Source organism: Amborella trichopoda, chromosome 5 (assembly GCF_054954075.1).
Source record: "Amborella trichopoda isolate Santa Cruz 75 chromosome 5, AtrichopodaSantaCruz75HAP2 v2.0, whole genome shotgun sequence".
NCBI classification, from domain to species: domain Eukaryota; kingdom Viridiplantae; phylum Streptophyta; class Magnoliopsida; order Amborellales; family Amborellaceae; genus Amborella; species Amborella trichopoda.
In genome coordinates, this window is record NC_142340.1 from 45630550 (window position 1) to 45701135 (window position 70586).

Here is a 70586-nt window from a genome sequence, read left to right on the forward strand (position 1 = left end):
CGAAATAGGGTTTTCCAATATCAAAGGTAAACGGTCTGTTTGTATACAAATTTTTTTTTTTTTTTTTTTAAGAAGATATGAAGTAAAGTTTTATTTATTTATTTATAAGGCCTAGGCTTTTAAACAAACCGCATCCCCAAAAATGGTCTTACTTGATCAAGGTTTGCCTGAGGGAGTAAATAACCATTGGGCCTGAAAAATCATTTGATAACCCAGTGGAAGTTGATCCGAGTCCTTGGCATATTTCCAGTTTTTAGGGTTTGGGGTTTAGGGCACTGGGAGTAAATAAACATTGTGCTCCTGTGGGAGCTGTAAATCATTTGATAATCCAGTGGAAGTTGATCGGAGTCCCTGGCCTTCTTCCAGTTTTTAGGGTTTGGGGTTTAAGTCGGGCCGCGTCTCTTTCTCTCACATCTGAACTCTCTCTCTCGCTTCTTTGAGCTCGGGCACTGGGAAAGGACTGCTCCCTCCTCGAATCCTCTCTCTCTCTGCTAGGGCACAAAAAGGGTCTCTCTCTCTCTCTCTCTCTCTCTCTCTCTCTCTCTCTCTCTCTCTCTCTCTCTCAGTGTTTGCAGTTTCTGAGCTCTAGGGATTCAATTCTGCGCTGTGTTATCAGCTTGGCCTTAGGGTTAAGGCTGGGCCATCCATAAATTCATAGACTTTTTCTTGAACAGGTACCTTCTTCCTCTCTTTTTTTTTTGCCGTTTTTCACTCAAATAATATTTATTTCGCATTTTGAAACCCTAGTTATTGTATGCTATTTTCCCCATCTGAGCTTGCGGAGAAACTAGATTAACAAGGTTCAGCTTGTGAAACCCTATCTGTGCAAGTTATTTTGTTGGTTGATACTTTCTGTAAATTTAATGGGTGAACTTACAAATGGTTCGCGAACTCCATTGCCTACTGGTATCAGTGAAGATAAGGTAGGGAAAGCAGTCGATTCATTGCTAAAATGGGTTAAATCTAAGGCCAAGCACCAAAAAGCTCAATTGCTGGAGCACGATGAGCTAGTTTACCTGGTATTAAACCTAAAAGCTATCCCTGCAAAAGGCAGAGTAAACCCATTCAGGATCCCGATTCCCCACCCTGTGTACAACTTCGATGGTTCCACTGAAATCTGTCTCATTATCGACGATCGTGAACGAGGCTTGGACCCCAAGTTAGCAAAGAAAAAGATCAAAGATGAGAACCTACCCATCTCCAAAATCCTCAGGCTTTCGAAGCTCAAAACAAATTACAAGCCATTTGAGGCCAGGCGCCAGCTTTGTGGATCTTTTGATCTCTTTTTTACGGATAGAAGGGCTCTTCCTGTTTTGCCAAGGCTTTTGGGGAAGGCATTCTTTAAGAAGAAGAAGACCCCCATATCTGTGGATTTGACTCATAAGAATTGGGGTGAACAATTGAAACGTGCTTGTGGGTATGCTTTTCTTTATCTAAGAACTGGAACTTGTAGCATTATAAAAGTGGGGAGAGTTTCTCAGTCTAGAGATGAGATATTAGAAAATATAATGGCTGTTATCAAGGGTTTGAGTCCAGTTATTCCTAATAAATGGAGCAATGTTCGATCTTTGCATCTCAAATCTTTGGAGTCTTTGGCTTTGCCTATTTATCAGGCAATTCCTGAATTGGGTCTCAAAATTGAGAGCTTAAAGAGGTCAGAACCAGAGAAATTGGGTGAAAAGTTGGCAGAGAAAGAGGAAAAGATACAAGAGATTGGCGATGTTTCTGATAAGGAAAAGTTCAAAAGGGGGAGGATTCATGAGGTTCGGTACATGGATCGCAACCTCGACGATATGTATGCTGACTTATCTGACGATGGTGATGATGATGATGGCGATGATAGCCATGTTAATGAGGATGATGGGTTCCTGGATGAAATTGATAATGGTGTTGGTAAAATAGATAAATCAGATAAAAAGAAGAAAAAGAAAGATAATGAGAAAATGGGTGAGAAGAGGAAGAAGGCAAATGAGAAGGTGGAAAAGAAGAGGAAGAATTTGGATGAAGAAAAGGATGCAAAATTGTTACATAGCCTTGACAAGGAGGTGGTTGAAAAAAAGCCGAAGAAATCAACAAATAAGAAGAACTTGGATGAAATTGATAATGGCGTTGGTACAATAGATAAATCAGAAAATAAGAAGAAGAAGAAAGAAGATAATGAGAAAATGGGTGAGAGGAGGAAGAAGGCAAATGAGAAGGTGGACAAGAAGAGGAAGAAGTTGGATGAAGAAAAGGATGTGGAATTACTACCTAACCTTGACAAGGAGGTGAATGAAAAAAAGCTGAAGAAATCAGCGGATAAGAAAAAGGCAAAGAAGAAGGAGAAGTTGGATGAAGACAAGGATGTGGAATTTTTACCTAGCATTGACAAGGAGGTGAATGAAGAAAAGTTGAAGAAATCAGGGAATAAGAAAAAAGCGAAGCACGTGATGCCATAGAAGGATGCGCCTTTGAAACCTAGTTCTAAAAAGGTGGGCCTTGCGAATGAATAAGTTTTTGTTTCTTGTGATGATGAACAGAAACCAAGTAAAACTATGGCCTCAGAGGATAAAAAAGCAAAGAAGAAAAAGCTAGGCACTACCAAGAAGCAAAGGACCCAGTGGTATCATCACCGATTTTGAGCATCTTCCTTTTTTTTTAAGTTGTTTCTTTTTTTGGCTCAGATTTTTTAGGAAAATTTGACTTTTTATGTCATAGCATATCAAAAAAAAAGGAAAAAAAGGGCTGTTTCCATTTTATGGGTTGAATGTTGTGGGTTGAACTTTACCATGCTTTCTGAGTTAAGTACTGAAGAGCCGTTAGTTGAACTGAAATTTTTGGTCCCCTTTGATGGTCTCTCATGGACTGAGGATATAATTGAGTTTGCTTGTGGGTTGGACAGAGGCCTTTTATGCTTCCTTAGTTCCTCGTGGTTTTCTATTGTTGACTTTCTTTTACACAATTTGGATCACACAAATAATTTACAGTCATCCTTTCATTTTAATGGATTTGGGAGTCTTTGTTGGTCTGTGAAATCTGTGGGAGTTCCTTTGGTCTTTTTGCGAAGTTACTTCTCATGTCAGATACATTATAAGTTTAGTTTTGTGAGAGATCTTTCACAATGACTTAGACTTTGATGAGACCCTTATATTTGGGTTCAAATTCATGAATCTAAGGCAGTTGCCTGAGTAGGATTGCTAGTGTGCGTCCGGAGACTTAGTCTACTTAGTTGCAGTGTAGATACTGATTTTCTTAGGATTTTTAATTTAAGGTACATCTGTTGGATATGCTTGTTTTCGATTCTGCAGGCATATCTATTTGGAAAAGTGAGCTTGTGTAATAACTTTTTATCTGCTTGGATATACTTGTTTTGGCAGTTCTATTTGTGAAAGCAAGCTTATGGTAATGAATTCCCTTTGTATGGGGATTGCATAATAGAAATTATAGCAAATGGGCATGTTGGATTATTTTGTATGGGTTTATATTTTAGAAGATTATTTATCTTTATTACGAGGAGGTTACCCTTCTTTTTAGCAATTAGATGTCAAATTGGATGGCTTGAGGTATGTGACAAAGTTTTTTTTAAACTTTTAGTCAGAAAACAATCACCCGATTTGAAACTGATGGCAAAATTGTTTATGATCTTTTTGTGCTAAAAGTAAATAATCTCATTGCATACTTTTCCAATTAAAAATGTGTGCACTCTCTTAATGAAAAATGAGAACTTTATAGTTATGTTTCTCTCTAAAGCTTTAAACCCTTCGTTGATCCAAAATTTTCGGAGCACATTAGTTCACAAAATTTCGACCACGCATTTCTAGGTATATCGTGTAACTTTGCATTGATTCCATGAAGCAAATACTCAAGAGTTCCTTGTATCCAGGTTTGTCGAGACCAAATCAGATTGGCCAGCTGGTTGATTAGACGGCTGATTGGTGGTGCCTTAGCCAATTTAAGTCTAATATAAAAATTGGGTTTGGTTGAAAAATTGTGAAGTTTAATGTTTGATTGATTTTAGTATGTCAGGATGTTTAGTCTTGATCAATTTGATTGGATTTTTGAAAGGGATTGTATACAATGAAACCATTTACCTGTCATACAAGGTAGTAACAATTATTTACAACCATCCGATGTGAAATTTGATATCTTGGATGTGTTTCAAAGTTTTAAAAAATTTGTTTGAAGTTTGAGTTTGGTCAATGAAATAATTTTAGCCACTTAATTTCACATTCAATGGTCAAGATTACTGTAACCACTTTATACCAAAGGTAAATGGTCTTATCGTATATTTTTTTTTGTAAACTCTATTTCATAATTTTGAACCACTTTTTTTAAAAAAAAAATTACAATTCAACTGGTATGAGATGATCGGTCGTTCTAGTTTTGACATCCATACCTCTCCCCGATTCATTGGCCAATCCAATATGGATAACCTACTTCGCCTCGAATTCCGTTTTGACATCCAGACCACTCCCCGATTCATTGGCCAATCCAATATTGATAACCTACTTTGCCTTGAAATCCTTTTCATTGCATTATTAGAAAATTACTGTCGGGTTCGCATCAATTTCGACAAATTAAGGTAGGGGCAATTTGTAAAACTTTTTAGATGAATAAAACCCTGAGAATTTTCCTTGTCCACTCATTTGAGAGATAAAAGTCTCAACTTGGTGTTTTTTTGTAATTGTGTTTATATGGGAAGCCAAAATACTTATAAAACTACAAAAGGATTACCTATGTGCCCAGTTTAGCTCCGCTCCTGACTACATGAGATGATTTTATCATGTTGAACTCGACCATGATTCAATGAGATTCTGGGCTCGGTTGTAATGAGGATTCGATTCTTCTAGGGGTGGCACCAGGTCGGGCTGGACCTGGACCCAAAAATGTGAGTTGGGACCTGAATCTGGACCCAAACCCGACACAAAGATTAAAATATATATGTATTTAAATATATTTTATATGTTTTCATGAATTGAGAAATACGGGACCCAAATACAAATAATGTTCGGGTCTCTAAATCTTGGAGCCGGATCCAATTTTTGGACGGATAACTGGATCCAGGTCAGGTCTACCCCCTAAATTGTGCTTCTTACTAACCATGAACTTCCATGGACAGTGAGGTCCTCAATGGTTATGTCAAGATCCATTTGCAGTCCCTATATTAAGGGCTGCACATTCATAAATATTCGAACATGAAGGATACCGTTTTCATAAGTTACAAAGAGCATACCAGCCTCGGAGCCTCGCTTTTGGGATGCATTGCAAAAATGCATGGCCCATTCAAGCCGCAACTGCATCATCATCGCATCTTCTTCCAAGAAGTCTTGATTAATGGTTTGATGAGCAGGGTTTGGTACATATGTGATGTCAAACTTCATAAAGGGTTTCTATCATTTTATTAGTAGTCGTCGAGAAAGGATTGGTTGGGTGATTAAGTATCTTATAAAGTTTACCCATAGGAGTTAGACATAGTGAGTCAGAAGTAGCATTTGATTACTTCGTCCGAGTCCCGAGTACTCAAGCTTGCCACCTTGGCGGGTCCTAAGTGCTCGGGCTCACCACCTTGGCGAGTCAGAGTTTTCACGACTTGGGTGTCTCACTCGAGAATATTAAAAATAAAAGATAAAAATAAAAATGCCAAAAATATGAAATTTACTTGTGATACGTTTTTTTACATTTTTTTATCATTTTGGCAAAAGATTGGAAAGTATTTTGGCCATAAAATACTTATTTTTACATTTTTTCCATCTTTTTGGATTATTTCAAATATACCCCCAATCACAAGTTGAATTTTTAAAATCTGTCTTTACTACTTTTTTATTCTCATTTTGATGTGATTTGTTTAATCTTATTTTATTTAAACATACATTTCCTTTTTTATATATTTTTTACAGTACTCAACACTACTCGAGCTGAGTAGTTAGATAAAACATGGCCGACTACTCACCCCGAGTGGTGCTCTCGAAAACTGGGCAGGAAGCGGTGTGGTTTTGAGTTCTACACTGCAAATCCAAAACAAATTTTCACGAAAGTGTGGTTATGCAAATACCGAGCATCGATTATAAAACTACCTCTTTCCCTTCATTATTATGTTAATTAGCAAGACTCCCTAAAGGAGGGGTTTTTTTTTCAGGGAAAATTTTACTAAAACAACCTAAAATGTGAATTATTTATTTAACAATTTATGCCTTTTTTACTTTCAAAGTCGTGAAAGCATGTGCTTTGATTGGATTTTTGAAATTAAATAAAAAATAATTAAAATGTTAAATAGATTATCTCCCATATGTATTTTGATAAAGGTTGTGGTTTCTAAACAATCCAATTAAGGCGCACCTCCAAATTTTATCATAACATATAATTTTGGTGTATATTTTTTTTTAGGATTACCTAAAAATCTATTTTCATATCTAATTATAACATTTTAAACTCCAAAAATGGTTAAAATCAAGTAGATATGTAAACATATAAATATCATGAAAATAGACGGTCTGGATAATGTATTGCAAGTGCACTATTTATGAGACTCAAAATCTTTTTATTTTATTTTAATATTCATACATCTTAATGTCGAGATGATCAATTAGAGCGTCATTCAACATTAAAACAACTTTTTTCGATGGATTTTTTTAGGTGCATATGTAATTCTACATTTTATTTTATGGTTGCAACTTTATATAAACTTTTTCTTTTGATAAATTGCCATTATTTTTATGACTATTGCTGCATTCAAACATGGATTCAAGAGGTATACCAAACTGAACAAGAATGGTATGGATCTTGGCCCAGTTTCCCCCTAAAAGTACGCCTTTTATATATTTTTCTATTTTTTAGTTTTATCTAATGTTCTGTTTAAGTCCCCATTAAATCTCCACTGCATTTTATTGTTATTTTTATTTATTTATTTTCAATCTATTTTTGAAAATGCCGAAGCAACAACTTGACACATAATGCCGATTTAGCGATATGACACAAATTTGAAATGCCTATCCAACAATATAATGTGGATATGTGGGATGAGTGATCCACCCCACCGATTTGAGTTTCGAGACACTGGTATGAAAAAACACTGAGCTAGATTGGAAACAACCAATCTGGATTGGGAATCGTTCAAAACTGGCTTGGTTCCCACATAGCCGCTGGATCTAGTATGATTCTTACATTTTTTTCATTTTCTTCGCATGGTTGTTTTTGTTTTCAATAATTTTTTATTGGCCAAATCTCTCGGCCGGATCACCAATATGTTCCTATATGGCCGGTTCATCTATCAACCTGAGTTTTTAAACATGGGTTGAGAGATTGAACAAAACCACCTCTTTTTTTCTTTTTTACTTTATTTTATTATATATATATATATATATATATATATATATATATATAAAACAAGAGGGAACAAATTTACCGCTTTCTCATCATCATTATATCAGGCTAGTATAAGGCTCCCCATGATTTCTCAATAGTAATATACAAAATAAATAGCTTGTTCTTAACCGGGGCTGTATTTAAGGGTTCTAAGTATGTTTTTTTTGGAGGAAATTTGTTAAAATAACCTAAAAATTTAATTATTTAACCTTTGATGCATTTTCACTATTCAGACTCATGAATGTGCGTGGTTTTGATGGGATTTTAAAAAAATAGTTAAAATTATATAGTTCATCTAATAGTATATTTTGAAAAATGTATGGTTTGCATAAGATTACAATCTTGAAAATAATCCAAGTAAGGTGTATCACCAAATTTTATTATTAGATGTAATTTTGTTGTAAAATTTGTTTAGGATGGCTTAAAAATCCATTTTTATCTTTAATTATAAACTTTTAGACTTTAAAAATAGGTCAAAACAAGTAGATCTACAAACACATGAAATTCTTGAAAATAAACCGTCCATCATGAAAATAAACAGTTATAATAATGTGTTACAAGATGCATTAATTTTAAAACTTTAAATTCTTCAAATTTATGACCATTTTGCCACGTCTAGGCGTTGATTCAAGAGGTATGTTGTGATGCAGCAATTAAAGTCATCACCGTCCAATCAATTAACAGGCAATAATGGAGAGCATAATAGACACATGATCAAGAAGCGTGTCTGCTCTTTTCCCATCCATCACCTTCCATCTATGAATAGACAGTGATCCAGTTACTTGTGACCATAAACTCCCTTGCTCATGTGGATCATTCCGCACTCATGAATATAACACGATGGATATGACCAAGAAAAGTATATGGTAATGAGTATCTACCCCGTTCAATTGAAAAAAGGACGGTGATGGAGAAAATGAAGCCTGGTTTCGTCATTACACGTATAGTTCTGGTTATCAAAAAAGACTTTTTGGCGGCAACTCGATGAGTATAAAAGGTGATCGCTGTTCCCATTTGTGAAATCGAGCACTCATTTGCTCGTCTCCTTTCTCTCTCTAAATTTCTCTTTCTCTCTCTAAATTTTTCTCTCTGTCTTGCCGAGCTTCTCTTCCTCTCCATTGTGACGACTCCTCTCTCTCGACTTATATCTGTCTCTGCAAGTTCTCAGCCATGGCGGATGGTCACCTCTTCAACAATATCCTTCTTGGGGGCCGTGGTGGAACTGTAGGCTCTTTCTCTCTCTAGAATGCTTGCTGTATATCCTTCAATGGTTGCGAATTTTTCTAGGGTTATGAATTCAATGGCCCTGAACCTTTGGATTTTTAGGTTTTAATGTTGGGGTTTTTCATTTACAATGCACATGCCTTGATTTTTCACAAGTTGTAATCGTGTTCATTCTCTTTGTGTTTTTCCTTAACCTAGGGTTCTAGGGTTAGAAACTGTTCTGGTTTCCAATTGCATTATGAAGTATTTGGGGCTTTTTAAGGTTTTGGAGTTTCCTGGCTTTTGTGGTGCTCTCACAAAAATTGGGGTTTTAGATTTCTAGGGTTATTCTTTTTGTGTACGATTGTTTTTTAGGTTGCAGGTGGGCATATGGCTTATGAGCTGTGGTTCCCCTTTAAATTGGGTACTGGGATTTATCATGTTGGCGGATTTGGTATACGAGTTAGTCGGATGAAACCTGTAGGGTAGTCATTTGTGTGCATTCACCTCTAGGATATTGCCATCGTCTCAGTTTTTTATGCTATTATCTTTTGTAATTTATCTTTTTTTGGCCTCTAGAGTTTACTCGTGTTTGTATATCCCCATTATATATCTATTGGACTTTAATCTGTGTTAGAAGCTGTTTTATTTCATTCACCTTTAGGATTTGCTGTTTCTCAGTGTTTTGTGCTAGTGTGTTCACAATTTCTGAGCTCTGGGGTTTCAAAATTTGGTATTTATTTTAGGGCCTGATGAATTTTTATTGCATTTCAGAATCCAGGGCAACTCAGAATTCACTCTGGTGGTATTGTTTGGCGAAAGCAAGGCGGTGGAAAGGTTGTTGAAGTCGGAAAATCAGATTTAGTGGGTGTAAGCTGGATGAAGGTTCCCAAGAGTTATCAGCTTGGTGTTAGGATTAAGGCTGGGCTAGTCTATAAATTTATTGGCTTTCGTGAACAGGTATTCTTTTTCTTCTCAGATATTCATTTTCGTTGTCATCATCTTCTTCCTTTCTTGTTCTCTGACGCTTTTCTACTTCCAACCACTTAAGAGTCATCATCATCTCCTTCCCGTTCCCCCCATCTCTCTCTCTCTCTCTCTCTCTCTCTCTCTCTCTCTCTCTCTCTCTCTCTTTCTCTCTCTCTCTTCTACAATTCTGTCCTTTACATCATTTTTTTTTTCTTGTGTCTCTGCCCCCCCCCCCCCCTCTTCTCTCTATCTTCTACAATTCTGTCCTTTTCATCCTTTTTTTTTCTTGTCTCTGGTTTATTGAGTGGTTGGATGCTGGTGGTGCTTGGAAACATACTGACTTGCTGAGGATTCATGGTCTAAAGTTTTTTCTCTGTTTTTTCACTTTCATGTTCTTATCATAGTTGCATTGGATTGTAGGATGTCAATAACTTGAATAGTTTTATTTCAAACACTCTTGGGATAACGCCCCAGGAGAAACAGCTGTCTGTCAGTGGTCGCAACTTTGGAGAGATTGAGTTAAATGGTCAGTATGATTGTTCTTTTGCTCGTGTATTCTGTTGAATCTTTGTGCAGTATAGTGGTTTTGGCTATTCATTTGTTTTTGATAAATTTCTTGCTATTCATTTTCCTCTCAATATCTTATGATAGTACATGATATTCTTATCAAAGAATTCCTTTTTGGTATTTGTTAATCGCAGTCATGTTTACTTCAACTTTGATTTTGGATATCCTATTCATGGGTTTACTAGGCTATGCTAATCCCTTTCATTTTATAAACTTATGATTGGTCGCGATTCTTTATGACAACCCCTTCTTCTTCATCATGCTTGCATTTTATTCACAAGTAAAAAAGGAAAAAAAACTGTTCCATCCTCTTCAATGAATGTATCAACCACAAAAGAGGAAAAAAAACAAATGCATGGTCTTCTTTCTATATTCAACAGAGGTCTTTTGTGCTATATGCAGAACCTCAATTGACCTGGTTGCCAATTGCAAGAGAAGTTATGCATGGGGAAATAAAGCTATACTTAAACCTCATACAATTTGTGGGGCCGGTCTGCTTAGCGTAGGTCCCAGTTCTTATTGGGCACTTCACCAAGCAAATATTTAAACCTAGCTTTTTTTTTTGTTCCAGTAGATCCATTCCCTGGATTGTTAGTTGTTTTTAAGCATTTTTTTTGTTGTTAATCGAAATATATTATTTTCTGTTTGTTCCTTAGCTGCATCTTTCATTTCACTTTCACCAACTAGAACTTCAGCCTCCTCTAAGGACTAAGGATCCTTGAGTCGTGTTTGTCAATTAACAACTGCCATCCTGATTGACTTATCATGGTTTGATATGTCTTGATTGTGGAGAGACTTGTTGCATTTGAGGGTTAAATCAAGGTCTAATTTTTTTGATGTAACCTGATTTTCTGGGAGAGTTGAATCCAAATACTAAACTGGTGATCTGTGCTACATGATGAAAATTATTGATATTATGTAGTTTGTTATATGTTTTATACTGTATGCTTTGTTAGAATAATTGAAATTTAGACTAGACTAGACCAGCTGGTTCGATCTGTCAGACCAGGAACTGGTGCCTGCACTGGTCAGGCTGGGGTATACATTTTGATGCTTGCACCAGCTGGTTTGATTGGTCCAGAGTCCAGACCAAATTTGCAGGTGCTAATCCTGCGATAGGAAAACAGATGGTGCCCTTCTCGATTGAGTTTAACCAATTTGGGTTTGGTTTTGGTTTTTTTCTGTCTCACGCCAATATACTTAGGGGTGTTTTGTTACTATGTTACATTTATGTGGGATTTGGGGTTCAAAAAGTAGGCTTTTAGAGGACACGATTCTCTCTCTCTCTCTCTCTCTCTCTCTCTCTCTCTCTCTCTCTCTCTCTCCCCCCACACACACACACACACACACACACATCCCCAAGAACCATGGCCTGAGTCCTATTGTTTTTAAGATTTTAGATAATTTAGATAACAATTTTGGTTTTTTGGGGTGTTGCAATTAATGGAGGCATGTTTTTATCATTGTAATGAATTTAACTATGGATGTGTTGTGGGTTTCTTGCATTCAAGACATGGTTTTTTGGCTTTAATGTAGTAGGTATTTGCATATTTGGTGATTTTCATATTCGGTGGATTTTTTTTTGCATTTTATAGCTTTTTTTTTTTTTTTTGCGTTTTTATTTTAATATAGTTTTTGGTCATGTAATACTTCAATAAAATTATGGAAAATGTTGAAATATGGACATTCATCCATAGTTAGCATTTTATTAATTTTTATTATTTTGGTTGTTTGATATTTAAACGGAACTACAGAAATGTTTAAAAATGGATATTATTCCATTGTAAGTGTCTTGTGTGTTTTTTTTTTTTTTTTTTTTTTTTCAGTTTTTCTTTAAATTTATATGACATCGTTGAAATTTTTTTGTGTGTATACGAGTTTATCATTTTCTCTTTGCATAATAATTTTCTGATTTGTTAGTTTTTTTTTTCTAATATTTTTATTTTTCCCTTTTTAAATTTTTGAAATTTTGTAATTTTTTCCTGAACTATTTATTTTTAAAATTTGACTGGTCTGACCGAACAGTGTGTCCACCAGTTCGATGTTCCATCTAGTCCTGATTACATTGGTTAAAATGTAAATCTATCATTTATATTGATATGGATCATTAATTCTTTTGGTGTGTTTGTGAGGTCATAATTTTCTTTTTTCATAATAATTTTCTGCTTTTTTCAAAATATTCAAAATTTTTATTTTCTCTATTTTTATTTTCAAAATTTTGTTTTTTTTTCTTCTGAATTTTAGTTTTTAGGTCTTATTTGACCCGGTCCAACAGAACCAGTGTCTCCACCAGTTTGATGTCCCATAGAGTCTTGATTACATTGGTTAGAATAGTACCCTTCTATGATATTCTGTGATTCTTTTATGATAAATGGTATCCTTTTATGATATTCTTTGAATATATGTGATACTGCGGTTCATCTGATGAATAATCTGCAATTCTGTACAGTAATTATTCTGTGTACTTAATACACTATACATACTTTTTCTTGTTGTTTATTATTTTCAGGATATTTCTTTTTTCCCCTCCCATTTATGCAAGGATTTGCACTTCTAATCGTAAAAAGTACGAATTATACCTTTCCTTAGGTTGAATCTTTTCTGTCTCCCATTGCCTGCCTTCTAATGACTTGTTGAGCTGTTCATGGTGGTGGAGCTGGCTAACATGAGTTCAGTTGGGCAGTCCTGCTAGGAATCTGATTTATGGTGGGCCAGAACCTGCTATTTTTAGTTATGTCCCTTGGTTTCCTCTTTCAATAAACTAAGATGGGCTTTATGATCTCTTACCAAAAGCATCTTCTTGTTGTATTTAGGATTTCCAGTCTTGATTTTCCCTTGTTTTCTTTTTTGTTAGATGAGTCTAATATTGAGAGGTATTTTTTATTAGTCTTTTCTATTTGTTAGATAATTCTTATTGGTTTCCAACTTAATATCATGTTCTATTTGACCTGCATTTATATTATTGTCTGCAATTGTTTTTGATTGTGGAACATACGTTCTCTTGCCGGCTATTGATGAAATTTTACTTTTCTTTTTTTAAGAGAATGTGATGACTTTTCTGGTGGATTTGCTTTGAATGGTGCAGGGAATATGCTAACATTTCTGGTGGGTTCAAAGCAAGCATTTGAAGTGTCTTTAGCAGATGTGTCGCAAACGCAACTACAGGGAAAAAATGATGTCTCCCTTGAGTTTCATGTAGATGATACGACTGGAGCAAATGAGGTTTTCACCATTTTCCTGATTTTTGTTTTCATCATTTTAAGTGCTGCTATTGCACTATATACTTATTGCTTCTTATTTAGGGCATTAACTAGATAGACAAGAAGCATTTGTTGATCTTTTGTTGTAATAAATAGGATTTTTTGGCTTATTTACTTGTAACTAAAGCTTTAGTATTTAAAAAATAAATAAATATTTTTTCTCTCTATCTTCCTGGAATGATGTTGGAGTGGACAGGAGCTGTTACGAGACCAATTTTTATAATGTAAGTAGGCTTTAAGAGCCTATAAAACTTATCCATGACAATGGCTCTCCATCGATCCCTTGAGAGAGGCTTCTGTTATTACCTGCCTACCTTATGCTTCCGTCATGGTCTTTGCATGCGGGCAGTTAGTATCTGATAACTAAGAAGCAGAAATGTTTGTGTGTGTGTGCTGTGTGCTGTGTGAGTGTTTTTTTTTTTGGGGGAAGGGGGGGGGGGGGGGTTGGAAGAATAAAACATACATATGAATGTAGATGACTCTGATGATACGTTGTGACTGGAATACTTCATCAGTTTGTAATGTTTCAAGAAGTGATGAAATCGCTAGCTTTGTATTTTGAGAGTTTGGCGGATGAATTTCTGGTCATAATGACACCCTTCTGTTCCTTTTTGTAATTATTTGCTGTCATGTGATTTCAACTTTAAGTGGCTGCTTTGTAATTTGTTTGAAGCGAATTTTAATTGCAAAATTGAAGTATTCTCTCACATAGTATGAGTAACTCATGTGGAATGTGATGGATTCGCGTGTTACAGTTTAGAGCTGTGCATTGTAGTTGTGGTGCTTGTGGATATCATAATTGGGAATGCACTGTCGTTGTGCTTTTCTATTTGGAATGTTTATCTTCTGATTCTCCATTTTGGCTTTGGTTTGGTTCTGCAGAAGGATTCTTTGGTGGAGTTGGCCTTTCATATACCTAACAGCAATACGACTTTTGTTGGGGATGAAACTCGCCCTCCTGCACAGGTGGGCTTCTTTTGCTGGTTTTTAGGCATCTTAAGGTGTGTTTTGGTGGTGATGTCCCCAGTGTCTCATACAATGGTATTCTATGGTCATTGGTCAGGTCTTCCGCGATAAAATTATGTCCATGGCAGATGTTGGTCCATCTGGTGAAGAAGCTGTTGTGACCTTTGATGGGATCGCTGTACTTACACCAAGGTTAATTAGTGAAAAGATATACTATCTCATGGAATTTGCACTACTATTCTTTATACAAATTTTGCTTGTTTGGGGCTGCTGAAAGCTGCATATGTATCTTATGATAATCTGTCACTTACTTTTCTTGAAAAGCTAACTGGTTGGTGCATGCAGAGGGCGCTACACTGTTGAGCTTCATATTTCATTCTTCCGCCTCCTTGGGCAAGCCAATGATTTCAAGATTCAGTATAGCAGTGTTGTTCGTCTTTTTGTGCTGCCAAAGGTTATTTGATTTACTTCTTCATTTTATTCTTTGTAGTTTTCATTGATTAAATCATACAAAACATGAAACAATTTTCTTCTCTTGGGTGTTAAGTTTCTGAGTTCCTATATTTAACCTTTGTCTTTTCACTTTGCAGTTCAATCAACCTCATACTTTCGTCATCATTACTCTTGACCCACCTATTAGAAAAGGACAAACATTATACCCACATATTGTTTTACAGGTAAATTTTATAGTGGCTTGAGAGTATGTTTCATTTTGTACTGGTTTGTTTGGGCATTCTATGTATTTAAAGTCAACGTGTTTAAAATGGTCATTTGGTTTTTTTTGTGAAGTTTGAAACAGAATATGTGGTTGAAAGCACGCTGTCTATTTCTGAAGATCTCTTGAGCACAAAGTACAAGGACCGACTGGAAGCATCATATAAGGTAATCAGATTGTTTGTGTTTTTCCAAGTTCTGTTCCTCTGTAAAGTTGTTCTCCTTTGTATTACAGTGAGATTGTTATGAACTCAGGGTTGCATCTGTGGATGTTTCTCTATGTTTGGCTCCTCATTTGGAAATTTAGCACTTCTGTATGCACAAAATTATGACTCTTTAGGATTATTGCTGAAAGGTCGTTGATGCTTAACTTTAGTTGCTCCAAAGGTCTTTGAGGCCGGAAAAAGAATTTGGTAGAGATATATGTACCGATTAAGAAGAAAGTATGTTAGGTGCATGTTAGGATGTTTCGATGGTGTTTCTTCTACTTCCTGTAAATACACCTTTTATGTTTGCTGCCTATATTGAGCTGTCAATTGCTTCAGGAAAATCTGACATGGTATCAATGATTTGTTGCAGGCACATGCGTTATTTTTCTTGCTAGTTGCTATTTCTTTTCTGGCTCAGTGGTTTTCTTTCTCTTTTATAGGGATTATTGTATGACGTCTTCACGGCTATTTTGCGTGGCTTATCCGGTGCAAAATTAACACGACCGGGGAAATTCCGTAGCTGTCAAGATGGATATGCAGTGAAATCATCATTGAAAGCTGAAGACGGTATCTTATATCCTCTTGAAAAGAGCTTTTTCTTCCTGCCTAAGCCTCCAACTCTCATACTACATGATGAGGTAGATCATCAGATTTCCTGCTTACGGTATCATGTACTCTTAAGGGGTTTTGTTATATGGTTTACCAAAGGGACATCCACCTGCTCTTGATGACCGTAAGTTGGAGTTCACTTATCCAGATGTAGGCCATGGTGGCTCCTCTATGCTTACTCTCTACCCTCCAATGTATCAGGAACCAACAGTGGCTTCCCCATTTGCTATACCATATACAACACCATTTGCATCAGTTATACTCCATCTTCAATGTGTTAGTTCTTATTTTACATCAGGAGTCTTTCTGTTAAAATGTGACCAAACTTTAATATGAGTTGTTCAGATTGAATGCCTTGAGTTTGAGAGGCATGGTGCTGGTGGGTCAAGTATCTCGTCCCATTATTTTGATCTTCTCGTGAGGCTTAAAAACGAGCAAGAACATCTGTTTCGGAATATTCAGAGAAACGAGTATCACAACCTCTTCGAATTCATCAAGTAAGATTCTTTGTTCATTTGTTTATATGGGTATCCTGTGCTTGCCTGTGTAAGAGTTGGGCCACAATTTCCCTGTGTTAACTGGTATTTATGCATTATTTGGAAGCCAAATACTGTTGGATTTTTACCGGAATGGCATTTGGAAAAATCTTTGCTGTCTAGAAAGTAAATAACACTGGGTGGTTATTTTTTTCTCAACATTTGTTAACATTGGACTTGTATCAATTAATATATATATTGAATCCTAATAGACATTTTCCTTGCTCTCTCTCTCTCTCTCTCTCTCTCTCTCTCTCTCACTCACTTGAGTGAGTATCTGTTTCCTGGCCTATACGTACAAAGTTCTTACTGATGTAGGCCAAAGTTTATAAAAAAAATCATCTGTTTTCTTCATTTTCCCAAGAGTTGCTCTTTGGGAAAGAGCTACCCTTTCTAACTCTTTCCAAAGAGAAGCTCCTGGAAAGAACTGCTGCATATTAGTTCATTAAACCATTTTTTAGCTCTCTTTGATGCATTCAAAGAGTGATTGTAGTTGCTTTCTATGTAGCTCAAAGGGATTGAAGATCACAAACCTTGGAGAAACACAAGCTACTGGGGGTGTCGCTGCTGTTCTTCAAAACTCTGATGATGATGCTGTTGATCCACACCTTGAGCGTATTAAAAATTCACGAGATGGAGGTGGTGATGAAGAAAGCGATGAAGAGGTAACTGATGAAATAGTAATGAAATTATGAAATTATGGCTATATATATAGAGCAATGACACTATGAGACCCTCCTACACCCATGTGAGTAGGACCCCAAAGGATCACCATTAAATTTGGATACAGATCTCTAGAAAAGTCATGACATGTGTGTGGGACTTGGGTGAATGGGTTTTCTAGATATCTGTGTCAAAATTTAATGGTGATCCTTTGGGGTCCTACTCACATGGGTGTGGGAGGGTCTCACTATGAGACCCTCCCAGACCCATGTGAGTAGGACCCCAAAGGATCACCATTAAATTTGGCACAGATCTCTAGAAAAGTCAAGTCTCACACCCATGTGATAACTTTTCTAGAGATCTGTGCTAAATTTAATGGTGATCCTTTGGGGTCCTACACATGGGTGTGGGAAGGGCTCATAGGATCATTCCTCATATATATATATATATATATATATATATATATATATATATATATATATATGTGGGCATTGATCTAATGCAACGATTGTATTATAGTATAATGCAACCACATTTCTAGAAAACCATATTTGTAGTATTTGTATGACCCAAAATGTTGCACACACTATCTTCATTTCAATAATCAATTAAAAAAAAAAAAGTTCAGTTTGAACCCTAGATATGGTCAAAATGAGTCCCCTCCAACAAAGAATCTTGACCATTCATTTGGTGAATTTCAAGATCTTAGCCTTTACAAACTCAAAATTATTGTTTCTTTTTTTAACATTGTTCATCTAATGATAATAAAGCCTTCTAAAAAATGGGAAAAGAAAAAACCTTCTAAGGCCTAGATCTAAGCATCTTATCAAAATGGATGGCCTATATTAATTGGGCTAAAAAAATACTTTCTAAGTTGTGTTTTTAACATTTTCCTTTTTTTGAGAGTTCATTAGAATAAATAGAGTGTATATTTTAAATTTTGGATTAAACAAATGGCCCTAACATGGTTTTTGAAGGTTGTTGCATCATATTACTATACAACCGTTGCATGAAGTCCGTCCGTCTCCTATGCCTTGATCTCACATTTGACTTTTCAATAATTGTAGAACTAGCTCCTTGTTTTCTTGATCTACGGCTCCCTCACATTTGTCTTTTCAATGACTGTAGAACTAGCTCCTTGTTTTCTTGATCTACGGCTCCCTTTGTTATCTTCCCATGAGAAAAATGCAAAATGGAGTGACCTAAGGTGTTCTCTCTCCTCTCTGTGTCCCCTCATTCTCTCTCCTCCCACTAGCCTCCTTATCCCATCCACCCACATTCTCGCTTTCGTATGAAAAATATCCAAAAAGTTTCTCTCATTCTGTTCTCTCTCTCTCTCTCTCTCTCTCTCTCTCTCTCCTATCACTAGGCTCCCCATCCATAGCCAACATATTACTGCATATAATCAATAAGAGGCTCCTGTTAATGTGGAAATTCATTACCCCCGATCTCATGACCTTGCTTTGAGCAAGGTTCTTCAGGCCAGCCTCTCGAGCTAAATTTGGAGGTGTTTGGTGGCAATTTCATGTGCAGTGTTTGTGTGTGTGTGTGTGTGTGAGAGAGAGAGAGAGAGAGAGAGAGAGAGCTTAATACATTTGACTTGCAAACAAGAGGAACTTACATGAGTGCATTGAGGTAGTAACGAAATAAAGAAGGTGCCTTGCAGTTCCATTTGTTGCCTTCAATGAGGTATGCAACTTGGGTTTCTCTTGATTGATTTAATTGCAGGATGAGGACTTTGTTGCAGACAAGGATGATGGGGGTTCTCCCACTGATGACTCCGGTGAAGAGGGATCAGATGCCAGTGTGAGTGGAGATGAAGAGGTATGTGTTATTTGAATATGAAGTTTGTCTCATAATTGGAACTAATGTTTTCTTTCATGTGCTTCTCAAGGTACAAATACAGTGGATTTTGGATACTGAAAAATATAGTGAAAAATTAACTGTATCTGTTAAAAACAAAAATGGAAAAAGGTAATTGCAAGATAAGCAATATTTCCATTTTCTTAAACTATGGTCAATATATCGAGGGATGTGAAACATATTGCAAATTACTATATTGCTTGTTGCTTGATATTTCTCTCTTGAAAAAGTTACTTATACGCTCGTATGTGGATACACATGTACAAGAAACATAAGAACTGCCCAACACATACAAAAAAGCATAGCTTCTAAAAATGCAAGAAAGAAATGTGTGGTTTCTAAAAAATTTAATTGAGGTAAATATATATTTCTTTTACATATCTCAACAAAATTTTCTGATTATTTTATAATTGTTTTCTTTTCGGGATATTTTGTCAAGATGTTTTAATGAAAATTCAAAATTTAAATTCTCTCAAGAAATTAACCTGCTTAGAGATTCTCAAGAATTGAGGATTCTCATTACTCACTGTGATTGTCTGTAATATAGAAGCCCAAAAAGGAACTGAAGAAGGATGCCGTTCCTAAAGCTGCTAGTGTTAAGAGGAAACAAAAGGATGGCGACGAAGATGGTTCAAAGAAGAGAAAGCAGCCAAAGAAGAAAAAGGACCCTAATGCGCCTAAGAGAGCTATGTCTGGCTTTATGTTCTTCTCTCAAAGTGAAAGAGAAGTAAGTCCTTTTGTTTCTTATCATTTTCTCTTTTCTCCATGTCGGCATGTGTTTTTCTTTTACTTTTTTCTTTTTATTTTTTTTGGGGGGTGGTGGGGGCGGGGTGAGAGAGAGGGAGAGGGAGAGAGTTTTTGAACATGAGAGAGGTCATTCGCATTCAAAAAAAGAGAAGAAGAGAGATGTCATTGGTTGGCATATATTCATTCATATGACTTCCATGTCTTGTTATCTTTGTTTGCTTAATGCATTGGTTATTGTACATTTGGGACCAATTACCACAGATCCATAAAAGAGATAATTGATGCTATTTACTCATGAAGGTATTGGTGCTTCTGATTCATTAATGGGTGATTTGTTGTTGCAGAATTTGAAAAAGAACAACCCAGGCATGTCTTTCACAGATGTTGGGAGGGCACTTGGGGATAAGTGGAAAAAGATGACCAGTATGTGTCTGTTTCTTTAACTAGCGTTTGATTAACCCTCATCCATATGCAGGATTTGTGTGTGCATGCGCATGTGTGTGTGCACGTGCGCATGCGTGCATGAGAGAGAGAGAGAGAGAGTTTCCGATAATCTCTCTATTTAATGCAAGTGATCTCGAATAGGTGGTTGCACTTTTGTGTATGAGAGAGAGAGAGAAGAGTCATAGAGGAGAGACTCATCTGGTTTGCTTTGTGAGTTATTTTAAACAGGCTGAGAGAGAGAGGGAGGGAGTGGGATTTTGATTGTGTAGTAGGTTGGAGAGAGTATTCTCAATTTGGATCGTGTGGGTTACTTTTGAATTTGAACAGGTGAAGAGAAAGAGCCGTTTGAGGCCATGGCCCGAGCTGATTCGAAACGATACAAGGAAGCAATGGCTGGTTACAAGAGTGCTCCAACAAACATCGATTCTGGGAATGAATCTGACAGCGAGTAGACCGACTAAATTTTCTATCTCTACTTCGTTTGCTTTTATTTTTTTCCCCTGGTTTTCTCGATCTCCTGAAGTTCGTTGTTCTCTTTCTTAAATTAATGAAATGGTGCATGTCTTTTTTGATCCAGTGATGCTTGGCATGCATTGTGAAATGTACCTTAGCCAGACAAATGTAGGTTGCTCAATCGAATCTATTGTTTTTTTGAAGAGGTGCTTTATCTTGTCTTTAGCATCTCTCATTTTATTTATTTCTTTTTATATTTCTTGTTTTTAATTCTGAGATTGTTTTTTTTTGAGGTTATGTGGATTTAGTTAGTAGAGGCTATATGGGGCTTTTCGTTTAGAAAAATGTTTGGATAGGCTGCTGCCCTATCAGAAATAAGTAAAGGCACCTCAAAACTCATGTAAAATTGCAGTTCTGGCGTTGGAAAGCAATCAAATTAATCATTTGGACCTTTTGTAAAAAAAAAAAAAAAGGATTTCAAGGCTAAAATAATGTTCAAAGTCATTGTTAAGTATTGTTCTTGGAGGCGTATTTTGAGAATACCTATATTTATGACCATTGCAACAGGTGCATGATTTGGTAATACACCAATTTGGTTACTATTAGTAGATAAAATAATTTCTTTCACTTCTGAATCTCAAATTATTCGATTAGGATTAGGAGTAAGTGCACAAAGATTTAAAGTCATTTCTTTAATTTACTCTTTACTTTTAAGTTAATAGCCGTCTTGGTGGTTCGATGTTATCTACCAGATAAAAAACCTGTTTGAGAAGACCATTTAATTCTCCGGAAAGGATAAGTTGAAACCCCTTTATCATAACGTATTATCTAAAATGTTCATTTTTAAGTATTCATAGATTTGAGTTATTTTGTGAGCTACAAATTTCATAATTGATAGTGAAAATTGATATGTCATCGGAGGATTTTCTGTGCGCCAAGTTTTTGGGAGGTGGTTTCGATGTGAGGCTTTATCCATGGATTGTGGGAATTGAGTTGTTTTAAACTTTCGGTGGGAAATGATTTGTTTTGGACTTTTTAAGGCTGCAGTTGTTTCAAATGGGAACAGTTAACTTGTCTTCACTAATTTCGCATAAGAATGGATAGTGGATGTTGGGTTCTACGGGTATCGTACTTCAAATAGTCATGCGGAAGGAAATATGCTCGGATAAATATCTCTCATTCACACAATGACACATAGTTAGAGCTTGCCGCCGTATTTATTGGGAAATTAGTTAAAATACACCTAATATCGTATTAAATAGAGCACAATGGCGGATCAGGATTTGTGTAGTAGTTTTCAATTAGTTGGAAAAAAGTTTTGACGTTGATGATACCTAACGCATTAAATATTTAACATTTTATCCATATTTGTTTTGGATTTAATTTCAAAGTGGCCACAAATTATACATGGTTTTAAGTTGTAATAGTAGAAAAAGTATAAAATGTGAAATAGTTGAAAGTTAGGTATTTTGATAAATGAGCAAGTATACTATGTTCCCCGGGTACATAGTTTACTTCAAGGGTACATAGTTTACTTCCACTCCCTCACTAAGAAGGCTTGGGATAATTTTTTTAATATGAAATTTTTGAAACCATTTAAAAAATACTAGATGATTATTTTAAAAAAAAGAACCTGAAATTTGAGTTTTCTAACACTTGATCTTGCCATTTTAAAATTGGTTGTTCTCTATTCAATCTTGGGACACTTTTTTTATTTTTTGAAGCGTATAGAGAGTATAATTTATTGATGTTAAATTATGAGGAGGTCCTACAATTAATTCTCTTCGATTGAATTGGATATTTCCATCAGGTTAGAGAGAGAGAGAGAGATCTGGAGTCCTTGGCCAATAGGAGAAGGCGATATTTACTGTTGAGGAGTCGAAAACCCCCATTGTGATCCCTCCATAATGCGGAACTCACATAAATGTATGCTAGATTTGCCCCATTTTTCTTTGCAAATCTGTGTATGCTAATTTTACCATCTTATGTGATTGAGATTCACGAGTTATGGCTTGAAATCGCATCATATTGTTTAGGGAAAGGTTTCTATACTTCTCGTTGTGTATATAAGTTCTGTGCTTTCCCATCACACAGAAGCCCTTGAGCAATAAATTTTAGGTACTCTCTTTCTCTTATCTTCATTCTGGCAAAGAATCTCTCTTTCTCTTCCACGAGGAAAACTCCTTGGCGTGTTTGGTTGTGCAAGAGGGGATTGACAAAGCTTCCCCTCTCACAACGTATGGATGAACGGAGCAGCTTTCCAAAATAATGTCAAAATGACATTATCGTGGAAGCCACATGTTCTTTCTTGTAGCTTCTACGGTGGCAGTGGGCCGGGCCAACCTTGGCCCTCCTTGTCCCCATACAGCTTGACCGGGAAAGGACAACGGTTGGACCTCAAATAAATGAACAATAAATAAAAAAAAAAGCAAGAAAAAAGAGGGCTGAACAGGGCTGACATTGGCCAGCCCTTGGTCGCTTTTCACGGCCAAGGCCCTATTTGTTAAGGGCTGGGTATCCCACCTCACAAAAGTCATACCAAAATAAACATGCCATTTAGACTTTTATGTTTTCTTGTTCCTAAGTAAGGGTGCATATCTGAAATTTATTTGGAGATGTAGTTCAAGCCTTATGGTGTATAAAAAATCAAAATTTATCCCTAATTATGAATTTTCCAATTTTTAAAGTTATAAAAATTGAGTAAATCTATAAATACTTTAAAATCTTAAAAATAGACCACTTAGATAACTTCTTAGAAGACGATCTATTTTTAGAGCTTGAAATTCTTTTTTTTTCATATCCACACTTATCGATGTCGAGATGATCAATTGGAGGGCTCTCCAACATTGCAAAACTCTCCTCTAGATGATTTTTTTGTAGTACACCTTACTTCAATAGTAAGGTTGACAGTTATATAAACTTTTTCCAACTTGTTCCAAGACATATATTCTCCCTTAAGTTAAAAACATAAAAATAAAAATAAACAAAAATATAAAAAATAAAAAGAAGTATTTTTAGGAGCGTGGGGGATGTAGCTTCTCCAGCGTACGGATTAATTTCAAAAAAATAAAAAAGAAAAGGAAAGAAAAGAAAATTGATACTCATTTTATACATATTTTATTTAAAAAATTGTATATTATAAGACCATTCATTTTTAAAATAAGAAGGTCACAACTAATCCTAGCTACCAAATGTCAAATGACACAACTTAAAGTATGTAAGGAGTTAGAAAATTTATTTATGAACTTTGAGCCAAATCAACAAACTATTGATCTTACGATTTCAAATCTAATAGCCCCTTGACCTCCTTTTATAAAAGATAAAAGGCGTGGTTTATATAAGGATGAAGCCCTACATAATCAAAATAAGGCATGCCTTCAAATAGTATTGAAAGAAGATGTTTCTGTACTGAAAACCTTTTTGAAGGCCTCAAAATATATTTTGATATCTAATTATAAAATTTAAAGCTTAAAAAATAGTGTTGATCGAGTAGATCTATGAACACTTGAAAATCAACGGTCCAAAAAATGCATTTGAAGATGCACTACTTCCAAGACATGAAATCTATTTTTTTTCATATCCATAGATCTTGAGGTTGAGATAATCGATTTCATGATTTTTGGGGATCGGAACAACCTCTTCTAGTGAATTTTTGAGGTGTGTCTTAATTTGATTGTTTAGGACCTCACCCTTATATAAAAAATTTCCAAAGATAAATGGTTTTATCGTATATACTTCCTTTATTTAATGTAAATGATTTTGAGATTGAATGGAGACCATCCAAATTTATGACGATGAGATCCAAATGTTGAGAGACTAAAACTTCATTTTAGAAAAAAATAGTGATTTTTACAGCAGATCCCAAAATTGTTGTCCCATTAGTTGTTCACCAGCAAGGTCTTTTACCTGATGGAGCAAGTGTACAACATGCTCGCTTGGGACCATACTACGTGGGCGATTCAAGCTTTAACGGATAACAAGGTTGGATATTGCGGATAAGAGGATCACGCTTTTTAAACTCCCACTACGAAATGGGCTATAAGATGTTTTGGATTTTCAGATTTAGCCTCTATGTTATGGAGGCATATTCTATACTTCCGTTACCGCATAGAAAATATACACGTTTCCATCCGGTTGGCTAATTTAGATCAAGTGAGCTAGTGTTTGATTATCAAAGTATTTAATTTTTAGTTTTTAATATAGATTATATTAATATAAATTTTGGTATGTGCCATCATCTCAATGGGTTGTATCTAAAAAAAATTTAAAATAATTTTTGATAAAATATAATGACCAAAATATCTTTTAAAATGTCATGAGGTATTTTGATCATTTTATTTTATTGTTTAATAGACGAGTGAATGCTCAAAATTTATTGTCAAAAATATTATATAAAAAATTAAAAATAAAATAGGAAATCTCAACCATCCATTCAAAATAGAGATAATGAGAAATGTATAAATTTTATGTAGAAGAATTTCATAATAAAATCATAAGGAAATCAAACAAAAATATCTTAGTTTTAGTTTTAAAAGTGAGACACATATGCCGTATCCGTATTATTTTGACACTTACCGAGGAACTTAGCATCTCTACTTTACACAAATCTCAACCAACTTATGTTACGTACATTACACAAAACTCTAATGTATAATGCTTGTCATATTTTTAATTGCATTAAAAATGATAAGATTTTTCAACTATTTTTAAAGCATTTCCTAATTATGACATTTTTATAATATTTTTTAGGATTTTAGTCATGAATATTTTGTTCTAAAAAATAATTATACCAATTTAAATTAAAAGAAAATTATTTCATGTGACCATGGACACACTTCCACATCAACATCCCCTCACTCATCCAACATCCATTTTAACTATGGATGTGGAAAACTTATGGTCCCACAAAAACTTAAAATGAATGGTGTAAAGATATATAAAAAATATAAATTTTTATTTTTATAATTTATTTTCTTTTTATATTCATATTCACCATTGTTGAACACATCCATTCTAGAAAAATTTTATATAATATGTCGACCTTATACAGTAGAAGTAATGCACACATAAAAAACCTGAAAAACATTGTTTGGATGTTTAAAACATTTGAAATAACCATATCTCTACCTTGAGATACATGGATATGGAAAAAAAGAAAAAGAAAGTTAAGTACTAAAAATGATACATCTTGTGTAATACATTATTTCAATTATCTCTTTCAAGTGTTTGTGATCTACTCACATCATTTCTTTTAATTTTGAATTTCATAATTAGATCTGAAATATATTTTCAAGTTGCTTTTAACATTTCATACACAAAAATTACACCTTTCAACAAGGTATGGAGCTGCGATTTATTTGGATTATTTACTGTTAACAACTCATGCAAATCACATCCCTCTTTTTAGGCATTTTAGTGGTTGGAACCGGACTTGAGATTTTGGGTCGAAGCTTGATTTCTAAATATTAAAAGGAAAAAATACAATAAGATCATTTATTTTTGTAACAAGGGTCACAATCATTATTGACCATTGTATTAAAATTGGATAACTTTGGATAAGATTAAGCAAAAATTACAATTTTTTTTTCAAACTATATGTGACGTGCTTATAGTTATTGGTTTTCACATCCGAAGGCTAAAAATAATTGTGACTTTTAAATGCAAAAACGAAAAAAAAAAAAATGGTCTTGTGGTTTCCCATCCCAAAGTAAAAACCTACCATTATTACCTGAGGGGGTGATTATGTAATTTAGCTACGAATTGAGGGTACTATCCCAAAGAGGTGATCATAAATCCGCAATCCTCTTATCTCAAAACTTTTGCACTCAATTTTTCCATTTTCCCGGCAAAAATTCTCGGCTTTCTTGCAGGTACCGAAACTTTCAGTTTTGGTGCCGAAATTTCGGAAATGGCGGTTCGTCTCTCTTATGCTCCATGCCCGAGTGGTTTAACTGCTCTGCGAACTCAAAGAGTAAGGCCACTGTTCCTTTTGCTGTAATTTTTTTCGAGTTTTTTTTCCATCTATTTATATTTTTTGCGTCGATTTTCTCTGTTTTCTTGTATAAATTTTCTCTGTTTTCCAATAATCGTTTCGTTAAGTCTTTCTTTTTTTTAATTTAGGTCTAACTTTTGCTTGAAATTTCAAATTCTGCTGATAATGTTGGTTGAAAAATCAGTTCTTATTTTTTTTCCTTTTTTCCTTTTTTTTTTTCTTTTTTAAGTATTTCTTCATTTCGAGGACAACTTTTACATTTGTGGTACTTTTAAAATTATTAAAATATTATGTCAGTATTTTTGTAGATGTCACATTTGCTTGAATTTTCATTTTTCCAGTGACATTATTTGCTGCAAACATTATTCTTATTTTTCCGAGTTTTCTGTATTTTTCTAATTTATTTGTAGCAATTTTCTAAGATTAATTTTTAATAAATTTGCCTTTTTATCTATTGAATAAAATTCTTATTTTCTGCAAAAATTTTTCTTATTTTCTCCGTATTTTCCTATGATTTTGAGTCAAGCTTGTTGTAATTTCTTCACTTTTTTCTTTTATTTTTTTGCTTGATACTACCAATGTTCCTATTTAATGATTTATTTGTTCCTTTTTTTTTGGTTTCACAGAGGCCTCCGTGTTGCTCTTTGGCTATGAATGGCTCGAAAGCTTCAGGTTCCGATTGTAAATTTCCGGTGGATTTTTGCCGGACTCTTACTTCTCCGGCAGTTTCTTCGCCGGAAAATGCATTGTTGGAGATGAATAAGGCAATTTCAGAGCTTGAATCAAATCCTCCATCTCAAAATTCAGGCATTATCCGGTTAGAGGTAAGGAAAAATCCATTTTACATTACGAAAAAGAGCATGTATACCATGCTCCCTCGGAATCATAGTTTACTTTTACAGTATTTCCTCTTTCAGACTGTGAGGCGACCTTGGGAGAAATTTTTTAATATGACATTTTGGGAACTACTTATAGTTGTTAGATTATTATTCTCAGACAAAAACAAAGAAATATTTTTGAATTTGCTAACAGTTTGATCTCATCAACTAAAACTTGGATGGTCCTAGTGACATTTTTTTTTTTAGCATATGAGGGGTACAATTAGGAATTTTTTTATTTTTATTTAGATTAATCTATGGGTTGAAAAAATTTTGGGCTCCTAAAATTAATTCTAGGTTTTCCTCGAAGGAGTAAATGAACATTCTACTCCTCAATAGTAGAATGTCTTTCGGCTTAACAAAATAACATTAGTAAAAAAGAAATGTTTATTAAAAAATGGGATATAGTATCTAGGGGTGGCAATGGCCCCAGACCTGACCCTACCCGGGACCCAATGGGTATACCCAACACGGGTCGGGTATGGGTCTAGCATTTGGACCCAGTGAGTCGGGTTCGGGTCTAAAACTTGTACCCGAACACTATACCTGACCCATACTCGTAAACTATTAAAGATAAAGTACTTAACTTTAAGCCCTATTCATTTAGGTGTATTAAGGATCATATTAATTAGAACTATTAGTCATCTTTATCTGTTAAACGACAAATTTCACGGTTTGAAATCTAATAAAGGGCAAAAAAAAAAAAAAAAAAAAAAATATGATGATAAAAAAAGGGGCAAAAAAAGAAAAGAAAAAAATATGACGATAAAAAATATGGTTTCAATACTGAAAATTTTGTGATAGCCTTAAATTATATTTTCATCTTTAGTTATAAAATTTAAAGCTTCAAAAATAGTGTAAGTCGAGCCGATCTATGAAAACTTGAAAATCTTGAAAATTGACGGTCCAAAAATGAGTTACAAGATGCACTATTTTTAAAATTTGAAATCCATTTTTTTCTCATGTCCATGCATCTTATTGTCGAGATGATCAATTTAATGATATTTGGGCATCAAAACAACCTCTTCTAGTGAAAGGTTTGAGGTAGGCTCTAATTTGATTGTTTAGAGCCTAAGCTCTATATAAACTTTTCCCTAGAATTAAAGATGCACCTTAAAAATCAATCCTAAAAAGTTATTTAGATGTTGGAAAACTCCTCTAATTGATCATCTTGACATTGAGATGTATGAATATGCAAAGAAAAAAAGATTTCGAGTCCACGAAATAGTGTATCTTGCAACACATTATCTAAACCGTCCATTTTCAAAATTTTCATGTGTTTATAGATCTACTTTATTTGAACAATTTTTAGAGTTTAAAATTTTATAATTTGAGATGAAAATAGATTTTCAAGTCAACCTAAGAATTTGTTATATCAAATTTACATTTATGAAAAAATTTAGATGTTTTAAAATCTGCCGAATGGGTCATATTAATGGGCCGAACCCCGCCTAGCTCAGCCCATTTAAATCCCTAATTTAGATAAAGAGATTTTAATTAAAAAATATTCTATATTTAAAAGTCCGCACCAATAAAATGTATTTTTGGTTACTTAGGTTGAAAAAATGGTCAAAATTAATGTCATTTCTTTAAGTTTACAGGTCTAGAAAACAAATGAGCTAAAGAGGTTTGATCTTTAACCACCTATAACCAGTTTTTGAGTGGTTTGGACATTTTTAAAGACGTTCTCTCCTATTTCAACCTTTCATATCATTATTTGGAAAAAAATTTTATAGGGGAAGTATATAAAAAGGCCATATATTTTAATACAAGGAAGTCATGAGTAGGGCTGGCAACGGGTTGGATATGGGGCAGGCTCGGGCTAGCTTGGATTGGGCTAAGGTGATTGGGCCAAGGAGGCCCTGGCCAAGGACAAGCCTAGCTCTATCAGGGCCGGGTCAGGGCTAGGCTAGTAAAACTCTGAAAAGAACAAAGGAAATTAAGGGCCAGGCCGAGACGGCGCTTGGGTCACATTTTGTGGCTTAGGCCCTAATTTTGCAAGTCCGGAGCAGGCGACCTGGCCCTTTGCCACCCTTAGCCACAATCACTCTTGTCCGTCAGATTTTAACTCAGGAGGTTGTAAGTGTGCTGTTGACTATACTCAAAGTTCAATTTTTTTTTCTTGAACTTCATGACACACCCGTAGCCATTCAATTTGAAATCTAATGGAAGGGAGTGGTTGTGACCTTGTAATAACGATAAATGGTCTCTTACTATACAATCGCTTTTTTAAAATACCTACATCATCATCATCTTCATCTTTCGAGCCGTATCTCAACTATTTGCGTCGGCTACACGATTCTTGGTCTCATTATACAACCCCTTTTTCAAAATACCCCATCATCATCATCATCATCATCATCATCATCATCATCTTCATCTTTCGAGCCGTATCTCAACTATTTGCGTCGGCTACACGATTCTTGGTCTCATAGTATACAACCCTTTTTTCAAAATACCCCATCATCATCATCATCATCATTCGAGCCTTAGTGCATGTTTTCACGTCAATTGATAACCAATTGATGTAAAAATATTTCCACACTTGACCACATATATAAGAGAATTTCCCTTTTCTTCTTTTTCGCTTTTTTTTTTTTATTGTGTAAGATTAGGTTGGCTCTTGCCGGTTAAAAATGATGGAATACTATATTGTTAAATGAACCAATGGCATGTGTGCTGCTCTTGCTACGAGATTTGATGATTTTAAAATATTTTGTTTAGTTAACAGAAATATTAACATATTTTGTTTAATTAACATGACTATCATTAAAATGTCAAACCAATTGAAAAAAAATCAATGGGGTGGTTAAATCTAATTTACAAATAAAGGTTGCTTTTTAAAATTCATTCTACTTAGGTACCTTTTTAATTATTTTTTAAAAAATTGATTAAGCTGGCCTTGTTTCACTTTTGGGACTTATACAGGTGAGGGCATTTGGATACTTTGGCCACTTAATTTACTCAAGCCAAATGACCTAAGCACCTTTGCTCGATTAATGTTTTAAACCTAGAATAAACAATATTTATGTCATTTGACTCGATTAACTTAAGTGCGCCAAATCACCAAAATGCCTCTCTTGTTTTAAGTTCCAAATCTGAAACAAGATTTAAAAAAAAAAAAAAAATGCAGGCAGGACAAGCAAATGGTATTTAGCTTATTTAGCTCAAGTGAATTAAGTGGGCTAAATTACTAACACTTGTTATGGGCTACAAACCTGGAACAATGGCAATTTGGCTGTTTTTTGATAAAATTCTTGAGGAGGTACTTAAATAGAAGGTTTTTTTAAAAAGTAAAATTTTTTATTTCATTTTTAGGTCATTAATGCTGTCTTTAGGTTTTTTACTTTCTATCTCTTTTTTTTTTTTTTAGTTTCCTCAAATTTTTTATTACTTGATTCTCTTGTAGAGATTAGGTACAATATCATTGAAGGGTGTAAATTATCTTACAAAATCAAATAATCAAAAGATCCCATTTATTACTTTTTAAATTTCATTTGCTAAAAGCATCTCTACAAAAAAATTGTTCAAAAGTTTCATAATTACACTTGCTTGAGGTTAAGAATCCTGAGCAACCAGGTACATTTTGACAAATTTTCAATTAAATCACTCAATCTAAGTTGCAAAAGTACCTCTAGTGTTCAGTTTTGGGAAAATGAAACTATAAAATGATTAGAATACCCTTCGTTGTTCAAGGATAACAATGTGGAACCAGGGGTATTTTTGTCATTTGCTAGTTCCATACTCCTAACCTTGAATAACCAAAATTAATGTGGCTAATTATAAAATACCCCTGTTTAGGGTTTCCAATCCCTTAATGGGAATAATTTGGGAAATTTAACAATTTTATGGAGGAGGTACTTTTGAGAAATGAGATCTAAAGTATAAACCCTGCACTTACAAATGAGATCCTTCCCTTTAATGATACTGTAAGATAAGTTTAGCCCTTCAATGATATTTTCCCCAGAAATTTTTGTTTTGGCAAGAAACTAAGTATAATCAGCATACTAAAGCCCTTTCTTAATTTATCTTTAAACTTCTTTCTTTGACCTGCTCCTATTTCTTATTCACCACATACTGTCTTTTCTCTTTAATAGTCAGGCTTGAGATAAAACATAAAAGAGAACTTTTAAATGAGTAACATGATTTTATTTGGCAACTTTGCCACTGGATTTAGACAATAATTCAATTACGCACTATTTTTGCTTTAAAAGTATTTTTATTTTCTTCTGAATTTCTTAATCTTAACTTTCTTCCATGGAAATGTATTTGATTGGTGAACTAAAATTTCCTGTAGTACTTCAACATCTCAGTTGTTTGTCAGATGTTGATAGCGATAAAAGAATTGCAGTAAATGTACTTAAAATGTGCTCATTGTATAGGATCCATCTTCTTATATATCTCCTTTTTATTTTCCTTGAATTCTACTTACAATTTAAGTTGGTGTTTAGCTTCTTGCCATTGTGATTACAGTCTTGTTTTTCAACTTCGATCACCAACATATCCATTCAAGAGAAAAAATACAAATAAGGACAAAATTAAGCCCTCCATTCGGTATTGGAAAACCTCAAATGTGTGTGAGTGTGTCTATAGAGTGGGAACTAGAGGAATAAGGCCCTTGGAGAGCTGATACTCTTTATGTTAGTTAACATCATTAATGTTCAATTCTTAGTTTCTAATGCAGCAGGACCTTCATAAAATTTGTATTTGTCATTGAATGCAGGTTCCAATTCAACAAGAGATACAAGCTATTGGCTGGCTCCATTCTCAATGTCTCCTTTCTTCTTGTTACTTTTCCAGTAGGAATCAAAGGAGTTCTAATGGTGGATCAGATCTCTTTTATGTAAACAATGAAGAATTTGAATCTGAGAAAAGTATTGTGAGCATTGCGGGGATAGGGTCTGCTGTTTTCTTTCAGCAATCCAGTCCATTTGCTTTTGAAGATTGGAGGTGCATAAAGAGGTGAGCAAGTGTCATGAATTGTTTTCCATCTTTGTCCTACTTAATAATCTTATTTTTTTTGGGGGGTAAATCTTACTTGTTGTCTTTTTTTTTTTGGTTTGTTTTTGTGGTGGGGGGGGGGGGGGGAAGGGGGGTGGTTTTGGAGGGGTAAGTCATACTTCAATGATAGTTGGATTGATTTATATGAAGGAAAAGAAGTTGCTGCTTTGGCTGCTTGAGATTCACGAGACAGCACTCATTGTTTGTTATTTGAATTTGTTGTGCTCAATCCTGAGTGATTTTATTTCTGTTTTGTATCATTACTATGGATATTAGGTACTCTGAAAATTCATCGTGGTTGCTGTTTTCAGCCCTGCAATAAAAGTGTGCTTTTCCAATTGTTAATATATTGATGGGTTAGTTTCACTGACAATCATGAAATATAATCACTCTTTTGGTTTTATTTTTATGTTTGTAGTTTTCTTTAGCCATTGCACCAAAAATATTGCGGCCTTGTGATTATGATGGTCTGTTACAATCTTGTCTCTATCATGCTACTTCTTCAACTCTTTGCAATAGTAGCATGTTGTTTTTGTTATGCAGAATGTAGAATATAGTATTTTTGTCCATTCACATATCTTAAGTGGCATTGATACTGTATTGACATGACAGATTGTCTCTAATTTTGCTAGTGAAGGTTCCTTTCTAAGGATTGCCCTTTCATTAGAGCATATGGAGCTATACGATTTGATTCAATGAAAGACATGTCTTTTGAGTGGCGAAGTTTTGGTTCGTACTATTTTGTCATTCCTCAGGTAAATTGGTTATTTTTGTTTTGTGGCTGAGTGGCATTCTGTGTCATGATTCCTTATATTGTCATCACTATTTTGTAATTTGGGCTACTTTGAAATTTCCTTTTAAGTTTTCATCAATGTATAACCAAATACAGTAAGCTGTTGTTTCAAACTAGTAACAGGTTGAGCTTGATGAGCTCCAAGGAAGTTCAATGCTTGCCACAAATATTGCTTGGGACAACACTCTTCGATGGCCATGGGGAAAAGCTATAGATTCGCTTCATAAAACGATGAGTAAGGTTTGGATTTGGATTTCTTTTTTTTTCTCTTTTTTAAAAATCTGTTCTGTTATCAAGGATGCATCTGGACTCACTAGGTGGTCATATTCACATGCTTCATATTATACAGATCTCATCTAATGTCACAAAATTCCAAGGCAAAGTTTCCAGAACAAATGTTCTTAGTAAAAACCATATGCCAGACAAGGCATCTTGGAATGTCGCTGTAAGGAAAGCTCTAAAGATGATAAATGAGGGCTCTAAAGGCTCTGGCATACTTAAGGTACATCACTTTTAAGTTTCGGAAGTCAATGTTGCAACTTATTGCTTTCAAATTTTTGATAAGGGAGCTGGATCTTGTTCTTCTGACTTCAGTTTTCCAAATGCAATATGAGAGTAAGAAAGATTCACAAATGCAATATGAGAATAAATTCGATTGCACATGTACTTGTTTTTTCTTTTGGGGGGAAATTTGATTAGGATAGCCATGGCGATTATTAAACAAGAAATAAACTAAAATCTCTTCAGTATGATGGTTTAGGTTGTGTTGGCACGAAGTAGTAGAATTGTCACAGATGCTGATATTGACCCTATAGCATTGTTAGCTAGCCTACAGGTAATTTTTCGCTTCCTCTTTGTTATTTCACTGTGGTAGCATCTTCATTATTCCGATTATAAAGTTTCTCATTCACCTAATTGCAAATAGGGAGAAGGCGAAAATGCATACCAATTTTTTATTCGACCTCACAACTCACCAGCATTCATTGGCAACACTGTAAGTTGATGAAGATTTTATCCCATACATGCTTATTCCTATGTTTTACTTACCCAAGAAAAACACTGTAAGTTGATTCAGGCATGGCATATTCTGACATTTTTCATATTTGCAATGGAGTAGTTGTATGTTATGCATAATTTTCATATGCTTGTGATATGACCATCACGTTCTCATATTGTTTCTCCCACCTTCAACCACCACCCTGATCAAGAGAAAAAATAATAATATTACTCAATGAGGTCAATGCTGAACCGAATTTGGCATTAAGGCGGAATATAGATTTTGTTATATCTAATTTCCTGCCACAAATTATTACTTTGAAAGGTATATATGTAAAATATGAAAATTTTCATTATAGGGGCTGTTTTAGCTAATTAATATTCATGTTCTATGTATGCCTCGTGATAGCCAGAGCAATTATTTCACAGGAAAAACCTTACTGTCTTCACTGAAGCTATAGCCGGAACACGAGCTAGGGGTAAAACCGTGGGGGAGGACCTTCAAATTGAGCATGAGTTACTTCTAAGGTTTAATATGATTTTCCTGCACTGATACTCGTTTACTTATTATTTCCATGATCTGCATGGTGTGTATCCTTAATTTGGTTAATCCAAGGGATGTGCTTGGTTACCTTTCTACCCTTGAATGCATATTAGATTGGGCTGATGGTATAAATAAATTTAATGAATGTTGGTCTAATTTGCATACTCCATAACATTGCAGTTCCAAAGACCAGCTCGAGTTTTCAATAGTGAGAGAAAGCATTACAAGAAAGATGGAGGTATTGGGATTGATTTCAACTGCTTCCTGAAATAGCAAAATAAAAAGAGGCAAATGTTTTCTTGTTATATCTTTGTTCACAAATGCAATAGGAATGCATACGTTATGTCCCACATTCTAGTTGCTAGGATTCTGATGTCTTTGGCTCAATTCTTTAAGTTGGGGGATCTCTTTCTTGCTTATTCTGGCTATGTTTGCTAAATGTGATCAGTGATTCCTTAATTATTCTGGCCGTTTTTACTAAAAATACTTAAGGACGCTATTATACATTAGGGTCATCCTTTTATTCCAAATACTATTGGCTTCACTAAAAATGATCAATCTTTGCAGCTTATATGTGATGAAGTCATGATAGACCCCAAGAAAGCAATTCTGAAACTACCTAGAGTACAACATTTGTATGCCCGTATGTCTGGCCAATTAAGAAGTGCAGATGATGAGGTATGAGCCTTATTTCTTATAAAATGTACAGGCATAGTGGTTGTTTGTATAATTTACAAAAATCTATAAAAATAAAATGCATTTGATGGGCACTCCAATCAAAACTTGTGGCCATAGTTGTATTAAGAAACTAGGTAATAGTAGCACTGTTTTAGTAGTAATAGTTAAAGATAGCTGAACAGTTTCAAAAAAAAGAAAGAGTACAAGATAGGTCTTTGCTTGAGAAATTTCAGCATGCCTCTCTCTTCTTTGTTGCTAATGTGTTATATGAAACAACTATCAGTTTAAACTTCCTAGGGTTGAAATGTGATAACATCTTGTAACTTTTTCCCTCTCAGTTTCTTGTCTTGTCCTCTTTCCACCCTAGTCCGGCTGTTTGTGGATATCCCACTGAAGAGGCAAAAAATGTAATAGCAACAACAGGTATTTCTCTCATATTTTTTATGCATTTTTGTTGTCTCTTTTTTTGAATATTGTATATATACTCTTCAGTTTAGTCTGTAATGGCAATGGTGTTTCACTCACACGATGATCAACATCGCACACATAACCACACACAAAGATGTTAGAGAGAGAAAATTATGTTGCGCAAGAGAAGACCATAGATGTGGAGATCACACAGAAAAACACCCTGCATTGTCTTAAACCTGTTGGAAATTGATGGGTGAAACAAGGCAGTGAACAAACAATTGAACAAATACTTGGTTACTGGTTTCAAGGTGGAAAGATCTTCCTATCTCAAGGAATAAACAATACATTTTTTGAAGACAATATTTGCTCCCAACTGATAAAAATTAGCATGCATAAAGATTCTCCATGCAAGTTTGTCCTCGGGATACAACAAAATAGAAGATCAAGTACTTATATTACATGTTTAAGTGCACAAGAACAAGAAGATCTATAGAGCACCAGAGTAGCCTTTATTAATAGAAACAGAGCATTGATAGTCCGAAAATTGACACGCATGAATGAGAAGTTTGAGTTAATATATAGAAGAGAGAGTGCCCTTTCAACTTCTTGGAGAATGGTCGGTTATTGCAACTGAAAGTTGAAGAGTTGTGAAATCAATCTTTGATCTTTTGTTCGCATTTGGCCTGTCCATAGCAAAATGAACGTTCGTACTCAAAGTGTTTGGCTGTGGTCAAGAGTTCCTTGCCGCTGTTACAGTGCCTTCGGTCATTATAATACTATTCATGCTACTAAATGGCATTGTGCTGACTTTTTGCGATCAAGACATCTGGCAATTTTGTCAAACATTGGCCATAAAAAATAATGCTCTATCAATGCAGTTTGTTTTTCTTGCTACCAAAAAACACATTACTGGCCTTCTTTGCTTAAGACACAGCACAAAAGTTCTTTGAGTGTGGTCATCCGAGCTGTACTCCTTGGTGACTCAACCTTCTAGCTAAGGTTGCTTCGGTTACTCGATTTGCTTGTGCAATAGTCACCTCTCCGGCATTTAGACAAACATTGTGACCACAACAAAAGATGACAAAACTCAAACATGACCAACATGGGTTCAAGGCATGCGAGTATATGAAGTGCAAAGTGCAAAATGCGCCTCAAGCATCCTGGCACTCATGTACGTGCTCATACTTTGCATGCTCTAGGCCCTCTCTCCCTTTAGCTCCATGAACGTAAGGGTGGATGATGTTCTTCTATATATGCTTTTGGCTTTCTCATTCTAATTCTTAAATGTGGGATAAAAGGTTTACCTCTTTCTCTATGAAACAACTTTTCATAAAACTATGGTTTCCAAAGATTATCATCATCATCGTCAAAACCTTTTCTCAACTAATTGAGGTTGGCTACATGAATCCTGACCCGCCATTCTAGTCTATTAAGGGTTATACTTTTAGTGAGATCATAAGTCCCCATATCTTTTTTCACTACTTCCAACCATGTCCTTTTGGGCCTACTTCTTGATCTTTTTGAGCCCTTCACTTGAACTAGCTCATACCTCCTAACAAGTATTGTATTGGGTTTGCACCACACATGACCAACCCACTTAAGTCTACTCTCTCTCATCTTATCACCTATTGGCGCCACACCTAAATTTTCTGAACGTATTCATTTCGAATTCTATCCCTTCTTGTCTTGCTACTATGGTTTCGAAATATATTATTTTGAAATAACATATATTTGCATAGATGCAAATACTCCTACAACCAAAATAATTATACAAGAATATTTAAGAAACAAAACTTGTCCCTAGCCCTAAGTTTCCTAGACAACCTAATCAGGTTTTTAGCAATCAACTTAAAGTCTCTCTGTATAGATGTCGAAAATTAATTTGACAATATCCTAAATCCACTTCCTTAAAGCTATTCACAATCTATCTAACTTATATTTAAGTTCCCAAGCTACTCTTTATCTTCATATTTCAATCAAATCCCTAAATGACTCACTATTCTGCAGCCCTTTGCTGCACCTTGCAATCCCAGCTCCTCCGGCGTGTGTCAGATTTGTTGATGACTCTCAACCTACATGCTAAAGAAAATGAGAAACGTGGTGCTCTTGTATTGCTGTTCATGTTTGAATAGCTTATGATTATATAATTGATTTTATCATCTTCATTTATCCATTCAACATTATTGAAAGTTAGTAGCTTATATATATGGTGATTATGGTTCCCCTCGAATTTAGGAACATATACATGCTAATGAAAAGTCAGATGCGTGGTACTTAGTCGTTTGTATTCATGCGTCAGTAGTCCTATGATTATAGAATTAATTATGTCATGTTTTTTGATTTAGGAACACTGTGATAAGTTATAGTGATAATGGTTCCCTTGTGATTTTTCTTCCAACTATACTTGTGCTGGTTTTGCTCACTGGTAAAAATCATTATAAATTATACTTGCTGATGAGGAAAATTTTCCATTTAAAATTACATATCCTCGGCATTTGCTTATGATTCCTCTAGTGAAATGGCAGTTGATAACCTCTAAAATTTCTTGTCAAAATGGCTAAGGTTTGCTGCTAAAATTTTCCTCTTCTCAACCTTTCTATGCTATGGTTGGGCCAGAAATGTTTGATAGGGGAATGTATGCTGGTCCCGTTGGTTGGTTTGGAGGAAGAGAAAGTGAGTTTGCCGTTGGTATCAGATCAGCTTTGATAGAGAAGGTAAGTTCAGCTCTTTCACCAATGATTTAAATGTGATATCGAGAGTGAAATTGTAATGTTTGTGATTCTAATGTGTCACTCTTCAATTTCATTTTTAGGGTCTTGGTGCATTAATTTATGCAGGAGCTGGGATAGTAAAAGGTGCTGAACCATCCTCAGAGTGGGAAGAACTTGAGCTGAAGGCTTCTCAGGTTGTCATTTCCCCTTAGGATGCACTGGCATAAATCTCTCTCTCCCTCCAGACTCATATGCATGCCTACGATGATAAACTGATAATAATTTGATGTATCTCTTATTTCTACAGTTTATGAAGATAATAGACCACGACAGGCCTCTGTCTAACTATGTCAAATCAGATTTGTTGGACACAGTCAATTGGAGCCGGTTAGACATCATACGTGCAAAAGAATGAATGATTTGTGCAAACGTTCCAATCCTTCGACATTAGCTGCTTGATTTGAGATTTTAATAAAGATCAATTCATTTCTTGATATTGTCCGATTTAGCTGACTTTATTCTACTTGGTGATCAGCAGGTTAACTCTGCTTCATGAATAAGAAAAGTAGATTGATTTTGTAATTGCAAGTGATTCTAGCCTGGTCTAAGAATGGGGATGACCTTAAACGTTCCCTTAAGCCATCCCATACCTGGGTCAAGAGGCTGGGTTGTGTTAGCCAACATAAAATTTTATCAAAACTTATCATGAATCCTGAATGACGAACTAGGATTCATGTAGCCAATTCCAATTAATTGGAAAAAGGCTATGATGATGATAAATTGATTCTACCCAAGAAGTGTATTAATTTAAACGCTTTATCTTAGTTTTGCTATGTTTTCATTATTAGATCTTTTCAGTGAATATTTTGCATTTCCCTAACCACTCTTCAATAATGAGTCTCTTTATTAGATCTTTTCAGTGAATATTTTGCATTTCCATAACCAGTCTTCAGTAGTGTGAGACTCAGTTGGATTGGAAGGTCTAGATTCCAGAATGTCTCAGATCAATAGGAAAATAAGGGAATTTCCAAGGACAATTGCCTAATTTCATTGTATGAAACTGCATCAATAGGAAGATTGAAAAGTCAGTTTGGGAAACATAGAAATGGCAAAACAAATGCATACAGAGAAACTCTCGAGTCTCCCGCACTTAACTCCATAAAGAGCCTTTCCGAAATTTACCCCCAAAAATGTGTGTGTGTGAGAGAGAGTCTTCATTAGTTTACAGTAGAATTTGTATTTACCAAGGAGGTAGTCCTTCATGCTGATGCTTTGAGAGAGTCTTCACTAGTTTACGCAAGAATTTGTATTTTCAAGGAGATAGTCCTTCATGCTGATGCTTAGAGAGAGAGAGAGTCTTCACTAGTTTACACAAGAATATTTATTTTTCAAGGGGATAGTGATGCTGAGAGAGAGAGAGAGAGAGAGAGAGAGAGAGAGAGAGAATCTTCACTAGTTTACACAAGAATTTGTATTTTTCAAGGAGATAGCCCTTCATGCAGATGCTTAGAGAGAGACTTGGAGAGTCTTCATTAGTTACACAATAATTTGTATTTTTAAGGAGATAGTCCTTCATGCTGCTACAGAGAGAGAGAGAGAGAGAGAGAGAGAGAGTTTTATACATAATATCTCATATATAAGAAATTAGGAAGGGAAGTAGAGTGCAGACACAAAACAAACACTATAAGTAACCAGTACACGCCAGAAATCAATGAAAGAAATGTTTTGCCTTGTACAACAGTCAAATTGCTCTCTTGAGTTCTCATCCCCCTTTTTCTCTCACACACACATCTTTCTTTCTCTTTCTACATCACTTATCCTTTCTCTCTCATCGTCCCTTGTTCAAAACACTAAATTTCTAGCAAGGGGACTTCCTCTTGCACACAAGTGCACCAGCAAAGCGAGTTAGCCTGCCCACAAAAGTTCCTGGTTTTGCAGTGATCTTATCTTGCCTTGTATATTTATCTGTCGAGGGTGGCCCTGATTCCCTGAAAAATGCTCCATTTTTCATCACATCGCCCTCCGATCTCCATGTCCACTGCTTCCATACATCCTCTGATGCGTAGTCCCTCTTGGTCACCTGGTGCAAAACGATGCGGGCTAAGATTAAAAACCAACAAAATTTTAGATCGTTTTTTCGATTTAAAGAACTTGGGTGCCTCTCTCATCATCAGGCTTGTGAGGAAATTTTGAAGGATTATGCATGTGGAATGAATGGTGAAGTTGGATTTCTCTGTCATCATCAGGTTTGAGGAAATGTGAGAAAATAAATGAGTTCGTAATGCATGTCTTTGTGTTTTCTTGGATTTCATATTGGACATAAACAAGAAGCAAAAGAGGAGAGCATCAGGCAAGAAGCAAAAGAGGAGAGCATCAGGCTGGGGTTGTCCAATTATTGAAGTGTTTCCTTGGGCATGCTTCAATACGAGAGAGAGAGAGAGAGAGAGAGAGAGAGAGAGAGAGAGAGGGGGAGAGTTACGTCCTTTGATAGATATAGAGAGAGAGAGTTGAATCGAGAGAGTTACCTCCTTTGATAGATATAGAGAGAGAGAGTTGAATTGAGCGAGAGAGAGTTACCTCCTTTGATAGATATAGAGAGAGATGAATTGAGAGAGAGACCTTTTTGATATATATATATATATTTATTTTTTGAGAGAGATGAATTGTGAGAGAGAGAAAAAGTTACCTCCTTTGATAGATAGAGAGAGAGAGACCTCCTTTGATAGATATATATAGAGAGATGAATTGAGAGAGAGAAAGTTACCTCCTTTGATAGATAGAGAGAGATGAATTGAGAGAGAGAGAGAAAGTTACCTCCTTTGATAGATAGAGAGAGAGATGAATTGAGAGTGAAAGTTACCTCCTTTGATAGATAGAGAGAGAGATGAATTGAGAGAGTGAGAGATACTTCTTTTGACAGAAAAACATAGAGAGAGAGAGAGTTAACTCTTTTGATAAATAGATAGAGAGAGATGAATTGAGAGAGATACCTCCTTTGCATAGTTGGCGGTAGGGGCGATGTAGCGGTTGCCCTGGCTGATGATAGTGGGGTGCTGGCTCCCACCAACGGCGTACATACCCCAGTGAGTGTAGTCATTGTTCACCACATGGAAGAAACCCCATCTGCATCTGTAATCAACCCCAACATTATTTATTCAAACATTTCACACAACTACCTACATACCTAGAGAGAGAAAGAACCCACATCTGTGTAACAAACAATATTCAGCAAAATTATATAACCAAATATCCAGTGAGACAGAGAGAGGACCCATTTCACACATGCTACCATGGTGGTGTTTCTCATTGAACTGAATTGCTTTTTACTCTCTCTTCCTCTCATTGAAACTGACTGAAACTGAATTGGTTTAACCCTCTCTCTCTCTCTTTCTCTCTAAAATGTAAAGTGAATTAGAAGGCAAACCTGGGCATCCTCTGGATGAGTCCTCTTCCGAAGTGGTTGAAGGCAAAAGTGACTTGCATTATTTTGTCATCAGAGAAACTGTCGCTTGCTCCCATCAGCGACACCTGCATCTCATGTTTAACATCTTCACTTCACTTCCATGCATTTAGAGGAATCCCATGCAAAGAGATAGAGAGAGAGAGTCCCATGCATGCATAGAATAGAGAGTGAGAACTCTGTAGAGAGAGATAGAGAGAATATAGAATATAAGGAGAGAGATAGAAAACCATATATGTACATATCTCAAGGGAGAGAGAAAAAAGTAGGGATGGACTCAGGTGTATACGGTGGTGGGTGCCACAACATGTCAAATTCACTTTGCTTTGGCCGATTTTGATTTTTTTAAGTTTAGGTAAAAGCGAAGTGAAATTTGGTGTTATTGCTTTGGTTAGCTTCGGGACGATTCAGCCAAAGTAAAAAAATATCTACATTACAATATCTTTTTTATTTTTATATATTCTATATATGATTCTAATTTATTGTATTAAACTAAAAAAAAAATGAATTTTTTTCCAAATTGGCGGAAGCACCAAATTGCTTTGTTTTTTCCACAAAACTGAAGAAGAATCCGAAACGATTCTGACAACATTGGTCTTGAGTTCTATTTTTACTATAAGTACGGACCCTTTCCCCTCATCAAAAAAAAAAAAAAAAAAGAATATAGAGAGAGGTGTCTCACCTCATTGTGGTTAGTGAAGTGGTTGTTAGAGATGGTTATGGCAGTTGAGCCCATGATAGCATCAATCAAGCCATCCATGCAATTGCTCATGGAGTTGTGATCTATCCATACAAAGGAAGATGCAAATATGGAGATTGCATCCCCATCACTCTTAGTCCTCAGACCATAGTGTTCAGGGGAGTCCCTTATCATGCCCCCATTCCCTGCCTTGATATCATGGATGTGAAGGCCGTGTATGATCACATTTTTCTGGTATTGGATCGTGATCCCTGCTCCATAAGCTATGTGCACATTGGTTCCCCTGCCGTCGATGGTCTTGTGACTGTTCACTAAGAGCTCTTCCGTGAGCCGTATGATCATGTCGTGTTTGAAGGTGATCCATAGGGGCCTGTCCTGGATCACAGCGTGACGGAGTGTACCTGGTTTCGGGTCGGAGACAGAGACAGAGAGAGGGGAGTCAGTGATGGGTAGAAAGAGAAGGATTATTTTGATAGATTGTAGAGTAGAGTGTGTGTTAGGAATTATTGGGTCAACTACTAATTCAAATTGAAATTATTGCGTTTGACTTCCAATGAAATTCAAATTGAAATTATTGCGTTTGACTTCCAATCAAATTCAGTTCAATTTGAATTATAAAGTCATATGCAATAATTTCAATTGAAATAAATGGTTGACCGAATAATTCCTAAGAATAAAAAAAAAGCATATGTTTGAGATAGAGGGAGAGAATCATACCTGGTTTAGGGTCAGTAAGTGACTCGTCGGAGGCGTCAGTGACAACATAGAATCTGCCCTTAAGGCCGCCGGTGGTCTTCCGACCAAACCCAAGGGCACACTTTGCCAACCTCTTGCGGTCGCGGGCCCAATTGCGTTGGCACCGCCAACACCTATCGATCGGGTTGGTAGCCATGCATGCTCCCGTGTACTTGCCCAAGTGCCGGCGGGTGCTGTTGCCCTCTAAGGCCCTGCATTTGCCATTGTCATGGAATGAGAGAGAAACTTAATAGCTATACATTGAGGGTTTGAGGAGAGAGAAAGGAAATAGCTATTAAAGAGTAACTTTTATATATATATATATATATATATATATATAATTCAGATATGTTTGAAGACTAGAGTAGGGCAGTGATCTAATGTAACAGTTATATCGTAATATAATGTAATAATCTTCAAAAACTATATTAAGGCCATTTATTTGATCCAAATTTTAAAATATTCACTCTTTTCATTCTAATGAACCATCATAAAAAAAGAAAAATTTGAAAACGTATCTTAGAAAGTACTTTTTAGCCCGGTTAACATAGGTTGTCTATTTTGGTGAAATGCTTAGATCTAGACCTTATAAAGATTTTTTTTTTTTCAAATTTTTAGATAACTTTATTATCATTAGATTAATAATATTAAAAAACAAAAAAATGATTTTGAATTAAAAAATGCCTCGATCTTGAAATTCATCGAATGGGCGGTCTAGATTCATTGTTGGAGGAACTCATTTTGACCATATAAAGGGTGCAGATTAGTGTTTTTTTTTTAGATTGATTATTAAGATGAAGAGAGTGCTTGTGTAAAATTTTGGATCATACAAATCCTACAAATATGGTTTTTTTAGAAATATGGTTGCATTATACTATGATATATTTATTGCACCAGGTCACTAAATATATGGTTTTTTAAAAATATTTTATACCAAAATTACATGTTATGATAAAATTTGGAGGTGACTTTATAAAAACCACATTCATATATATATATATATATATATATATATATATGAAAGGAGAATTTGCATTATTACCAAGGCACCGTGTGTTCGACTCTCAACCTAGGAAAACAAAGGTGAGAAGGATGAGAGAGAGAGAGATGAAAGAGGCAAAAAGTAAAAACACCGATTAAAAGATCATCGGTTTGGATTGGGAATCATTGATTCTTTATTAGAATCGGCAATTTGATAGTATATATTATATGGCATGTACATGATAATGATGAGTCAAGATGATTGTATTGGCTAGAACATGCATTTGCCAATCATAAGGACAATGGTTCCAACATTATTTTAACGGTTATTTTTTTTTTTTAGATCACCGATCTAAATGAGTATTGGTAGGTGGGCAATCTACTTTCTAATCCATTTTTTAGAACATTATACAAATATTTGTGCGGCACATGGTTAACAAGAGCAAGTGAAAAAGTGGGGGAGAACATTTAGATAGGAATACATTTGAGGCTAGATAAAGAGTAGCATACCACAATATGATGTCTTGAATTCAATTTTTAATACAAAACTCTTTACTAACCACTCAAAACTTATAAAAAACAGAGGGAGTAGAAACATTTGTGCACCATGCAGCTGATGAGCAAGACAAGAGGAGAGAGAGTAAAATCTTTTCATTTCATGATACGGCGTATTATCTTATTGTAGGGTTGTAAAATGGTAAGATATAATTTTTTTTTTTTTATCTCTTATTAATGAAAATAAGGAAGATGACCTTTTTCCTCGCTCATTTACCCAAAAAAAAAGAAAAAACAAAAGAAAAAAAAGCGTAGAATTATTATTGTAGGGTTGTAAAATGGTAAGATACAAAATTTTTTTTTTTTTATCTTTTATTAATGAAAATAAGGAAGATGATCTTTTTCCTCGCTCATTTACCCAAAAAAAAAAGAAAAAAAAAAAGAAAAAAAAGCGTAGAATTATTGTGCACCATGTAGAGAGTGAGAGAGAGAAAGAGAGATTACTTGTGCACCATATGGTTGACATGGTCGGTTACATTGTGAGGTTCATGGACATAAGCCTCCAAAGCAACTTGCCGAGCTATGGCAGACCTGTTTTGCCATGTCTCATCAAAATCAGCAATGTGAGCCTCTGCCTTAGGCACTGTAAAAGAAGAGGAGGCCAAGACAAGGACAACAAAAAGACCAAAAAGCCCCATGAGCCCCATGCCTGGTTGTTTACGGACAGGGGCAAGGTCTGGAAATTCTCCACAGACCGGACCAGACCGAACCGAGACCCGCTTCTCAGTATCGCATCCTTTGCTCGGTTCGCATGGTGTCGGCAAATTATAGAGGAGGGAGGATATATAAGCTTAGAGAGACTCACAGAGAAAGTAGAGGGAGAAAGTGGGTAGAATGGGTCTTTGGGTGATGAAGGGCGACATTGGAGGGGAGCCATGAGAGAGAAACTGATGATGGGTGTTGGTTGGATGGGGAGATGGTTTGGGCATTGGGCAAAACAGACGCCTAACGCTTAGGAAACACATTATTTGGTCTCTCTTTCTCTCTCTACACATGCCTTACAGTTTCTCTCTCTAGAATTACACTAAATTAAGGGGCTGGTAGCCTCGTCCCTCTCTCTAGGACATGCTTGCTTAATCAAAGCTGAGGTTTCTCTCTCTAGCACATGCTTTCAAAATTAAGGTTAGAGTTTCTCTCTCTAAGAGACTTAGCTTAATTATGGGTGGCCTCTGTAAGAGCTTCACCAAAAATTGGATTCAATGCACATAAACATGGATGATAATCATTTTGGAGATAATATTGGGAGAGAGTTTCATTGGGATATTATTATGTTTGTCTTTTATTGGGAATATTTTGGTTATTATTATGGTTTAATAAACTAAATCAATAAATAGGATCCTTTTCTTATAAGGTTTTAGGCCTTATATATATATATAAATAAAAGAAGCAAAGCCTCACGTCAAAATCTTGCCTAAAAAACACTTCGGGCATGAAAAACCCCTTACGATGGCTGAAAATTTTATAGCTAAATTTTATAGCTAAAAAATGAATAGCTAAAAAATTTATAGCTTAAAAATGATATTGATGGTATGGATATGTAAACACTTGATAATGGACGGTCTAGATAATGTGTTGTAATGTATGCTATATTTCTCGCAACAATAATGATCAAGGTCGAGACGATCGAATTGAAGATTTTTCGATGCGAGAACCATATTTTTTGATGAGTTCAAGGAGAGGTTTTTTTTGTTTTTTCTATAAAGCATTAGCCTTATTTTAACCTTTTCCAAAATATAAATAGAGATTGTGTCAGACTTATAATTATATGATGTGAAATTTGATATCTTTAGCGTGTTATAAAACAAAGAAATTTTTTTTTTAAGTTTGAGCTCAATCTAAGGAATAAATGCACCCATCCCATTTCACATTCAATGGTCAATGGTCAAGATTAATTGTGATTACCTTGAACCAAAAGTAAATGATGTCGATATATACTTTGTCATATAAATATAATAATATTCGAAAATAATAAATATGTTTTAAAGTTCGAAAACAATAAATATGTTTTAAATTTTATGAATGAAAAAGTTGACAGTAATGTTTTATGTCATGGGAACGTGAATATTAAAAATTGCAATCCAGCTTAATAGATTGAACTAGTATTTGGTCATTTATTTATTGCAAATTCCACTGAGTTGCTTTGAGATTTTAGGGCTACTTTAAGTGAAGTGATATGTTTCTTTCATGTTCAAATTGCCAATGAGTTTTTAAAAAAAATATATATGTTAGAGAGTTTTTTTTAATGTATAAAATTATATATGTAATTTGGATTTTTTAAAATGATATATATTTTTTCCTTTTTTTTTGGATTTTTCCCGAATATGTGCAATAGTAAATCATTTTTTTTCTAAATTGTGTTTTTCATATTTTCAACTTATTTGAACTTTTTTTTTTTGGTTATGTTTCAGTTTTAAGAATTTTATTTTTTTAACAAATTTTTTAATATTTTAAAACTTTTTAGGGCCTTTTGGCCCCTGTCCATTTTTCGGCAGAGTTCGATCCAAGCTACTCGGTTCCAGGCCAAAGTCTGAGGCCCGAACTAAGTTTAAAAACATTGATCTTGATAAAAAAAAATGAAGCCTTAAAACATCCCAACTGATAAGCTCCTACCGTTTTTTAAGGCATTAGGTGAGAATGAAAACCAAAACCTTCGTTAGGGTACAAGTAGTGCTACCACCACAACCATGAAATCGATCCTAACTATTGAACCAAAAAAAAAACTTATTGCATGATGGCAACGAAAAGGATAAAATGCCTCGATCAATGCAGGAAAAATCAGGTGGTTCAAATTCTAACCACCCAGTTAAACCTGTTAGATTGGAACCGGTTCCGATTTCGACTGATTTTGGAGAACCGGCTGGAAATTAAAAATAAATATATAAAATCTCAAAAAATAAGGAAATTTTGTTTGTAATGCATTGTTTAATGTTTTCATCATTTTGGCAAATATTGGAAATTGTTTGGGCCATTAATGCTTATTTTTGTATTTTCTCATCTTTTTCAAAAAAAATTAAAAAATACTTTTGGGAACAAATCGATTCTTTAAAATCCATTAATTTTCAATTTCATTTGGATATGCTTTGTTTAAGAATCCATTATTTTCCCTTAATTTTTAATTTCATTTACATGTGCTTTGTTTAATCATATTTTAAATATATTTTTTATATTTTATTAGATTTTTTTGTATTTTTTTTAACACATTTTTTACCACCAAAAACTTCTCCGGTTAGGACGATTGAACCGCTTCCAGCCCTATATTCGATTAACGGTTCCTGGCCTTAATCGTTGGCTTGCCATTTTTATTAAATCAAGAATCAAGATCGTTGGCTTGCCATTTTTATTAAATCAAGAATCAATATTACTAAGAAAAGAGAAATACTTGGGACTCAAAAACCTTCCTGCAATGAACTGCATGGTTTTGGAGTTTGGACAAATCGTGGGATTTCCCGGTTGGAGACCATCTAGAACCGAGAACCCCCAGAACCGATTCGGGCGAGTGTACATTGACTCGACAACTTTTTTTAGCACTGCTAGAAATTCTCTCGATTGTTAAAAATAATAATAATAATAATAATAATAATAATAACAAAAAAAAAAAAAAAAACCCCTTAAAACGAGTTTCACAGTTTCGCTGCTGGGTGCAGGGTTGAACGCTTGAAACTCTTTCTCTCACTCTCCAAAAAATAGAAAAAAAAAATTTCCATCTTTTATTCCTCATCAACTTTTAGAGTTTTTTACGTGTATATTTTCCTGAGCATTTCAGTGATTTTTATTATTTTTTTTTCCTTTATACGTTTACAGTTTAATTTTCTTGCTTCTTCTATTTCCAATTTTATTTCCTTGTTTTCCTCTAATTTGTTTTGTTTCTCCTGTCTATTTCTTTTTTTCTTTTCTTTTTTTTTCTTCATCTCTTTGCACCTTTAAATTGCTTTTTGAATTCTTTTCATTTCTTTTTTTTTTACTCATAAAATCTGTGAAATTTAAAGTCAAATTTTCAATATTTCTTTGTCTCTCTACGTTCCTCTTCTTACTAGTTGGATTCTAGACTTTCTGAGAATCAAATTAGTTTACTTCTGTTATTTAGTCTCAAACCTGCTCTCTCTCTCTCTCCAAGCCATATCAACGGTTCAAAAACCACCATGGCTTTGCTATATACACATGTCATGCATCGGGCCCACATGAATCAATACCCAAACTCAATAAAACCAAGCCCTGGGTTGCCGAGAAAGCAAAGAATTTCAAACGTTTCCCTCCACAAAAGACTTGGAATCATATTATGAGTTATTTCACAAGAAAAGGCAATCTTTTTTTAAAAATAAATGATTTTTTTCAGACAGCTTATGGGAATTCAGATTATAAATCCATGGCACCTTGAGCTGCAAACCAACAAGATTTGAGAGACCAAGTTCTTGGAAAGAAAGAAGAATTCTTGAGAGAGAAAAAGATATTTTAGAGAGACGATATTTGATGGAATATAGAGGGCGGACACGAACTGGAAATGGGAGTTCCTCCCAAATGCAATATGAAGAAATCCATCCGACATTTGATTGGAATCGGGACTCCGAAGCACACATTCTTCTTCTTGATCTTCCTGGTATTTATGTAGATTTATTTTCCTCGTTTTTGTTCTTTAGGAAAATTTGTATTAAGGATTTAAAACAGGGGTTCTTGGCCTGATACAAGCAAAAAGATTAAATTCTGAAGAAAAAAATCTAACAAAGAAAGTATTCAATAGAATGAAACCCCAACAACATTTCAACCAAATTTGGGGCATTCTCTAACTGGGGGAATTGGATAAGCTCTCTCTCTCTCTCTCTCTCTCTCTCTCTCTCTCTCTCCAACAAGAACACAATGCAGAAAGCAGGTCATTTTGTGGGGTGGTTGTTCTTAAACCATGAGAACTCGAATGTTTATCCCGTCTCTGTTACATTTTATCGATGACATTTATATGAAAAGATCCCAATGTCTCCAACATTGTTAGCATCAATTATATTTAGCATGGAATTAAGTGTTATCTAACATGAGCCCTGTTTCTTGCTATGAAAGGCTTCAGGAAAGAGGAGGTGAGGGTCCAGCTCGACAATTTCGGAAACATAACGACCAGTGGAGAGAGGCATATAAGTGGCAACACATTCGCACGTTTCAAGCAAGTCTTCACTGTGCCAGGAGACTCAAATTTCGAACAAATAAGCGCCAAGTTTGACCATGGCATTCTCTACATAATCATGCCAAGAATTAGAGAAAGGAGTCCACAAAGACACAAAGAGATGGCCATTGATAGCAAGATTACCGAGGACAAAAAGCATGAAGAGAAGGACGATCACCATAAACATCATGATGACCATAGCGATGATGGTAGCGAGGATCATACAAGTTCCCATGATCACAGTGAAGATAGTAGTGATGAGGAGAGCGATGGCAAGAATAGCGATGAGAACGATGACAATACTGACGACGAGGCCAACAAGAATAAAGAAAGAGAAAGTAAGAAAACAGAATGGAGCAAGGAGAAGGAAGAGAGAAGAACAGAGAAGCAATTTGAGAATGGATTTGTAGAGGGGATTTTGGAGATCATAAACAGGAATAAAAATATTATAATCTCAACAATTGTGGTTTTGTCAATTGGGCTATATGTCTCTCGCAATATTCGGCCAAATGGAGAGTGAGAAACGCCAGATTGTGCAGTATATTCTCAATAACATGTATCCGAACTGTAAATAACCAAGTCACAAAGCAGAATCATGGGGATGTAAACTCAAAGAGGTGAAAAAAATGATAAATATGGAATGTCTATATAAATATATTTTTATAGCAATGATAAGATCAACTTTTACAACATATGTTTCTCTCATATCTTACATAAATAATATTGTGGAAAATGAATGCGCTTGGTCTCTAAATTATGGACCAAGTGATCATTTAGAGACCCAAATTACAATGCAAGTTTATTTAGTGTACAATGGCTAATTATGAACATGCAGTTTAGAGCACCTCCCATACCTTATAATCCTGGCCTTGTGCAATCAGACTCCAATTTTGAGAAGCAGATGGAGGCTCATAATGCCCTGGGCCAATCTTTACCGTTACTCTATCATCAATAGTTGCTGCATACACATCCCTTTCCGCCTTTCTTATTTCGACCTGCATATATGACACGAGGGATCCGTCAGTGTTGAAGGTTTCTTTTCTTTAATTGAACAATTTAATTTTTGTATTTAGGTAATTGTGAATTTAATACATGTTTACTAATTACTATTTTAGAAATAGGTTCTCTCTCTCTCTCTCTCTCTCTCTCTCTCTCTCTCTCTCTCTCTAACTGGTCACCAATTACAATGGTAGCACACATGCTAACCCCAGCTTAACCATTTAAAGAAAAAGAAGGAATATGTTAACTTACCGTACTCCTACAATTGATTTTCTTGCGGTGTCGTAATCCGATAAGAGCTGAAATCTCATCTCTGTAGTGAGAGAAAATGTGATCATAGAAAACTGCTGGGGTCCCTGGATGTGTGAGAATATACGCATAGCCTTGCATTTCCTTTCCAGAAGGGAACCTCCAATGGCCCTAGTAATAAAAAAAGCATCTTCATGTTAAGTAAAACCTCCAAGAAGGTTTATCGAAGGAGAAGAAAATTCCATGATGCAGACACTTCCAATCTATATAATTATAATACATTTGTCCACGTCGTGTATTGGACTTGTGTATTACAAGTGTATTGGACTTGTGTATTACAAGTGTATTACAAGTTTATTCCCATATCTGGAAATGTCATTAGGAGAAACCGTCCTAATTATCAAAGTGAAGAGGGTCCATAGTGAGTGGCTTTAGCACCTGATTGGGAATCATTGCAGCTGTTATGCCTAGAGGCAAAACTTGTAATTATTACAAGCTTAAGTATACTATGACTGCACAGATTGCTACATTAAATCCAATGTCCAATCAAGAATTTTCGGGATGACACTAAAACTACCTGTGCAAAGAATAGAATTAACATGAAAGGAAATATTTTAACAAATGATTAAAAGATGCAAATTTGGAAGACAAGAAATTCATAGAAGTACAATACCTGAGTGGACCCTGTATCATGATTCTCAATGAAAGTGACAGCCCGTGAGGGCCACCACCCAACAACTCCTGGTGGTTTGCCCTTTTGGTCTGATAAACGCCAGTATTCACACTTTCCAAGAGCCTACTCAACCAAAGAAACACAATAAGGAAATATCAATTGCTAAATTTTTTCAAAAAATATCACAAAAAGGCATCTCTGAATTAGAAATGAAATAATGGGGGGGGAAAAAAGAAACTCTAATCATTTAATATTTAAACAGTATCTTACAGAATGGAGGATGCCCTTTGTGGTGACATCGAATGCTCCTGCTGTGCCATTTGTAGCATTTATCCAATCAATAATGCGCTGTCTATGTGCATCTTGATTGTGATCCATTTCACCATATGTATAGCTGAGCGAGTCCCAGTACTCCCCTACAGCAAAGTAGGGCTCAGTGGCATCTAAATAGTCCTTGACATAACCTCCCCAAAATCCCCTGACAAAGTCTAACCTCCAACCGTCGTACCCAATTTCATTCCTACATTTGTCATATTTTCCAGCATCAATTTGCATATTAGATATAACTGATAGGACACTGGAAGAATGCACAATCAAGTATATTAAAAAATTTATGTACCGTCAATTGCGTTTAAAAGTCCACTCGAACACTCGAGTCACTTGGGCTTGGCACCCTGCCAAGCCTGAACCACACACATGGACCGGCTAAGTCCGGTCAGTTCCATTATTCTATTTATAATAATATTTTTGGTTGAACTCGACCAAATCTCTGACAAGCTTGGCCGAGCCTGTCAGACCACGGGATTGGGACCTTAGTGAGTCCTCCTGACCTGAGTCCATGTTTTCTAACCTTTTCACAACAGAAACTCAGGTTTGTGTCACATGGCAAATATAATCACCATCTTGTTTCACATGTGAATGTTTATAAGCCAAAGTAATTATCTTTGATAATGAGAATGCATTAAAAAGGGGGCATACACAATCCACAAAGATCCTAAAAATATAAAATATTTATTTCAATGACCATGTCAAACAGGAACTGTTGCGGATAAGAGATTCAAATTGCCAAATCATGGAAATTCAAGATATCCAACTAAAGAATATATCTTATCCCCAAAACTTGAATATTGTAAAGTATATCATTTGTAGTACCATCCACAGTTACCAGAAATAAATAATCACATTAAATAATTAAGTAAACAATTCAACCACAGTTTTTGCTATAATCCAACTAACGATGGCATGCACATACATTCCGTGCAAATGCATCCTACGCTATCCTGCATTAAGTTGAAAGAGGCAGTTTGAAAAGGCAATACATACTATACTATTCCTACACTTAACAGAGAGTCAGAGCTCAGAAACCTTAGCCAGTTGAGCCATTCTTTCAGGTCATTCCTCACAAAGTCCTGAGAGTGATCAATGTTTGGTGCGGCATGGAAATTGTCACCACTACTCTTGTTGCCCCTACCCTGGACAACAGAAGGAAGCCTTTAATAAAACAAGCAGCATATAAGGCCACAATCATTCATTATCTTCTCCAAAAAGACCAGGAATTCTTCAATAATAGATTATATACCTGGAAATGAGGATCATCAGCAACAATAGCACGGTCATCCCAATTTAATCGGCCTCCAAAGATATTCCACACCCCATTTTGATTCTTGTAATGTGCGCAGCGATGATTTAACACAGCATCACCAAGAACTTTAATCCCAACTTCATGAAACCTCCGCACAAGTGTTTTGAGCTCTTCTATAGTTCCATATCTAATACACACCACAGCAAAAGGTCGAGATGGATCACTTGAACATGGAAATGGTCTAGGAAAGAAACTTGAAGACCCAAGGGGGAAAAAAAAGAAAGTGAGAAGAAGAATTAAGCAATCATGGTCTCAGTGTTAAAAAATTCATCAAAAACGCCTAGGTGGGGCGCCTAGGCGGCTTGCGTTTTTTGTGATTTATTGAAAGATCAATAACTTTTTTTGTTTTTTCGATTTCTTCTTCTTCGTTTTTTTGAGAGTGTTATTTTTTTTTAGAATGTTATTTTTTCGATAACTTTTTGAGAATGTTATTTTTTCGATTTCTTCCAAAATCAAAGGCAATACTTCGTGGTAGTTTTCAGAGGTTCTAGTGGTCAATAGTGAGGACATTTGGTGATCGAATAGACAAGGTTTGGGCCGAGATCGTTTTCATTTTTTTGAGTATTATGCCATTATGATATTTGAACAAGGGTTCAAGTTTTTTTGCTATAACATATTATTACGTTTTGAATCATTTGATTTTCCTTTTTTGAACTGTTTTTTCCATTTATGATATGTTTATATGTTTGTAGTTGAAAGATTTGATTTTTTCGGTGATTAATTGATTATTAACTCGTTTGAATGATGAAATTAGTCCTATATTGAATTGTTTTATGAATAATGGGTTCTTATTTTGTACAATGTATGATCTTTTGATATCCTATTAGTTTTGTTTACTTTTTTGATATTTTTACATATTTATAGATGGAACATTCACTGATTTGGACTTATATTTCGTGAATAGTCGTAAACTTTGGATGAAATTGATATTTTGTGAATATTTGATACCCAAAACCAAATCTTATGGATATTAATTAATAAATAATAATTATTTTAACTTTTATCATAATTAATAGTCCCTACCCGTCCTTGTTCCTGGCAGGCGCCCGGCTGGCCCCCCAAAATGCCTAGGTGGGCCCCTACGCCTTTTTGAACACTGCATGGTCTAATAATGGTGCAGACCTTAAACTTTCCCGTAACTGTCCCAAGCCCAGGTACAGGAGTTGTGTTAGCTAGACAGCCAACGTAAAACTTTACTACATCTTATCATGAATCCTGAAGGAACATAATTTATGTAGCCAATCCAAATAATTGGGATAATGCTTGGATGATGATGATGAAAAGGAATCAATGTCTTCTTCAAAAGTCAACTTTTTCAAAAGTTTAACAGAAGGTACGAGGTCTAAGATCCCTTCATTTGCTTCCATTTTTTATTTCCACAAGGAAAACAAAATAAATGAAGCAGATGAAATAATTGGGCCTGCCAACTTCCATTAATGTTTGAGTTAACTTGTTAAAAAAAAAACTCAGTTAATGTTTAGGAAAGTGAGAAAGAGAGTGCCAATCATTGATTTTTTTCCTGCTCAAAAGATATTTATGTTGCTGCAATAACATAAAAGAAGCATTTGTTGAAAATTGAATGTAACCATATTAATAATTCCAGAACAGAACGATCTTAGGAATCTGATTCAGGAAACAATTAGGAATTAACTCCAAAACCAAAACCACTCTAATAAAGATTATAACGGGAAGTGGAAGGTTGAGATTAATTCAACAATGCCTAAGGAAATCGCATAAAAAAATGGAGGATCCCGGTAATAGAGAGCCCAAAAACTTGTGAGAAACATATCTAATTTTGTCATGTGCTACCTATGAAATTAACTCAAGAATTACTGCATGAGATATATATATCAACAAACGTAAACAAAGCCAAATATCTAAACTTATCTATGACTACCTTGAATTTAAGTTATACAAGTCTTTTGGCATGTAACCTTCAGGCGATACTGATTCTGTAGGTGGAGGCAGCCATATTACAGTGAATCCCAAAGAAACTATATCAGCGGCTTTTTCATAAAGTTCAGAATACCATCTTCCTGATTTATGAGATTCCCAGTTAAACCCTTGACATAGTACTTCATATCCTGTTCCTGTCCCTGAACATATTTTGGGTTGGGGCTTCTCTATTTCTGGTTCCGAAACTAATTCCTTAAGAAATGTAGGAATAGAGCTTCTGAAGATGCTATAGGCTTCGGCTGCCAGTTTCTCTATTTCTTGAAGAATACTTTCACGAGCATCTTTGCTTTTCATATTTGCACTCCTTTCAGATGAAATATCACTAACCAAGCTCCTTATTTCATTGATAATCTCATCTGTATATGAAACACGACTAACTGGCGAATTTGCACCACTTTGAGATTTCTCCAGTTGGGATGATCCTGATTCTTCAATAGTCCAAGTGTCATTTTTGACATCATTTGAGATATCCTCTTCTTTGTGTCCTTCAGGCGCATTAATCTTTTCGGTAGGCCTCACACTACTAGTTCCAATTTCCGCAGAAAGAGGAATATAAAAATCACTACCATTATTGTTTAGCCAAGTGTATCCATCGAGCTTGAGCACAAAGAGCAACCCTGCAAGTTCCTTGTCTAGAGTGAATAAACCCCAGCTTCCACCACCATTTTCCTTGAACTGCAGTATAGCAGGGAAAATTAGCTCTGAGAACAAGAATGGGATACAAATTTACAAGTCAAACACGAAATGTGAGCAGAAGATTTAAAAAATTAAGAAATTAGTAGTTAAATTTCCAAAATACTTACATCAAAGCTATGGGAAAAGAAATGCAATAGTAAGCTTAGGCTTTGACGAGGAGAAGCAATATCAATAAAAATAGATGACTTACAACATTTGTTAAAATGGCAAGGGGAATTGGGAATCATACAGCACGACTAATGTATTATGCCCAATGAGATAAAGAGGAACATAAATTCTAGGTGGGACCCTTGATCACTTTAGCAACAGGATTGTATAGAGAGTAGCACACGCAACACACCTGCCGTAAGTTAAACTACACTAAGCGTCATAGGAATAAAATCAGTAAACGGAATCCATTACTCCATAAGGCATTTAGGATAGACTCGTTTGTAGGGTATTTCTAGAATGGTACTGTTACCAAATTTTTGTACCCTTCAGAATAATTCTGCCAATTTTACATGGCCTCTTATTGAATTATACATTCACATTGCATTGTACTCTACAAGCGATAAAATGAGAGAGAGCAGACTTAGGTGAGCTGGCCATGTGTGGCGTTGACCAAGTACAGCACCTGTTAGGAGGCAATTATAAAATTTGTTTAGTATAATTACAAAATGCTCTATGGTGTGAGCACCCTAACATAACCCATATGTGTGTGTGTATATGTGTATATATATATATACACACACTCACACGCAACGCCTATGGGCAAAAATGAACAGTATTTTTTCCCATAAGCTTGACACCGTCGGATTATTTTGAACGACGCGGTCAATTTTCATTTGAAAAACACAAGAAACTGCAACGGCTCTATGAAAGCCGTGGCGGGGTGAAACACTATTCATTTTTGCCTTATGGCATTTTTTAAGACTTTTTTTATATATATAGGTAGCCAACATAAAATTTTGCCAAAACTTATCATAAATCCTGAACCTACATAGACCATAATAGCATACCAAGATTCGTATAGCTGACCCCAATTAGTTGGGAAAAAGCTTTGACGATGATGATGATGATGATGATTGCATTGTACTCTACATTTACACACTTTCTCAATCTTGTTAAAATCTAACTAGCCAAGCCACTCAAAGAATAATATGACAAAGAAAAAAGATTATGTACATTAGAATATAAAATTTCAGAATTCAATGCAACATTTCAATATCTACAAATCTCTGCCCTTGGAAATGTAAAAATTCAGAATTCAATACAACATTTCAAGATCTATAAATCTCTACCCTTGAAAACTAAATTAAAATGGCAACACACATTTACCCAGTCCATGTACTAATCAGATCCTATCATAAATAGTTTGTTTCCATCTTAAGAATAATATTTTCTTCCATAATTTATATCCTCAAGGAAGGCTCTTAGAAATACCTGTAAAGAAGTTTGCAGGGCCTTTTTCCTGAACAAATTAGTACTAGGGGGATGTGAAGCCTGTGGGATTTCCCATTTTTTGCCATTATCTCTGCAAACTCCCCAATGAATAATTACATTGCCAGGAAGATCAGTGTCAAACAACACAAGAGCCTTGTTCTTTTCCTCGTTTTCCTGAACTGACACAGTGAGATAATTTCCAACCATTTTTTCCTTCATAAATATATATTCATCATAGAACTCTTCAATGAGTTTAGCCTTCTTCCTAGCATCTTTGCCATCACCATTGGGCTCTTGGCCATTAGCTTCACGTTTTATTGCAGTAAGTAGCACTTCAGGCATCTTAACAAAATCCCCTGCAAACCCAATGGGACAAAGATCAATTGTAAATCATTTCATAAGAGTTTGAAAAGAACACCAAGTCTTCACCCTAGAGCAAAAGGTATCCAAGAAAATAAGAGAAAATTTTAGATGTGATTAAAATATAAACAAGTTATGAGATTCAAAGATTTTCAGCTGCAAGGTTATACAATCGTTGGTGTTCAGTGCTAAAAGGTCAACATAAGTCAAAACTTGCGTAAGACCCATATCAAATTCCATAGAATCGCTATTCAAAATCAACACAAATAGTATTTGGCATCTTTCCATGGCTAAGATATCTCTGTAAAAGTTTAGATGTGTAGGTTCCTTCTGGAAATATCATCAATTCCAACAACTTAGGCTAATCTACTTCTACTGACAGAGTAACTTCATCATCTATGATGCTTCAATTTAATTTGAAATTTCTGAATAACATTATGTTCTTACTTAGAGTATGCCTCAAAAACATGTGCTTCACAATATATCAATTTCTATATCAATTGGGAAAAGGTTATAATGATGATGATGATATAAGTTCCAGTTCTATTATGGTTCCACAGAGGGACTATGTGCGAATGACCCAATCGACTGACTCCTTTGGTGTGATCTAGCATAATCAACAAAGCAGACTACACCGTTGTCCATATCAATTTGTATAGCACGACACCAAAAAAAAAACAATGTGGAGATTGACTTCTAACCTGGCCATAAACTGAAACTCTTTTTGTCACCAACCTTGTCATTTTCATCTTGAAGATCTTCCAAAAGACAAACCCTGAAGTCTCTTCCTCTGTGTTGATACCAGGCCCCTGTTTCTTCATCCTACAACATGGGAGAATAAAAAGGACAGTAAAAACAAAAGACCACACTAAGAAGCCCATGCCATGAAAATGAAAAAGACATCCCCAAGATATGATGTCAGTCATGTGGGCTACAAAGCTCTATCCTAAGAGTGTTGACTCTACCAAAGAAGATAACACGATTTTTCCTGCCTAACCAAATCTTCACATCCTAGGATGTAGCAGAACTGGAAAAGTCTTGATTCTGACAAAGGATTACCAGGATTACACATAACTTTACTGCCGCTTAGAAAAGGGAAAACTTTTTGTGAGTCCTTAGAAATAACAGACTATAATGTTCCCTCACCTCAAAAGCTACTTTTGAGGTGTGTTAGAGACCAGAAAAAGCTCGAAATCACCTCCATATCATGATTCTCCAAATAAGAATTGATTTAGAGCTTCCATATAAGCCGTAAATCCCTAAGATCACATCCAAAATAGATGGCCCTCCAAATAAGAATTGATTTTAGAGCTTCTAAACAAGCCGAAAATCCCTAATATCACATCCAAAATAGATGGCCCAGTTATGATTTCGGGGTGCAATAGATTTGGGGTTCTGAGCCTTTATATATATATATATATATATGGAGATTGTTTTCAGGATGGTTTCTCAAATAAGATTTTATTTGGAGCTCCAAATCCTATAAATCTGACCACTCAAATGGGCTGTCCATATTTGAGTTTGGTAGTGGAAATGGACTTGAAGCATTTTTTGGAGCTCCAAAACAATATTCTTTCGAGGAGACTATTCTTGGAAGGAGGAATTGATATGGCATTTTTCTGGGTATCACCCACCTTACAAGTGGTTTTTGAGGTGGGGAACATTGTAGTCTTATATCCTAGAAAGTTTCCCTTGTAAAAAAAAACAGAAAGTAAATGAAATGAACAAGAAGAAAATTTTTCAGGGATTTAAACCTTCAAAACAAAATGTAAGGCTCCAACTGAGTGGTTCACTTTAATATCTATCTGCACTTCATAGAGTGAATTTCCTTCCACAGCCAATGGGGATTTCTTCAAGGGTGTTTCTATTGCATAATCCTGAAACATTCATATGAGTAAGTATTTCCAGAATAAATTACCTAGGTATCGGCTATCAACATACTTTGTGCACAGATATTCAAAGTTTTGTACACACCTTGATGGCAATAGAATCTGGAGGTCTCATATCAGGAGGAGGCTGATCCCACTCACTACAGTTTAACCCAATCATTTGAAAGGAAAAAAGATCAATATTAGTATTCTAATAAAAACCATTGCCATAGATCATAACATGTACACATGATCAACTTCTGAGGGAGCACATGCACTGCATTTTGGCCAATTCATTTGAAAGCACTAAGAAATCAAAAGCATTCTTGTAACAAAACTACCACATATCATAGCATGCACACATGATAAATTTTTAAGGAAACACATATTAAATCTTTCAGCCTAGAGTAAAACAAAATTTTAGTCAATTTCACATCATTTATAGGCTCTTACATTTTGGTTATTTCTAAAAATAAGAAAGAAGTTTGAACTGTACCCAATTAAAATATGAAGAGGAAACAAATCAAAGAATCACCACATTGAATAACCTGCTTCCTTAGGAAACCAAGGAGAAAGGAGCTTTTGAAATAATTATTATATTGACATGCAAAACATGACCACCAGCATCACCTAAAACAATAGATTATGAGGAAACTACAGTCACGTTCTTTATCTGTACTGTGTTTCTAGTTCTAGAAGAAAAATACAGAAGGAAGTATATTATGTGTGCGTATACACTCTAAAACACCTGAAAAGACATGTATATATATAAAAAAAAAAGAATTAAGCACAACTGTTACCTACTAACATCATCGTAATACGTTACACCCCAATGCAGAACCCACTTTCCTGGAAGATTGCATCCAATAGCAACCTGAGATTTGTCATCATCTTTCTGGTGATCTACCCTCACTGATATTTTCCCCTCTACCTATAGCGTATACCAAATTAAATTTATAGAAATCAATGTCAAAAAATCATTTTAGTTATTTTGACTAAAACAATATTCCATCACAACCCACAATAACACATGAAAAATTCTACAAACAAATAACAATGTTAATAACAAGTAATTGGATAGTCTACCATATTGCATGTAGTATACTGTTTGTATGTCATACATAGGTATCACCATCTGCTCACAGTGCGGATGGCGGAGACAAACTCTACCTCTGCCGTTGTCTTATAAAATGCAGGAACTCGGTTCATCTTTTCCATCCATCACTGAGACTTGACAAAGATAGTGTAGGTTGCAATTTGCATGCAGTATACAAACTATGTGCCCCACCCATGTTGTTGTTTTGTATGCTAAATGAAGTAAAGTATACAATCCAATTAAGTTAAACAAAACAAGTCACATGTAAACACAAAGGTAAAGCAACTGAAGATCCCACAATTTATTAAACTGAAAATTTTTTATTCCTCAAAGATATTTCATAATTTCCATTAAAAGTCTACAATAACACAGCTGAAATGTCAAAAGAATATCACAAAAAATAGCTTAAATTAATTAATTAAATTCCTTAACAATGATCCTACAGAACTTGCTAAAGCAATGATCCCACCAAAACTAATAAGAACAAAAAGAAAATGCAACTACTGAATATATTACAATCAAATTCCATCAAATATAAAAAGAGTATCAATCAAATGCATACCAAAAAAATGAAATCGAGAAGGTATTCAATGAAATAGACTAAACTCAAACAGCCAAGATCCCTGAAATTCTACAGCAAACCCACTATAAATTCAACAAATGAAAAAGAAAAGGAGAGGACCTTAAGCTAAAACAAAAAAATACGAGAAAAAGCTATAGGAGACAAGCAATTAGAAAATGAATATAAAATTGCAAAAGGGAAGCTCAAATGGAAAGGCGAAAAAGAAAAAGGTGAAAAATAAATCAGCCCATACCTTTTCACTTCGCTTCAGCTGAAATGTCTCAGTAAACAAGACATCAGAAGCTACAGCTTCTTCAACTGAAGTATTCGTTGAAGAAGCACGAACCACAACTCCCGGCTTGATTTTACTGAAACTCCTGATGTCAAAACGCTTGTAAATGCAATTCAAGCCTGAAAACGTAGAATATCTCAGCTTGTGGTTCAATCTGGGGTTCCAGTTACTGTAATTTCTCAGCTTCTGGTTCGATCTCGGGTTCCATTTAGTGTGATGGTGAAGACTTGGCTTCAATCTTAGTGTAGCCATTGAAATGGAGCAAAAACATCTTAGAAAAAAACACTCAGAAACCAGAAGGTATATATAAGTTCAATAATGGAAAATAGGAATTTTATTAATTTATTAATAACCATTTTATTGGAATTATTTAAATTATTTAATGGGATACATTCACGGGAGAGTAGGCGTTGGGTTATCCGCATCTGGAATCTGGATCACGTCGTAACCTGATTTAAATAACATTTAATAATAAAAGAAATAAGGAAATTTATTTCATGCGGGATGGACCGTACTCCTACATATGTGGTCCAGAAAGTGTAAAGCATCCATCATTTATGATGGATGCAAGTAGGTATTCCACATAAAACTAATAAAAACTAAGGGTCCAAATGTTTTCTTATTAGAATTAGTATTTTTAGTTTTTAAAATTTATTTATTTTTTCATATTCATTGTCTCCATGTTAGAAATTACATGTCTTTCAAAATGAAGTCTAAAAATCAAACCGTACAATTAATATTTAAGACAAAAATGTACACTTATCATTTGAAGAGTAAGAGCGATTTGATTTTGTGCAATACATTTTTACAACAATAATTTTTTAATTAAAAAAAAAAAACCAAGTAATAGCTCTTGAAAAATCTCATGTCAAACCTGCAAGTGATTAATCTAAATTCATTTTAATTGAAAAATGATTGATAAGTCAATATAAATTTAAAATGAACGATTTTTCATTTGTTTACGTTTTTTTTTGTTTGAAATTTTAACACATGTATGAACTAGTCGAATCGATTATGAGTCTAATCCAACCCAATTCACTGGACAATTGATCCAAGACAATTCCAAGAATTAAAACAATGGTCATGGAAATGATGTCCGACAGAGGTAGCATGTCCTTAGTGTATCGAAATGCCGTAAAATATAGGAAAAATATATCGATATCCCTATTTTTAGGTTTTATTTCACAATAGATCAAAAGTTTTAAAATATATCTTAAGATATAAAAATTGTAAATTTTATTTTTTCCTATTTCTTCCAACCTTTGAGTTACTTTGGACCTGTTTTTTTAGGCTAAACAAATATAAAAAGGCATATATTTTCTAAAAGTCATCATCCCAAAGTTCTCTCTCTTTCTCTCTCCTTCATCTTTTCTCTCTTTCTGTCCTTCTCATATCTAACCCTTTACTCTCTCTCCTCCCTCTCTCTCTCTTCATGTTTCCCATTTCTCCTCACTCTTTTATTTCTCCACTCACTCCCTCTCCTCCGACTCCCATTTCTCCTCTCACTCTTTTATTTCTCCACTCACTTCTTCTCTTCGACTTACATAGTAAGTACAAAGAGAGAAAGATTTGTATTTCGATAAACACAAGAAAGAGAAAGGTATTTGGTGGTGAGAGGTTATCGAGATGAGAGATAAGTGTTTGGATAAACAGAATGAGATATAGGTGTTTGGATAAACACAGGATATGTTTAGTGGTGAGAAGTTATCGGAAGAGAGAGGGGTGTTTGGATAAACATAAGAAGAGATATAAGCGTTTGGACAAACACAAGAGGAGAGAGATACTTGATAGTGAGAGGTTATGAGAGAGAGAAGTGGAGATGCTTGGTAGTGAGAGGTTATGAGAGAAAGAAGTGTTTGGATAAACACACGAAGAAATATGGGTGTTTGGACAAACACGAGAGGAGAGAGACGCTTGGTAGTGAGAGGTTATAAGAGAAAAGTGTTTTGATAAACACAGGAAGAGATATATGTGTTTGGACAAACACATGAAAATATATAGGTGTTTGGACAAACACGGGAGGAGAGAGATGTTAGGTAGTGAGAAGTTAATAAGAGGGGGGAGAGAGAGAAGTATTTGGATAAATACATAAAGAGAGAGACAAGCATTTGGATAAATATGTGAAGAGAGAGTGAAACATGCAGCAAGTGAGAGAAATAAGGAAATCTGGGGTATATAAATGAAAAGAGAATGGATTGGGTTTAAAAAGAACATGTCTTTTTCACATTTATTTAGGTTAAAAACCAGGTTTAAAGTGGTCAAGGGGTTGGAAGATATTTTTTGAAACTTTAGATTTATTAAGAAATAAAATCTAAACAGAGGGGATATAGAGATATTTTTCCCAAAAAATAATTCACATAACTCTTATGTTAGATAGATTTAAACCAAAAAGGTGGAGTTACTCACTGTCATATGGGCTTTGTTTAATAATAAGTATTTATTATTATTATTATTACTATTATTATTCGTGTTTTCATGAGAGAGAAAAATGGCAATAGAGAGAAGTATGGCGAAATTAGTTATAGCAAGTTAGTAATAAAAGTAGAAGTCTGCGAAATATGAGTTTATTGTGCTTTTCTTTTTTTGGAAAATGTCATGGCCATTAAATTCAATAAAAGTAAAAGACATCCATTTTTCTAGATTTTATCTTTTGATTCAATTCTTTAACGAACATAAACTCATTCCAAATAATAAATCTAACAATGGTGGCCCCAAAAACTATGCAAATTGTCATCTCCATTTAGATGAATATGGATTTTCAAAATTAAATTGATTTTAAGCTCTAAAAATGTTGTATCTTGCAATATTATTTTCGTACCATCCACTTCAAGTCTTTATTGATTCCCCTGATTCGCATTGTTTTAAGTGCTCCAAATTCCACATGCAAGTTGGAAAGAAATTTGCAGCCACTGCTTTTTGGCATAGAGGTTTGAGTTTTTCAACGGTGGTTTGACGTTTTAAATTTAAAATTGAAAAGTATACAATGAGACCATTTATTTTTAGTATAAAGTGGTCACAATAAATCTTGACCGTTGGATGTGAAATTGGATGATTACATTTATTTCATAGACTATGCACAACTTTTAAAAAAAAAATATCGAACTTTGTGACACAACCTAGCTATCAAATTTCACATCATATGGTTATAAATAATTGTGGCTTCTTGTATCAAAAGTAAATGGCCTAATTATATACAATACCGTTAAAATTTCCCATTCAAATTGAAACATGAATAAAAGGGTTTGGCATCTGAACTCCAATGCTGCTATAGTACACCATTTTCCCTCATAAAGGGAAAGTATTTTGTAAGCCATTGTTTTATACAACCACATTCCTATTCTCATAAAAATGTATTTTTTATGCTAGAAAATCTTCAAATTGATCGTCCTCACCTCAAGGATAATTGATCTGAAAAAGAAAAGCAAAACATAAAAATTAGATTTTGAGCCCTAACGATGATCGGTGTTATATATTTTTTGGAGATGCCTTCTCATATTTTACAAATTTGCACTAGAACTTGGAATCCGATGTTTGGGACAAAAACAGATTTATAAGCCATCAAAGGTTTCTTAGTGCCGAAACTATGTTTTCCGAGGGGGTTTTGAGGCATAGCCTTGCCAAATTTTGTAAGGCCTCCGAGACTGCAACAATTGCATCCCTCGAAAAGCATACATAGCCTTGGGCATCGGTTAGAACTTAGAATCAAAACCCCGATGATTTTCAATCAAGATCGCTGATTTTCGAACGGGAATCAGTCAAAAGCCAATTTGTTCTATGATGGTGTGAGTCCTGGTTGGTACCTCCTCAAACCCTCTTTTTATATATGAGTAATGATCCTATAGGACCCTCCCACATCCATGTGTGTAGGACTCCAAAGGATCACCATTGAATTTGACACGGAACTTTAGAAAAGTTATCACATGGGTGGGGGACTTGATTTTTCTAGAGATATGTGCTAATTTTAATGGTGATTTTTTGGGCCCTATACACATGAGTGGAGGAGGGTCCTATAAGATCATTTTCTCTTTATATATATATATATATATATATATACGAGTTAATCTAATGCTTTCTCAGCTCCCCGTAAATCCCCACCACCGTAAAATCCATTTTCATTATTTTATTTTAATTATTTTTAATATTTTTTTAGATCATCGATTCGAACTAATACAAACCCAATTCAAATCGTAAATCTAGTGATGTCCAAATCTATGAGTGAACGATCCACACCATCAATCTGCGTTTTGAAACACTGGATATATCTGCTAAAAGCCTAGGTGAGCATGTAGAATAGTGAAAAGCATTTTGGTCCTTCCAGAGTCCTTAACCTTTCTAAAGTTTTGGTGTTCTTTTAAGTATGGGTACGGTTTGTATAGAGCCGAGGTTCTAAACGATCAAACTAAAGCTCACTTTTAAACATCGAGAAATATAGTTTTAATATTTGATAACCTTAAATTATATCTTCATCTTTAGTTGTAAAATTTAAAGTTTAAAAAATAGTGTAGATCGAACGGATCTATGAAAACTTGAAAATATCAAAAATTGACAGTCCAAAATGCGTTACAAGGTGCACTACTTATGAAACTTAAAATACATTTTTTTTCTCATTGTCATGCATCTTGATGTGGAGATGATCAATTTGATGATATTTGGGCAACAAAACAACCTCTTCTAATGAAAGTTTTGAGGTAGGATCTAATTTGATTGTTTAGAGCCTAAGCTCTATACAAACTTTTCCCTTTAGGTATTATCCACCACAAACACTCACATATGGACATGAATTATGCGATAAGCAGTCAAAAAGGACACTTTTTTTTCCGTGAATCTCACGTCTTTATAGTTGGAGACAAAAGTAGATAATTTTTGTTTAGAAGTTACGTAAAGGGACATTTTTTTGGGTAAGTACGTAAAGGGTCAATTTGTTTTTAGGTAAGTACGTAAAGGGGCATGACTGCGTCAGAATGCCACTTGATTTTAAGTGGGACCAAGACAAGAGATCCAAATTACGAAAAGTGTCTTTAAAATAGTGAGAAAGCACGAATAATCGTGGTTATGTGACTCGCCCGAGTTTGAGTATCCCTAAGTTGTGTGAATAGTTTGGGGTACATAAATTTTTTTAAAATCATTAAAAAAAACTGTTAAAATTTAACTATGGAATGGTCTTACGTTTTTATATGATTTTGATATTTTTAGGAATGATTAGTTAGTGCTTTTTGTCACATTCTTTATTGTATATTTTATTTTTTGGATTCTTTTTTTAAATCTTCCCATCTATAAATTAGCTTTTTTTATATCCATTTTTCTATAAGTTTTTAAGTTTATTTGGAATTTTAAGGCCGCTGTTAATTTTATTTTACTTTTCCCATCTTTGTTTAATTTAAATTTATTTTTATTTTTATTTTTCATTTTTCATAGGCTTTTTTGCTCTATACAAGACTCGGGCCAGTGGCCCAAGTTACTCAACTCGGCCAAGGGCCGAGTCTATTGGCCGAGATGAGTTTATGAACTTTGCTAATGATACACATGACCAAAAAAGTACATGTGGTTATTAAATGTCAATTTCTTTATTATCAATCAAGTGGGTGATAAAGTTAAGAGAGTGGGAACTAGGGTTTGAGGTTTAGTTCATGTTTGTGGTCCTTTCTCTTGCCTCTTAGACAATGACAACATATGTGAATTCTTGATTTTCCATCTAGATTTCCCATTGTAATAATATCTTGTCTACAGTCCTATAGACCATTAACTTGCTTTCTTTGAAGCATACCGATACTGAGATATTTTGTAATAGCTGTTGACAATTTTGTTATACAATTCCTTCTAAAATTACAAATATAAAATAAATCCTCCTAAATTTATAATATACAAAATCACAATAAAATATGTAAAAATATATTTTTCTGAAATTTAGTTAATAAAAGGCCATCCTATGTTGCATAAAGGAATGGTGGAGATATTGCATGTTTGAAAGTGATAGTTCTGCAACATTGTATTAAGGCTATGTTTGGACATCCAAAACTTTTGGGTCTGGGATCTAAATCCCTTAATTGGTATTCCATCATTCACATTTGCCTTTTTAGGAATTCCACAAAATATCATCAATAGCGCGGTTTTGCCAATAGCAACAAAAGAAGGAAAGAAAAACTCTTTTGCCACTATTGCTTAAAAAACAAGAATATTGTCAAACACATTTATATAGAAAGGATTGTATACTATAAGATCTTTTACCTTTGTTATAAGGAGGTCATAATTATCTTTAGATATTAGATGTAAAATTCAGCATATTGGGGGGTGAGTCACAAAGTTCGAGAATTTTTTTCTGAACTGTAGAGAAGAAAGCCATATTTTAGAGGAGATATATTATATAGCAACAAAAAGAAAAAAGTGTAAACCTAACCTTTGCAAATCATTGGTTGTTAAGTTATTTCATGAAGATTTGATGTCTGTGATAGTTATTTCTTCCTTTATATCTTTTGCATTTCTCATAAGGGAAAATACCTTATGGGTTTGTATCAATGCTCTTAGTTGATTTTCCTACAGTATCTTGGCACCTCTCCGACCACCCGATTTTATCAATGATGGTCAAGGTCTGAATTTGTTTGTTGAGGTGCTAACAATTGTAGGTAACCAGAGTGCTACTATAGACTACTTCCCCACATCTAAATGTGAATAATATAGAGAGAGTGTACTATTAACATCATGCATGTAGTATTTTTTCACTACACATTACGTGCTTATACATACATCTATACTATAAATGTTGGATATGGTATGATGTATATTTTGACTATACTATAGTATAAATGTTTTGTATAGTACATATGCTCCCTCCCATATTTGATCTTCTAGCTCCAAAAAGATCAAGTGGTTCCTCTGTTCTCTCCATGAAACCTTGTGCTTTGGTTTTGATGCACTGTACAGGTCATGCTTCTCTCTCTATATTCCATGGCACCTTTGCTCTCTTGTTGCATTGGTGAAGCCAAGACTCTGAAAATAGGGCACCTTTGCTTCCTAGTTGCAATGGTGAAGCCAAGACTCTCAAGACTTTTACAAGTCATGTCAAATGGCATGCTCAGATGTAAAGCATTATTTTCGAGTCTTGGTTTATGCATGACTTACACTGGAGGGCACTTCTCCTCTAGCTCTATGAGTGTGTTCATTAGTGAGGCTCGTGTTTTTTGTGTTACAGGATATTTCCCCCATTTGATTGCATGAGAAATATAATAGGCTCAATCATTTGAGTGTGCTACTTCTATTATAACCAAGTGCACTACCGCTCTGGCAGTAATAGTTACAACGGCAAGTGCCCCGCTAACTGTAGTGAGCTATTTACCACCTTTCGGTTGCTAAGTTTCCCACGTAAAAAACAAGGTTGTGAAATATCTTTGATTAAATAACATGTTGATCTTTGACATGAAGTTATAATGCCATACTCTTGCTCCAAAAAGCTATTCTTGTGGTGGCATGGCTTCGAGTCATGGCTTAGTATGTTCTTTGATTGACAGAACTATGAAGGAAATAAAAACTTGATTCTAAGCTGGCAAAAGAAACATTGAGACACAGTGGTTGATGGCAAAGCTAAAAAATATCCATAGAGAAAGAGCGAAGAGCAAAGCAAAATCCATGGCAGAGGCCGCTAACGAATGGACTAGAGCAGAAGGTCGAACTCTCAAAAGAAATACCATGTACGAGAAAGCAGACTAAACAGTATTGCAAAAGCACAAGTGATATCAGGATTGAAATGGTTCTTGTAGATAATTTAGAATAACCCAAGAGTAAAACTTAAGTTGGAAAGCTTAATCTCATTCCAAGGGTAACCGAAGCTTGAGGGAATAAAAAAGTCTAGCTTAGAATGTAAGACTTAACCTCGACCGAAAGGTTTAATCTTTAGTTGGTAACTTGGGGGAAGTTGAAGGTTAAGCTTGAGCTTTCAAACATAGCACTTATCCTCAGGTAGGGATTAACCCTAATTCAAGACCTTGGGGGGAATCGAGAGCTAAGCTAAAAACTTGATTTAATAGCTAGTGAAAGCTCAAAGACTCTAGAAACAAGTAGAATTTGCCGATTTATAACGTATTAGCCTACAACTGACTGAGAATTGGAAGTCCATAATAAGGAAAATTAGTTCAGAGATATGATAAGCTTTCTAATTGTTGAAGCCAGTGAATTCGACCTTCAGTTAGAAAGTTATGAAAGAATCATGGACAATTTTGAAAAGTGACCACCTGGTCCTAAATGTCCGACTTGCTGAGTGTTGGTTTTTAGCAGTAATAGTTATCATTAGCGGCCCGGAACTGCAACATCACAGGGTGCAACCACAAAAAGGGTTATTAGCAACACCAGATTCAACTGCAGAGTGAGTTTTTAGCAACATTGGGTTCACCGTAGATCATGTTTTTAGAAATAACCAACTTAATGATGCCACAGTAGACCCACTTAAAAAAGACCTGGACAAGAGATAACAGTCGACAAGTAAGGTTTCAGCGACCGAAAGGTGGAGGGTGATCAAAGGTTCAAATTTGTAGAACCCTCTAAAAAAGGAGCCAATATTGTAAAACATATAAGTTGATGCAGGTGTGCTAATGTATGAAGAGAAGGCTTCAGCTTCAGCTTAGTGGTAGACATATAAGTTTGGGTGAGGGCGGTCAA

At 35.0% G+C, this 70586-nt stretch overlaps 6 protein-coding genes and 1 long non-coding RNA gene across 16 annotated transcripts; 4 read left to right on the top strand and 3 right to left on the bottom strand.

The window, feature by feature from the left end:
- Positions 1-390: 390 nt before the first annotated feature.
- Positions 391-2813, top strand: LOC18431950 (uncharacterized). Its single transcript, XM_006842061.4, has one exon. The coding sequence runs from the start codon at positions 864-866 to the stop codon at positions 2436-2438; it is 1575 nt and encodes a 524-aa protein (XP_006842124.1). The 5' UTR covers positions 391-863; the 3' UTR covers positions 2439-2813.
- Positions 2814-8365: 5552 nt separating this feature from the next.
- On the top strand, positions 8366-20747 carry HMG (high mobility group). Its single transcript, XM_006842060.4, has 16 exons — positions 8366-8565; positions 9319-9504; positions 9934-10039; positions 13166-13302; positions 14223-14306; positions 14404-14498; positions 14652-14760; positions 14897-14983; positions 15096-15188; positions 15670-15867; positions 16184-16335; positions 16883-17039; positions 18766-18861; positions 19448-19627; positions 19992-20070; positions 20419-20747. The coding sequence occupies exons 1-16, from the start codon at positions 8512-8514 to the stop codon at positions 20541-20543; spliced, it is 1938 nt and encodes a 645-aa protein (XP_006842123.1). The 5' UTR covers positions 8366-8511; the 3' UTR covers positions 20544-20747.
- Positions 20748-26394: 5647 nt separating this feature from the next.
- ICS2 (isochorismate synthase 2) lies at positions 26395-39130 on the top strand. Of its 6 annotated transcripts, none has more exons than XR_016056506.1 (15): positions 26395-26515; positions 27163-27360; positions 32138-32376; positions 33053-33170; positions 33332-33448; positions 33558-33710; positions 33956-34043; positions 34134-34202; positions 34614-34732; positions 34929-34986; positions 35316-35426; positions 35765-35849; positions 38454-38551; positions 38650-38742; positions 38856-39130. XR_016056506.1 is itself a non-coding variant. In XM_006842059.4 (15 exons), the coding sequence occupies exons 1-15, from the start codon at positions 26453-26455 to the stop codon at positions 38961-38963; spliced, it is 1704 nt and encodes a 567-aa protein (XP_006842122.1). In that variant the 5' UTR covers positions 26395-26452; the 3' UTR covers positions 38964-39130. The 6 variants fall into 6 exon arrangements, 1 of the variants encoding a protein (XP_006842122.1); XR_016056507.1 differs by having other exon boundaries at positions 34618-34732; XR_016056505.1 differs by having other exon boundaries at positions 34634-34732.
- Positions 39131-40162: 1032 nt separating this feature from the next.
- Positions 40163-45738, bottom strand: LOC18431947 (pectate lyase). The gene is made up of 6 exons (XM_006842058.4): positions 45424-45738; positions 43426-43655; positions 42691-43109; positions 41973-42076; positions 41539-41677; positions 40163-40628 (listed from the first exon to the last, which is right to left on the bottom strand). The coding sequence occupies exons 1-6, from the start codon at positions 45624-45626 to the stop codon at positions 40407-40409; spliced, it is 1317 nt and encodes a 438-aa protein (XP_006842121.1). The 5' UTR covers positions 45627-45738; the 3' UTR covers positions 40163-40406.
- A 2876-nt stretch (positions 45739-48614) lies between these two features.
- Positions 48615-50817, top strand: LOC105420483 (uncharacterized). The gene is made up of 2 exons (XM_011624256.3): positions 48615-49573; positions 50026-50817. Exons 1-2 carry the CDS (start codon positions 49447-49449, stop codon positions 50643-50645), a joined length of 747 nt encoding a protein of 248 aa, XP_011622558.2. The 5' UTR covers positions 48615-49446; the 3' UTR covers positions 50646-50817.
- Positions 50762-62367, bottom strand: AMY3 (alpha-amylase-like 3). 5 transcript variants are annotated; one of them, XM_088868316.1, is made up of 14 exons: positions 61902-62214; positions 61077-61298; positions 60791-60921; positions 60097-60151; positions 59877-59999; positions 58824-58944; positions 57763-58118; positions 55586-56319; positions 53626-53815; positions 53412-53518; positions 52317-52566; positions 52047-52169; positions 51377-51544; positions 50762-51120 (listed from the first exon to the last, which is right to left on the bottom strand). In XM_088868316.1, exons 2-14 carry the CDS (start codon positions 61107-61109, stop codon positions 50962-50964), a joined length of 2550 nt encoding a protein of 849 aa, XP_088724442.1. In that variant the 5' UTR covers positions 61110-61298; positions 61902-62214; the 3' UTR covers positions 50762-50961. The 5 variants fall into 5 exon arrangements, with proteins under 5 accessions (XP_088724442.1, XP_020521514.2, XP_011622500.2 ...); XM_020665855.2 differs by lacking the exon at positions 61077-61298 and having other exon boundaries at positions 60799-60921; positions 61902-62367; XM_011624198.3 differs by lacking the exon at positions 61077-61298 and having other exon boundaries at positions 61902-62367.
- LOC148782150 (uncharacterized) lies at positions 56769-57427 on the bottom strand. Its single transcript, XR_016056508.1, has 2 exons — positions 57339-57427; positions 56769-56953 (listed from the first exon to the last, which is right to left on the bottom strand). It is a non-coding gene; the product is annotated as an uncharacterized LOC148782150 (long non-coding RNA).
- Positions 62368-70586: the final 8219 nt, after the last annotated feature.

Coding starts and splice junctions, on each gene's coding strand:
- AMY3 (XM_011624198.3), bottom strand. CDS start 62,192: ATGGCTACACTAAGATTGAAGCCAAGTCTTCACCATCACACTAAATGG. Junction 60,152..60,790: donor TATTACGATGATGTTAGTAG/GTAACAGTTGTG, acceptor GTTAAACTGTAG/TGAGTGGGATCAGCCTCCTC. Junction 52,170..52,316: donor CAAAGGGCATCCTCCATTCT/GTAAGATACTGT, acceptor TTGGTTGAGTAG/GCTCTTGGAAAGTGTGAATA.
- LOC105420483 (XM_011624256.3), top strand. CDS start 49,447: ATGGAATATAGAGGGCGGACACGAACTGGAAATGGGAGTTCCTCCCAA. Junction 49,574..50,025: donor TCTTCTTCTTGATCTTCCTG/GTATTTATGTAG, acceptor TTGCTATGAAAG/GCTTCAGGAAAGAGGAGGTG.
- LOC18431950 (XM_006842061.4), top strand. CDS start 864: ATGGGTGAACTTACAAATGGTTCGCGAACTCCATTGCCTACTGGTATC.
- HMG (XM_006842060.4), top strand. CDS start 8,512: ATGGCGGATGGTCACCTCTTCAACAATATCCTTCTTGGGGGCCGTGGT. Junction 9,505..9,933: donor TTATTGGCTTTCGTGAACAG/GTATTCTTTTTC, acceptor ATTGGATTGTAG/GATGTCAATAACTTGAATAG. Junction 15,868..16,183: donor CTCTCATACTACATGATGAG/GTAGATCATCAG, acceptor TGAGTTGTTCAG/ATTGAATGCCTTGAGTTTGA.
- LOC18431947 (XM_006842058.4), bottom strand. CDS start 45,626: ATGGGGCTCATGGGGCTTTTTGGTCTTTTTGTTGTCCTTGTCTTGGCC. Junction 43,656..45,423: donor GTCAACCATATGGTGCACAA/GTAATCTCTCTT, acceptor TGGCAAATGCAG/GGCCTTAGAGGGCAACAGCA. Junction 43,110..43,425: donor ACTTACTGACCCTAAACCAG/GTATGATTCTCT, acceptor ACCCGAAACCAG/GTACACTCCGTCACGCTGTG.
- ICS2 (XM_006842059.4), top strand. CDS start 26,453: ATGGCGGTTCGTCTCTCTTATGCTCCATGCCCGAGTGGTTTAACTGCT. Junction 26,516..27,162: donor CTGCTCTGCGAACTCAAAGA/GTAAGGCCACTG, acceptor TTGGTTTCACAG/AGGCCTCCGTGTTGCTCTTT. Junction 34,987..35,315: donor GCATTACAAGAAAGATGGAG/GTATTGGGATTG, acceptor CAATCTTTGCAG/CTTATATGTGATGAAGTCAT.